At 44.5% G+C, this 68,922-nt stretch overlaps 1 protein-coding gene across 2 annotated transcripts; it reads left to right on the top strand.

Annotated features, from left to right (window-relative positions):
* Positions 1-8,266: 8,266 nt before the first annotated feature.
* Positions 8,267-66,681, top strand: JMJD7 (Jumonji domain containing 7). 2 transcript variants are annotated; one of them, XM_068356811.1, is made up of 6 exons: positions 8,267-8,420; positions 27,066-27,146; positions 44,575-44,728; positions 62,495-62,648; positions 64,644-64,800; positions 65,376-66,681. In XM_068356811.1, exons 2-6 carry the CDS (start codon positions 27,080-27,082, stop codon positions 65,795-65,797), a joined length of 954 nt encoding a protein of 317 aa, XP_068212912.1. In that variant the 5' UTR covers positions 8,267-8,420; positions 27,066-27,079; the 3' UTR covers positions 65,798-66,681. The 2 variants fall into 2 exon arrangements, with proteins under 2 accessions (XP_068212912.1, XP_068212913.1); XM_068356812.1 differs by having other exon boundaries at positions 8,326-8,362.
* The last annotated feature ends 2,241 nt before the right edge of the window (positions 66,682-68,922 follow it).

Below are 68,922 nucleotides of genomic sequence, written 5' to 3'. Positions count from 1 at the left end.
AAGATAAGATACTGAAATCTATAGTTGGCTTTTCTATATCTGTTATATTAGGATCTTAAGGTCTTCCCGGTTCACATTTTCAAGATTCTGCAGAAGGCTAGGCACATGAATGTCTTGGCTGTTATCATGAATTTTCCTCGTCAAAATTGTATTCGCTTGCTAACTTGTGTGAGTTGGAAGGGGGAAAACTGAATCAGCATTTTTAAAGTATTCTAAATAAATCCATTCTATCACCCTCTTTCCCATAGGCAGGAATAATGCCATCAATGCACCTAAAGCAGGAGCACTGCGGGCATTACTTGAATGTCTTTGCATTGTCAGGGTAATTCCTATCTGGACCTAGATTTTACCCTCAGACTATACTTCAGTTACCATTTCATTTCGTCTTTCATCCAACCATTTGACTTCCTTTCATACAGCAACCACAGGAGTTTCCTCCTGTTTTACAGAGCTATTGAATGGCCTCCTAGGTCCGAGTGCCTGACTTCAATGTCTCCCAGAAAAGTCAACAAATTTCCACAGATTTTGTCATGAGGTTTAGGTCAGTAGAATAGGTTTCAGATGTTCAAATATTAGCCTTTTGGTAATTGTATTATGCACAGATTGGTCAGAAACTCTCCAAGGATACTGCAGTCTTCATAAGCAATTCTTAAGGTTTAAAAGCCGCTCATGAATGGCAGAGGCCAGGGACAGTGACATTGCCCTATCAAGCAGGACAATGCCTTAGAGACTGACCATATATAGGCCTACATATGATCAGTGCTCAAGCCCACTCTCCACCCAAGCTAGGACTAAAGAGGGACAGGCAATGGCTGCTGATAACTCAGCAGATAGACCTATAGGCTCCCCCAAACTCTCCTTCATTAGCTCACGAGGATGGTGAGGTTGCAGCGACCAAAGGGACTGTGAGTTCAAGTGGGACTCGAACCCCAGTCTAGCGATCACATGGCAAGGACGCTACCAGCAGGCCACTATTTGTAGATTGGGTTATAATTGTCATTAATATAGCATAGTTTATTGTACGTACCATTAAGTCAGTTCGTCTTGACTTTTTAATTTTATCAACTATTTACTTCTGGGTTATTTTTGTTTATACATTATTGTACTGTATATATGTTAAATACAGATTTTCACAAGTTTTTAGTCATTTATTTCCTAAATGCCACATCTGGCCACCATATGAACATAGGATATATTGTATATACATAATAAAATCATTAGAATAATCTTGTCTTTTCCTTTTTAACAGGAAAAGCGAGCTGTTACAGCTTCAGATGCATGCCATTGGGTGGTGAGTACAGGGCAAGTACTATTTTGTTGTGTTTTGTAATAACGCTTATCTGTAGACCCTTTAAATGAATATTGTATTTTCTTTTTATTCTTCTCAATGTAGAGAGAGAGAGAGAGAGAGAGAGAGAGAGAGAGAGAGAGAGAGAGAGAGAGAGAGAGAGAGAGAGAGAGAGAGAGAGAGAGAGAGTGCCATTTGCAAGAGGCAGATAAGGTTTAAAGTAAAGACAAGATGGTTTAATTTGCTAAAAAGGCGTATGCCACTCCAAACGTGCTTGAGAAAGCAACCTTATTGCTCCTTATTATAAGGGCCATTATAGCTTAGAGATTAAAACATACTGCACGCGTCGTCTTATGGTTAGTGCATTTTAACTAACTCATTAAGCAATCTACTAAAGTATGATTCTCTCTCTCTCTCTCTCTCTCTCTCTCTCTCTCTCTCTCTCTCTCTCTCTCTCTCTCTCTCTCTCTCTCTCTCTTCTTTTCTTACGGGAGGATGAACTTTAGAGGCGCTGTTGCAAAGGCTATATCTCATGAAAAAAATATGGTAATATATTATATTGAGAATTTGAGCTGCGCAAGAACATAAGGAGAGAGATTAAGGAAAGAAAGGAACTTAATAGAAAAAAAGAGAAATGAAAAAGATGTTAGGTTAAAAAGAGAATTAGAAGAAAAATACAATCATAAGAAGAAAGAAGTACAAATACTGGTGAAAGAGAGCATAACGTTATATGAGAAAAAGAAGACCAGGGAGATAAGAGATGATAAAAACAATAAACTATGGGAAAACATAAACAAATTAAGAAATAGCAAAGAAATAAAAAGCGAGGCAATACAATTATATGGAGATAGAGGAAATAAACTATCAGATGAAGAGGCTAAAGAAGAATTAGTAAAATTTTGGAAAACAGTCTACAACACGCATAAAAATAGAATAACAGAGATCTGGAATGAGGAGAAGGAGAGTGAATACCTGGATAATTTGAGAAGAGAAAACGACATTATAGTAGTAAATGAATATAGTATACCAGAACATCTAAGGGAGCATTACGATGCTGTACTGAATGTTAAAGGAAAAATTAAACCCATGCCCGCCGCTGAAATGAATAAAGGTAAATTAGAAAAATGCCTAAAAAGCCCAAAGAAAGGTAAAGCAGCTGGGCCAGATGGACTAAAGCCAGAATATTACAAAGCAATGATGATAAGTGATATATGTAAGAATACGTTAGTGAACTGCTACAAAGAGGAACTAGCCAATAAAGAGAAACTCAAAAGCTGGAAAGAATCCAGAACAAAAATATTGAAAAAGAAAAACAAACCAACAGCAAAGGAATTAAGACCTATAGCTCTCACAAATGTATCATATAAAATATACATGGCTTTTATCAAAGATGAAATAGAAGGACATCTAAAAAGTAATAATGCCATAGAGGATAGTCAAGCAGGATTTACAGAGGGAGGAAGGATTGAGGATAATATACTCATCTTACAGTACATGGTCGAAGAAACTTTCAAAAATAAGAAAAAACTCATAGTTGCCTCTTTAGATTTCAAAAAAGCTTTCGATTCCATAAAAAGGGAAGCGCTGATAGAAACAAAGCAATATAAAGTACATACTAATATAATTAACTCTATAGCAGAAGTATATGTGGGAGACTCGACTACGATAGACATAGGGGAAAGAGTAGAACAAAAATTGAACGTAAGTAGTGGAATAAAGCAAGGCTGTACTGGCTCTATAACATTATTCAGATTGATTACTTATTAGATTATAAAACAGGTAGAAAAGGAAGGTAATGGTTTTAAAAATATTATAAAGCTATTAGTATTATTTTTTGCTGATGATGTCCTAGTGCTTGCTGAGAATATAGAGGATGCTGAATTGAATATAAGGAAAGTGATAGATATAGGAAAGCAGTGTGGTTTAGTCATAAATAGAGACAAAAGTAGAGTAATTATATATAATATGAAGGAGAAACCAGATAATATAGAGGGAAGAAGAGTAGTAAGCAATATCAAATACCTAGGCATCAAGGTAGATGATAGTAGGAATATGTTCAAAACACAGAAAAGTGAAATGATAGTTAAGGCGCAAAAGCTAGCTAATCTTACATATTCGATCATAGACAAAAGTTGTAATAAGATACTGATAGGGAAACATACTACAAAAGTGTAGCACTACCTTCTATATTATATTGAACAAACGTAATTAACTTAACGGAAACGGAAATAGAAAAGTTGCAGAGAATAGAGAATGGAGTGTATAGAAGGATGGTAGGGGGTGTAAAGAATACAGCAATTGTAGCCTTGAGAGGGGATGTAGGAGCATCTGCTATGAAAACAAGGGTAATGGATGGAAAGCTGAAGTACCTTAATAGCATTTATAAGGGAGAAAAGGACTTACTGACAGCAATAGTCAATGGTATGGAAGAAAAAGAGAGGAAGTGGTGGATGCATGTGAATAAGTATGCTGAGGAATGTGGGATGGCGATGAGAGAAGTCAAGAGATGTACGAAAGAGGACATAAGGAAGAGAACAAGAGAATGGGACACAAGCAAATGGAAGAGTAAAATGGAGTGCAAGGAGAGTCCAATTTTGTATAAAAACTGGAAAAGTGAAAACAAGGAGGAAGTGTATGACAACACATTTTCGTAAATTTTATTATTCAGAGCAAGGACAAACTCATTGGGCTTGAATATAAAAAAAACAGACACCAAGATGGAAATATAAACTGTGTATTCTGTGATGTAGAAGAAAATGCTAACCACTTTATATTATATTGTCCACAGTTTAGTGATATAAGAATAAAAGCAATTGAGCTCCAATAACCATACGAAGAAGATAGTGCACAAACAGTCGGAAAATTCCTTTTTTGTGAAGAAAATATTGAAAACAAGAAAAGAGTACTACAACAAATGTGGATGAAAAGAGAAAAACTAGTGAAAATAAGGAACACACAAAACTAAAAGAAACAGAGGCGCCGTTGCAAAGGCAAAGCCTCAACCTGAATCTGATATGATCTGATCATATCTGCAACTGCAAGCATGATAGAAATAAGGGAAAAGGAGAAAAAGAAAAACAATATAGTAATTTTCAATATAAAAGAAAGTACAAAAGTTGATAATAATGAAAAGCTGAGAGATGATTTTGATAAATGTGGGAGTTTGATTAATGTCGAGTTAGGAATGAATGATGTGGAAATTGAAGAAGTGGGTAGGTTAGGCAAACCAAGGGAAGAGAGAGAGGAACAAGGACAAAGACAAAAACCAAGGCCCCTGCTAGTTAAGCTTAAAAGCACCAAGGAAAAATGGGGAGTAATTGCAAGGGGGAAACACCTCAAGAAATCAACAAAAGAGGAGTTGAGACAAGTTTTCATTGCACCTGACCTCACTTTCAGGGAAAGGGAAAAAGAAAGGAAGCTGCTAGAGGAATTAAGAGAGAAAAAAGAAAATGGAGAACAGGGGTGGTACATAAAGAGAGGAGAACTAGTAAGAAACGACAATTTTCGTCAAGAAGCAAACGCAAGCAGAGCGAATTAGGAAAGGTATAAATTTAGACAAAAAAGTTAACCAATGTATAAGAATATGCCTGTTAAATATCCAAGCACTAACCAAGCAGAAATTAATAGAAATAGAAAACGAGATGAACACAAATAAAGTTCATATATTTTGTTTGACAGAAACGCACCAAAAAATTGATAAAATACAGCTGAGTAAAGGTCTGTTAAAGTTAGAAAAAAGAAGGGATTTTAAAGACAAAAAGGGTGGAGGGTTAATGTTAATTTTTAAAAACAATAACATCACTGAAGTAGAGGAAATAGAAACCAAACATAGCGATATAATAATGGTACAGTGCAAAATCCACAGCTTAGTATTCCTGATGATACTGGTATATTTCGCAGCAGGAAATACAGAAGAAGATAGAAAAAGAGATCAAGAATTGAAAGTGGAATGTGAAAATTTAATACAAAAAGCAGGAGAAACAACACCTTTGCTAGTTATGGGGGATTTTAACGGCCACGTGGGTTTTCTTGGGCACCAACAAGTAGACAGAAATGGGGAAATGGTGCTAGATTGGATGGGTAACCACAACCTAACACTATTAAATGGAGATGAAAGGTGCTCAGGACTATACACGTGGAATAGACAAGATCAGCATAGTGCTATTGATTTTGTACTTGCAAATAATATGCTATATAAAAAATTTAAATGTATGGAAATAGATGAAGATAAAACAGTATTAGATATATCAGATCACAACTTAATAACAGTAGAATTGGAAGCAAAAACAAATAGTGAAAATAATTACAATAAAGGGAAGTGGGAAGAAATTACATATTATAGCAGTGACGCAAGAGATATAGACGAATATGTGAAATCTATAGAGAGAAAACTTGTCAGCAAGGATGTAAAAAATATTGATGAGCTTAACATAATAATGGCAGAAATGAAACAAGAGCATTTGGCTAAAACATATAGGAGAAGGGTAACAAATGAAGGGAAGACCAAAGAACAACCTTGGGTAACCGAGGAAATAAGAAGAAAGATTAAGGAAAGAAAGGAACTTAATAGAAAAAAGAGAAATGAAAAAGATATTAGGATAAAAAGAGAATTAGAAGAAAAATACAATCATAAGAAGAAAGAAGTACAAATACTGGTGAAAGAGAGCATAACGTTATATGAGAAAAAGAAGACCAGGGAGATAAGAGATGATAAAAACAATAAACTATGGGAAAACATAAACAAATTAAGAAACAGCAAAGAAATAAAAAGCGAGGCAATACAATTATATGGAGAGAGAGGAAATAAATTATCAAATGAAGAGGCTAAAGAAGAATTAGTAAAATTTTGGAAAACAGTCTACAACACACATGAAAATAGAATAACTGAGATCTGGAATGAGGAGGAGGAGAGTGAATACCTGGATAATTTGAGAAGAGAAAACGACATTATAACTGTAAATGAATATAGTATACCTGAACATCTAAGGGAGCATTACGATGCTGTACTTAATGTCGAAGGAATAATTAAACCCATGCCCGCCGCTGAAATGAGTAAAGGTAAATTAGAAAAATGCTTAAAACGTCTGAAGAAAGGTAAAGCAGCAGGGCCAGATGGACTAAAGCCAGACTACTACAAAGCAATGATGATGAGTGATATATGCAAGAATACACTAGTGAACTGCTACAAAGAGGAACTAGCCAGCAAAGAAAAACCCAAAAGCTGGAAAGAATCCAGAACAAAAATGTTAAAAAAGAAAAACAAGCCAACAGCAAAGGAATTAAGACCTATAGCTCTCACAAATGTATCATATAAAATATACATGGCTTTTATCAAGGATGAAATAGAAAGGCATTTAAAAAGTAATAATGCCATAGAGGATAGTCAAGCGGGATTTACAGAAGGAGGAAGGATTGAGGATAATATATTCATCTTACAATACATGGTCGAAGAAACTTTCAAAAATAAGAAAAAACTCATAGTGGCCTCTTTAGATTTCAAAAAAGCTTTCGATTCCATAAAAAGGGAAGCACTGATAGAAACATTAAAGCAATACAAAGTACATACTAGTATAATTAACTCTATAGCTGTAGTGTATGTGGGAGACTCGACTACGTTAGACATAGGGGAAAGAGTAGAACAAAAATTGAGCGTAAGTAGTGGAATAAAGCAAGGCTGTACTGCCTCTACAACATTATTCAAATTAATTACTTATCAGATTATAAAACAAGTAGAAAGGGAAGGTAATGGTTTTAAAAATGATATTATAAAGCTAGTAGTATTATTTTTTGCTGATGATGTCCTAGTGCTTGCTGAGAATATAGAGGATGCTGAATTAAACATAAGGAAAGTGATAGATATAGGAAAGCAGTGTGGTTTAGACATAAATAGAGACAAAAGTAGCGTACTTATATATAATATGAAGGAGAAACCAGATAATATAGAGGGAATAAGAGTAGTAAGCAATATTAAATACCTAGGTATCAAGGTAGATGATGGTAGGAATATGTTCAAAACACAGAAAAGTGAAATGATAGTTAAGGCGCAAAAGCTAGCCAATCTTACATATTCGATCATAGAAAAAAGCTGTAATAAGATACTGATAGGAAAAACATACTGGAAAAGTGTAGCACTACCCTCTATATTATATGGAACAAATGTGATTAACTTAACAGAAACGGAAATAGAAAAGTTGCAGAGAATAGAGAATGGAGTGTATAGAAGGATGTTAGGGGCTGTAAAGAATACAGCAATTGTAGCCTTGAGAGGGGATGTAGGAGCATCAGCTATGAAAACAAGGGTAATGGATGGTAAGCTGAGGTACCTTAATAGCATTTTTAAGGGAGAAAAGGACCTACTTACAGCAATAGTCAATGATATGGAAGAAAAAGAGAGGAAGTGGTGGATGCATGTGAATAAGTATGCTGAAGAATGTGGGATGGCGATGAGAGAAGTCAAGAGATGTACGAAAGAGGACATAAAGAAGAGAACAAGAGAATGGGACACAAGCAAATGGAAGAGTAAAATGGAGTGCAAGGAGAGTCCAATTTTGTATAAAAACTGGAAAAGTGAAAACAGGGAGGAGGAAGTGTATGACAATACATTTTCGTAAATTTTATTATTCAGAGCAAGGACAAACTAACCGGGCTTGAATATATAAAAAAAAAAAAAAAAACAGACACCAAGATGGAAATATAAACTATGTATTCTGTGATGTAGAAGAAAATGCTAACCACTTTATGTTATATTGTCCACAGTTTAGTGATATAAGAATAAAAGCAATTGAGCTCCAACAACCATACGAAGAAGATAGTGCACAAACAGTTAGAAAATTCCTTTTTTGTGAAGAAAATATTGAAAACAAGAAAAGAGTACTACAACAAATGTGGATGAAAAGAGAAAAACTAGTGAAAATAAGGAACACACAAAACTAAAAGACACAGAGGCGCCGTTGCAAAGACAAAGCCTCAACCTGAACCTGATCTGATCTGATCATATCTGCAAGCACAGCTGCACAGGTGACACTCAGGCTTGAGAAGTTGAGAGTTGAGACTTCGTTGAAGGATAAGCTAATGGTAAAGTGGTCCAAGAGTGGGAAGAGGAGGTAGCAGGGATTTTACCCCCTCCTGACAAGTAAGTAGCTGAGGATGTGGATCTTAGGTTAGGTGGGGAACTTTAGGGTATTAAAAACTACTTCTTTTTATGGAAAAAGGTACTGAAGGTTATACCTTTCCCATAGTAAAAAGTAGCATGTCAGATCATTCGTAAATCTTTATTAATACTTATCCAGTTGTTTTTTATAGTGATCAACAATATATGATGCAGATTTTTCTCGTACCCTTAACTTAAGATTCCTGTCTTAACTTAACCCAATCATGTAGTCCTACCCATACCTACCGTGTTATTAACCTAACGCTAGATTCTGGCCCTTTCCTACTGTGTTATTACCCTAACCCTAGAGTCTGACTCTTTCCTACTGTGTAATTAACCTCACCCAAAAATCCTGTCCTTACATACTGTGTTTTTAACATAACCCTACATTCCGACCCTTTCCTAATGTGATATTAATCTAACGCAAGAATCCTTCCCTTACCTACCATGTTATTAACCTAACCCTAGTTCTACCATTAACTACTGCATTACCAGTATTTACCTAACAGTAGAGTATTACCCTAACCTGTGTCACTAACCTAACCCTAGTTCTACCTTTACCTACTGCATTATTAACCTAACCCTAGAGTCCTGACTTTACCTATCAGGTTATTAATCTAATACCAGTCCTGCCCTTACCTACTTTGTTTTTAACCTAACCCAAGAGTCATGCTCTTTGAGGCCACATATTACCTCCCCAAAAATCAGATTTTCCTTTATCAAAAATCCTTTATTTTAGATAAAAACTCCCATAAACACATATTGAAGTTAGGTCTTGTCGTAATTGTTTCACATTTATGTTTAAGGTAACCTTATATCATAGTAAGCTTATTGATTAAACTCATTAAACACTCAATTGTGCATTTGGGGGAGAAAGGTTTTCCCGACAAAAATTTTGTCAATTATGATAGCAAAGGAAAAAAATTGTCACCATGACTCTCCCCTAACCATTAGATTTTTATATAATAAAATCATGTCTGATACTAGAGACTGATTTAATCTCTTAATCACTTATCTAAGTGTCAAAGTTCCTGTGTAGTTGGAACAGCCGTAGGGTAGAGGCTTAGCCTTTTTATCAAATGCCACTAACCAATTACTTTGTTGTTCCCATTGAGGGTTCGCCCAGTGCTGTGACCTATTGGGCCTACTTGGCATCACAGGGAAGGGGAAGATGGGCAGAAAAGTATTTTTTGTTAAATCTTGATACTGTAAATCGGTACAGTAGCTTTGATGTTTAAAGCATAATGAATACCATGTAAGGTTGATTAAGTACCGTACTGTAATTTTATAATTATATTAATGGGCTGTCTCATTTTTAGCCTAGATGTAACATATAAAAGGTCATTATCAAGAAAACAGCAGATTTTGTCCTTGATGTATATATAGGTTTTTTCAATATTAAACTTACCCATTAATCATGTAGCTGTCAACTCCGTTGCCCGACAGAATTCTATGGAGGGATACGCCAGCTATCACAATACTAGAAGGGGGTGTACTTACCAGCGCCACCTGTGGCCAGGTACTCAAGTACTTCTTGTTGACTCCTCCTCAATTATTCCTCTGTCGTGCTTCCGGCAAGACGTTCTGGGATACGCTTATGGTCTTCGAGTTTATTCACGGCTAATTGGTGAAGTATTCTCTCAGATTAATGGCTGTCGCTTTACTGGAAACCTTCTTATATTAGCTAGATAGCTTTTATATAGTCCTGATTAACGGTTAACGATTTTTTGCTTGATTTTGGAACCCCCTTTGGCTAACTCTTTGGATTCAAGATGTCTGACATTTCGCAAGCCCCCTCCCATAGACGATGTAGGTCTTGCAATAGGCGTATTCCGAAGGCCTCGGTAGATCCTCACACCGCTTGTTCTGACTGTAGGGACAGGCCCTGTCAGTTAGAAAATCGATGTGAGGAATGCGCCGGACTTTCGGAATTGGAATTTGTCCGTCTTTTGAAATATTCAACTAAGTTAGAGAGAGGTAGAGTTAGGAGGAGTTCTTCTCACTCTTCACTGTTTTCCTCACCTCATGATTCCCTACCTTTTCCTACCCCTGTAGTGGCTACCCCCGAACCTACTGTTTGCCCTCCGCCTGATATGTCTGTTGTTTTGCGTGCTATTCAGGCCTTAGGCGATAAAGTAGAGTCAGTGGTAAGTGACCATAAGTCTCTGATGGCCGAAGTTAAAGAACTTAAGGTCAAGAGTGCAGTGGGTGGAGTTAGTGCCAGTGCTGTGACGAGTGCTAGTGTCAGTGCAGTGCCAAGTGCTAGTGTTAGTGCCAGTGTGGTGCGTGAGGATTTTTCTGTGAGAGCCAGTCGTCCTCCCAGTCCGGGACCTCTTGCAAGCTCCCAAGCCCAGGGGAGAAGCAATGTCGAAGGGCATAAGGGTTCGGCAGGCCTTGTTAGGCCCACAGGATTATCCTCGGTGGTTGCGGGCGTGTCTTCCAAAGACCGTCACTCCCACCTGCAGACGATTGAGCCCGTCTTTATCTCGTCCGCTGATCAACTGTCAGGGAAGAAACGTTGGTCTCAGGTCTCGAGACCACTTAAACGTAGAGTCCAGTCCGCGAGTGCTCAGCCAGGTTGCAGTCATTGGCTCAGGTCTGACTCGCCTCAGTCATCTGTCGACTGTACTCCGCCCAAGAGGAGTAAGGTTCTGCCACAACAGAGCTCGACTGTTAAGGCTTTACCTCAGTCTACTGTCGTTTCTGCCGATCCCAAGTGGACTCTTCTTCAGTCCATGCAAGCACAGCTTTCGGACTTGATGCGTGAGTGTCGGGCTGAGAGTGTTGCACCTCCACCTCCGCCTACACTCCCTCCGCCTGCTCTCGCTCCGCCTGCGCTCGCCCCGCCTGCGCTCGCTCCGCCTGATCGCAGCACCATCTGCCAGGCGTACGATGTTGAGCCACATTCTGAGTTCGCTGTTCCCAGTGGTGTTCAGCCTCAGCCTTCTTTAAGGCAACCTTTACTTTGGGATCAGGAGGATTATACCACCCTTCCTCCGCCTCCCCTTGCTGCTCCACCAGTGGTGCAACTCTCGGTTGAGGTACAACAACCTCTCCCGTCCATGAGTCAGTCTCCTCAGCTCTCGCTGCAGCGAGCTCAACCCTCCTCAAGGCAAGCTCCTCTACACCCTGGACTTACGCCTCAGGAGCCTCAGCTTGCGAGAACTTTACCTTGTTCTGCGCAGCCTCAACCTCATCATGCTCCGCTCATACCACAGGAACAGGAACTTGCTACTCCGCTTCCGTCTACCACTCAGCAAGCGCAATCCTTGGGTTCAACCTCTCATGCTAGGAGTCAGCCTCCTCCACCCATGCGCCTTCCTTCTGCTTCGTCTGTTATTCAGCCTTTGCAGTCTGAGCCTCAGGTTTTCCCTCAACAGTTACTTGAAGAGGAAACCACTATTATTGTTCCTACTCGTTCTGACTCTGCGGTTCAGCATTCTTGTCCGATCTCTTCGCTACACTCTGGTGATGAGGCGTCGGATGATGAGGAGGCACACCTGGATCCCTCATCAGACGTGGATGAATCCAAGCTTTCTCCACAGTCTATTGATTTTCGTAAGGTCTTGGCTCTCCTTAGGGAGGTTTACCCAGACCACTTTGTCTCTGCTATTCCCCGCTCTCCGCCATCTGAGTTTTCGCTGGGCGTACAACAAGCTAAGTCCACCTATACTAAGCTAGTCCTAGCTAGATCCTCTAAGAGGGCATTAAGGATCTTAGGGGAGTGGCTGCAGTCTAAACAACACCTTGGCAAGACTTCTTTCATGTTCCCTCCAACGAAGCTCACTTCGAAAGCGAGCGTTTGGTATGCCACAGGAGAAGCACCAGGCTTGGGAGTACCTGCCTCTGCCCAGGCTGACTTCTCAAGTCTGGTAGACTCGCCTCGGAGGACTGCAATGAGGCGCTCTAAGGTTTGTTGGACCTTCTCAGACCTGGATCACTTACTGAAGGGAATGTTTAGAGCATTTGAAATGTTCAACTTTTTAGACTGGTGCCTGGGGGCCCTCAGCAAGAAGACCTCTCCTGCGGACAAAGATTCTGCCATGCTATTAATGTCCTGCATGGATAAGGCCATTAGGGATGGATCAGGTGAGCTTGCGTCGATGTTTGTATCAGGGGTTTTGAAGAAAAGGGAACAACTGTGTACCTTCTTTTCCGCCAGCATTACACCTTGCCAACGGTCACAACTCCTTTTTGCTCCGCTCTCGAAGTTTCTCTTCCCCGAAGAGCTGGTTAAGGACTTGTCTGCTGCCCTGATTCAAAAGGATACACACGATCTTGTAGCCTCATCGGCTCGTAAGTCTAAGGTTGCTACCTCAATCCCCAAGACTTATCGCTCCCCAGTGGCTGATACCCCTGCTACGAGGTTCATACCGCCCTTTCGTGGTAGAGCCCCCAGCCGAGGAAGCTCCCGTCCAGACTCTCACAGGAGCAAGTCTAGGAAAGGATCCAGGACATCTAAAGGAAAAAACTGACTCTCCGCATCTCCAGACAGCAGTAGGAGCCAGACTCAAGATCTTCTGGCGAGCCTGGGAGAAGAGAGGTGCAGACGCCCAGTCTGTCAGTTGGCTGAGGAACGGTTACAGGATTCCATTCTGCCTCAAACCACCTCTGACCACATCGCCCATCAACCTCTCTCCCAACTACAAAGAAGAGGACAAGAGGCTAGCATTGCACCAGGAGGTGTCGCTACTTGTGCAGAAGAAGGCAGTGGTTATAGTCCGGGACCATCAATCCCCGGGCTTCTACAACCGTCTCTTTCTTGTGGCCAAGAAGACAGGAGGCTGGAGACCGGTGCTGGACGTCAGCGCTCTCAACGAGTATGTCACCAAGCAGACGTTCACGATGGAGACGACGAAGTCGGTCTTAGCAGCGGTCAGACAGGAGGACTGGATGGTCTCGTTGGACTTGAAAGATGCATACTTTCACGTTCCTATTCATCCAGACTCCCAACCTTTCCTGAGATTTGTTTTTGGAAAGGTTGTCTACCAGTTCCAAGCCCTGTGTTTTGGCCTAAGCACAGCTCCTATGGTCTTTACTCATCTGATGAGGAATATAGCAAAATTCCTACACTTGTCGAACATCAGAGCCTCCCTCTACTTAGACGACTGGCTGTTGAGAGCCTCCACGAGTCGTCGTTGTCTGGAGAATCTCAATTGGACTTTAGACTTAATCAGAGACCTAGGTCTATTAGTCAACATAGAGAAGTCTCAACTCATTCCCTCCCAATCCATTGTGTACCTGGGAATGGAGATTCGGAGTCAGGATTTTCGGGCTTTTCCATCGGCCCCCAGGATAAGCCAGGCCCTAGAGTGCATCATGAGCATGCTGAAGAGGAGCAGTTGCTCAGTGAGACAGTGGATGAGTCTCACAGGGACCCTCTCATCACTGGCCCTGTTTGTCGAGCTAGGGAGACTCCACCTCCGCCCTCTTCAATTCCATCTTGCAGCTCACTGGGACAAGGGTTCGACTCTCGAAGCAGTCTCTATCCCTATCAACCAAGAGATGAAGACCACTCTCCTGTGGTGGAAGCACAACCTCCTTCTCAGGGAGGGTCTATCGTTGGCCATTCAGACCCCCAATCTTCATCTCTTCTCAGATGCATCGGACTCGGGCTGGGGTGCAACCTTGGACGGACGGGAATGCTCGGGAACGTGGAACGAGGAACAAGCATTACTCCACATCAACTGCAAGGAGCTGCTAGCAGTTCATCTAGCCCTGTTGAACTTCAAGTCCCTCCTGCTAGGCAAAGTGGTGGAGGTGAACTCAGACAATACCACAGCCTTGGCTTACATCTCCAAGCAAGGAGGGACCCATTCGAGGAGCCTATACGAGCTCGCAAGGGACCTCCTCATTTGGTCAAGAGGTCTAAACCTCACTCTGGTCACGAGGTTCATTCAGGGCGATATGAACGTCTCAGCAGATCGCCTAAGCAGAAGGAATCAGGTCATTCCCACGGAATGGACCCTCCACAAGAGTGTGTGCAACAGACTTTGGACCTTGTGGGGTCAACCTACCATAGATCTGTTTGCCACCTCCATAACCAAGAGACTTCCGCTGTACTGTGCCCCTGTTCCAGACCCTGCAGCAGTTCATGTGGATGCTTTTCTACTGAACTGGTCCCATCTCGACCTGTACGCATTCCCACCGTTCAAGATAATAAACAAAGTTCTGCAGAAATTCGTCTCGCACGAAGGGACACGGCTGACGCTGGTTGCTCCCCTTTGGCCTGCAAGAGAATGGTTCACAGAGGTACTTCAATGGCTAGTCGACTTCCCCAGGACTCTACCTCTAAGAGTGGACCTTCTACGTCAACCTCACGTAGACAGGTTGCACCCAAACCTCCACGCTCTTCGGCTGACTGCCTTCAGACTGTCGAAAGATTCGCTAGAGCTCGAGGCTTTTCGAAGGAGGCAGCCAGTGCGATTGCCAGAGCAAGAAGGGTTTCCACTCGTAGAGTCTACCAGTCTAAGTGGGAGGTCTTCCGAAGCTGGTGTAGAGCCAATTCAATATCCTCTACCAATACCTCTGTGACCCAAATAGCTGACTTCCTTCTACATCTTAGGAATGAGAGATCCCTTTCAGCACCTACGATTAAAGGATATAGGAGTATGTTGGCTTCAGTTCTCCGCCACAGAGGTTTGGACCTGTCTTCCAACAAGGACCTTCAAGACATTCTTAAGTCTTTTGAGACGTCTAAAGAACGTCGTCTTTCCACTCCAGGCTGGAATCTAGACGTAGTCTTAAGGTTCCTTATGTCTTCTAGGTTCGAACCTCTCCAGTCAGCTTCCTTCAAGGACCTTACCCTCAAGACTCTTTTTCTCGTCTGCCTTGCAACAGCTAAGAGAGTCAGTGAGGTTCATGCCTTCAGCAAGAACATTGGTTTCACAACCGAATCTGCAACATGTTCTTTTCAGCTTGGATTCCTAGCAAAGAACGAGCTTCCTTCACGTCCTTGGCCTAGATCGTTTGAAATACCTAGCCTCTCCAACATGGTAGGTAACGAACTAGAGAGAGTTCTTTGCCCTGTCAGAGCTCTCAAATATTATCTTAAGAGGTCTAAACCTATTCGAGGACAGTCAGAAGCCTTATGGTGTGCCATCAAGAAACCTTCGAGACCCATGTCCAAGAATGGGCTTTCGTATTATATAAGGCTTCTGATCAGAGAAGCACATTCTCACTTAAAGGAGGAAGACCTTGCATTGCTGAAGGTAAGGACCCACGAAGTAAGAGCCGTAGCTACTTCGATGGCCTTTAATAAAAACCGTTCTCTGCAGAGCATAATGGATGCAACCTATTGGAGGAGCAAGTCAGTGTTTGCATCATTTTATCTGAAAGATGTCCAGTCTCTTTACGAGAACTGCTACACCCTGGGACCATTCGTAGCAGCGAGTGCAGTAGTAGGTGAGGGCTCAGCCACTACATTCCCTTAATCCCATAACCTTTTTTAACCTTTCTCTTGAATACTTTTATTGTTGTTTTTATGGTTGTTACGGTAGGCTAAGAAGCCTTCCGCATCCTTTTGATTTGGCGGGTGGTCTATTCATTCTTGAGAAGCGCCTGGGTTAAAGGTTTGGTAGAGGTCCTTTAGTAGGGGTTGCAACCCCGTGTACTTTGGCACCTTTGGGTTGATTCAGCCTCCAAGAGGAACGCTGCGCTCAGTAAGGAAGACGAACTTTAAAAAAGAGGCAGAGTAACGGTTCTATTCGACTTCCTTACCAGGTACTTATTATTTCATTGTTATTTGAGATAACTGTTATATGAAATATGGGATACTTAGCTATCCTTTAATCTTGTACACTGGTTTTCACCCACCTCCCTGGGTGTGAATCAGCTACATGATTATCGGGTAAGTTTAATATTGAAAAATGTTATTTTTATTAGTAAAATAAATTTTTGAATATACTTACCCGATAATCATGATTTAATCGACCCTCCCTTCCTCCCCAGAGAGAACCAGTGGACCGAGGAATAATTGAGGAGGTGTCAACAAGAAGTACTTGAGTACCTGGCCACAGGTGGCGCTGGTAAGTACACCCCCTTCTAGTATTGTGATAGCTGGCGTATCCCTCCATAGAATTCTGTCGGGCAACGGAGTTGACAGCTACATGATTATCGGGTAAGTATATTCAAAAATTTATTTTACTAATAAAAATAACATTTTTCTTCTTTTTTTTTTTCTGTGTAAGTTGTTTTTAAGACTAAATTTTATTGTACAAAATTGTTAGTGATTCTGAATCTTTGTTAACTTCCTATGAATACTGCATCAAATTAAAGCGTACAGTATATACAGTATACTGTTTGATCAATTTGGTTATACTGCACATGCACAGTACTGTATCACCTAGCATGGCGTACTGTAGACTTGGCTTGCTATGTAATTCCATTAAGGGTCTTATAAACAAATTTAACTAATCATTTTGGCTATAGCTCTACAGTACTGTATATCATTCAGAAGTGAAGATCAATAAAATTTAAAAATTAAAGATAGTTATGGTGAAAATTAATAAGAGGGTACTGTATACTGTCCATCCATATACAGTGGAACCTCTACATACGAATTTTCCAACATCCAAAGTAAAATTCGACCAAATTTCTGTCTCGACACCCGAAGTGTTGCTCCAACATACGAAATAAACAATACGCGTACGTGTGGAATTTTCTCGAAAGCGTCAACCGTGGTTTGTTGTTGATGCTGCTAGATGGCAGCACATCGGAGGGACGCCAATCGAGCGTCACTTTGATCAGTCCTCTCATCTCGTGCGCATCGTGTGGTTGTTCTCTATTCACTCAGTTATTAACAGTGTTTTTTATTTTCCTTTTTCACGTGTTGTTTTCTGTGTTTCATAATCATGGGTCCTAAAAAGCTTAGTTTTGGTTCAGGAAGAAGTAGTAGTGGTGAGAAAAGGAAGAAGTCAGTGCTTTCATTAGAATGAAAGCAAGAAATAATAGAAAAGCATGAGCGAGGTGTACGTGTTAGTGATCTGGCTAAACAATATGGCCGGAATATGTCTACGATCTCGATGATCATAAAACAGAAGGCAGCCATTAAAGCAGTGAAACCTTCGAAGGGGATCACGATTTTTTCCAAACGTCATAGCCCTACCCTTGATGAGATGGAACGCCTTTTGTTAATATGGATCAAGGACAAGGAGATTGTTGGCAATACGATCACGGAAACGATCATTTGTGAGAAGGCCAGCGCTATCTGCAGTGACTTGAAGGCGGCGGGCTATGGGGTCTGACGCGGGGTAGAGTTCAGTCAATCCTACGACAGAGTAATTCAAGGCGTCTCGAGGTTGGTTCGAGAAATTTAGGAAACGGACCGGGATTCATTCAGTTGTTCGGCATGGAGAAGCTTCGCGTTTGGACACCATGGCTGCTAAAGACTTTGCTAAAAAGTTCGAAAGCATCGTGGCGGAGGAAGGCTACGTAGAGCAGCAGGTGTTCAACTGTGATGAAACCGGTCTGTATTGGAAAAAGATGCCTAGTCGAACATACATTACCGCCGAAGAGAAGAAAATGCCTGGACAGAAGTCAATGAAGGATCGGTTGACTCTTGCGCTTTATGCCAGCGCCACCAGGGACTGCAAAATCAAGCCTTTATTAGTTTACCATTCCGAAAACCCTAGGGTATTTAAAGCACATAGAATTAATAAAGACCTGCTACATGTTCTATGGCGTTCTAATTCTAAGGCTTGGGTTACAAGGCATATCTTTGTGGAATGGGTAAACATAGTTTTCGGCCCTGCTGTCACGAAGTACCTTCAGGAGAGGAATTTGCCTTTGAAGTGCTTGCTTTGTTTGGACAATGCACCCGCTCACCCCCCCGGACTCGAAGATGATATCGACGAATACAAATTCATCAAAGTGTTGTATCCTCCACCGAATACCACCCCTATCCTCCAGCCCATGGACCAGCAAGTCATCTCTAATTTTAAGAAGTTGTACACCAAGCACTTATTTAAGCAGTGCTTTAATGTCATGCAAGGCACCAACTTAACTTTGCGTGAATTTTGAAGGAACCACTTTAATATTGTGCACTGCTTAAAGATCATAGATCAGGCTTGGGAGGGAGTAACTCGTCGGACCCTGAATTCCGCTTGGAAGAAGCTTTGGCCTGATGCTGTTGCTCCCAGAGATTTTGAAGGTTTTGGCCTTGAGAATGAACCTGTGGTTGCCGCCGAGGAAAACGTCGAAGAAATTGTATCCCTTGTCAAGTCCATGGGTCTGGAGGTGGATGAAGATGACATCACCGAACTCGTCGATGAGCATCATGAAGAGCTCACCACCGAGAAACTCAAGGAGCTGCAAGCCATGCCGCATGATGAGTTCCAAGCGCAGTTGAGTGAGTCGGAGGAGACCGAGGAGGTAGGCTAAATCTTAGGTACGGCGGAAATAAGACAGATGTTGGCATATTATCAACACGTGGTTGATTTCATCGACAAGCATCACCCACAGAAACTTCAGTTGTTCCGTAACCAAAATACAAACCACGCTATTTACATAGGGTTTACTTTCGGCGTAGCTGAAAATGACGAGCCATTAGATTTTAACGAGGGTTAACTACCCCCGCGATAGATAGCAAGGGGGTAGGGGAAGGGGTAGCTTGCTACCCCTCCCCCCCACACACCGGTGAATTGTCTCACTTCACTTTTGGCTCGGATGATGAGCAGACGTGTCTGTCTTTCATCCTCACTTTTGACAGCCTTAATCTGTTTTTTCTTTTTCTTCAGCTTTGTGTGTTTGGAAGTTGGCCTCTACCTTCATCGCAATTATGCGCAAGTGCCCTGGACTCTCCGGCCGCCCCTGTGGAACTTTCATGTTGGCGGTCGAGACGGATCCTCACACCCTTTGCTTGCAGTGTTGAGGTCAACGGTGTTCTAGAGACTTAACTTGTAGTGAGTGCAGGGAGTGGTCTACCTCTCAGTGGGAGAGGTTTGCCCGGCGGCGTAAGAAGGCATTGCCTCCCATAGCGGGGCAGCTCCTTCTCCTTCTCCGGGGGAGGATTTTGATTCTCATTACGATGATGACCATGCTGTGTCTAATGATGATCTCTTTCAGCTTTGGGCTTCCTTGAGGCTTAAGGGCTTGCCCTCCAAGGAAGCTCTGTTTGACCTGATCCAGTTGGGGGATGCTGTCAAGAAATCGCTGGTAATAGCAGAGGTAGACCCTCTGTCTATTGTCGACGTGGTAGTGGCAGAGGTTCCGTCGGGTCTGGTCAAACCTCTGCTGCTGTTGCGGACGTTGCTGAAGGCTCAGCCTCCCCTTCCGAACATCCTTCAAGGGGGAAGTTGAGTCCCACGGTCTCTCCTGCGGGTGCGTTTCCTCCTCGGGGGAGCGCACTGACAGAGACTCCTCTTCGGAGGACCGACGATGTGGATGCCCTTCCTCGCGGCCGCCTTCGCCGTAAGGCTCGTCCTCCTCTTCGCCGTAGGGGCCCTCCTCTTCCCTACAAGGGAGTCAAGAGCCGCCTCTTCAGGTCATATTCACTGCCGCCTTCCCCTGCAGAGGATTCTTCTCGTCGGGAGCAGACCGTAGGAGCCACATCCTTGGACCTCTCCGCAGATCGCTCGCAATCTCCTACGCCTGCCAGATCTTCCAGTCCTTTCGGCCTACCTTCGCCCCGGGATGCAGATGCGCAGCAGGCGCCTTCTCACCCTGTCACCCGACGGGCACCAGTCCCTTTGGGGCAAAGGGATGTCTGCCACAGTGTGGGTAAATCCCTTGCGCGTTCGCGCGCAGTAGCGCACATGCGCTCCCCTGAGCTGCACCCTTCAGACTCGCCTTGCCAGCGCTCTTCTGCTCGTCAACGCTCTCCTGCTTGCCAGCGCTCGCCTGCTCACCAGCTCGCCACCGCTCGCCTGCTCACCAGCTCTCTTGTGCTCGCCAGCGCTCCCCTGCTAGCCGTCAGCACCCTTCTGTTACTGCTGCGCGCCATCGGTCTCCTGAACGGCCACGATTTCCTGCTCGTCAGCGCGCACCTGCGCACCTTGTTCCTGATGGGCGCCCTGCGCGGTAACGCTCTCCCACGCGCCCTAGATCTTCGGATCAGGACACAGGCAAGGACCTTACTCCTTCGCCTCACCCTCGTGCTCCTGTGCGCCCATCTTTGCCTGCGCAACAGCGCGCACGCTCCCCGGTGTGCAATTCAAGAGTTCCTGCGTGCTTGCGTGCCCACTAGTCTTCTTCTGAGCCCGACGGCGAGCATTCACCCTTGCGCGTTTCCTCGCCATCTGATCCTGCGCCCCAGCTGACTGCGCGTCGACACCTTCCTGCACGCCAACGATCTCCTGAGCGTCCGCGCGATCCTTCGCCTGTGCGCAAGCGCTCGCCAACACGCCCATGACTTGGATCGTCACAGGTCTCCGACGCGCATATGCGCTAAATCTCCTGTGCGTGGTCGATCACCTGCACGTACTACGCACCATCGTTCGCCATCACGCGCCATCGCTCTCCGGCGCGCAAGCATTCGCCAAAGTGCCATAGCTCACCCACGCGCCATGGATCTCCAGTGCGCCGTTGATCTCCTGTGCTTCATCGTTCTCCTGACCAACAGTGATCTCCTCTACCCTCGCGCGCTCAGTTACCCGCGCGCCAACTCGCCCGCGCGAACGCGGCTGCGCGCGTTTATCTCCGCGCCCGCGCTCCAGCAGCCGCCCGCGCGCGACCTTCTGAATGCTCCATCGCGCCAGCGCGACCCCCGTTCTCGCTGGGTCCCGCAGCTTCGTGCCTACGACAGGGACGCGCACTTCCAGATCGCCATCAGGATCGCCACTGCGCAAGCGCAGGGTTCTCACCCAGGATTAGGAAGAGTCACCAGAGAGGTCCAGGCAACATTCTTCCCTTTCTTCTTTTCAGGTAGGCCGCATTGCGTCCACTCCGAAGGATCAGTAGATCCCCTTCCCTCCAGCGGGGATTACTGACACTGCGTCCGTCACCCGTCAGTCTTTGTTTGGTCACCTGATGAAAGTGGTGGTGCAGGCTGTGAAGCCAGCCCTCGCTGATCTGGGACTCAGACCAAAGACAGACTCGCCCCCGCTGAAGAGAAGGAGAGGAGTGGACTTCGTGGTGACTTCTCCCAGGGAGAAGTTGGCTCCTAAGAGGTCCGTCAGGAAGGCTCCATCCCCTTCGCGGTCGTTTTCTCCTTCTGTGGACGAAGCCTTTCCATCCTCAGGAGAGTCCAGTGAGGTGAGGGCCTCTCCCATGGCACCAATGGGGGGAACCCCACCTCCAGGAAGATAAACATCTCGTGTGGAAGGTACCTTCCAGACCTCTTTGCTGGAGTCCTGTATCCCAACCAGGAGGGAACCCAAGGACTCAAAGACGATTCCTAAGTCGTCTTCACGGATCCGTCCAGAGCCAACCAGACCCCGGGAGAACGTCCACGTGTCTCCGGACCAAGAAGAGCCTCTGGGGACGGGAGACTTAGCTGCCAGTCCACAGGGAGGAGAGCAGCATGAGTCTGAGCATGCCTTCTTGCAGGTCTTGAATCTGATGACGCAACTCAACAGGTTCAAGGACCTGGAGATCGCCCCTCGCAAAGGCAAGGATAAGGTCCTAGACCAAGTCTATGGTACCCAGAAACCCCCAAGGGCCAGTGCAGCTTTGCCTTGGTCCCAGGAGGTGAAGAGTGCCAGAGACAAAGTCGAAGCTCAGCTCTTGGAACTCGCCTCCTCCAGCCGTTCCTCTGCCGGGAACAAGCTCCTCCCACCTCCTTGTTTACAGGATAGGAGGTATTTTAAGATCATGGGGGAGTCCAGTGTAGCTCTTCCCCTCCACCACTCGGTGGAAGAGCTCACAAGGGGAACTCCTCTTGAGAAGATCTCCTCCCGGCAGGTGACATTCTCGACTTCTGAGATCCTTAGCCAGGAGAAAGTCGCAAAGTGTGCCATGCAGGCCACTTCATGGCTGGATGTCTGGCTGGGTTCTCTGGGCATCCTCTTGCGCTCCGAGGACTTGTCTAAGGAGAGCAATAGGAAGGCCCTAGAGACCTTCCTCCTCTCGGGCACTCGCTCCATCGAGTTCCTGGCCCACCAGGTTACCAACCTGTGGGCCAACTCGATCTTAAAGCGACGCGATGCGGTGACCGAGAAGTTCCATCCGAAGGTCCCCGCCGTGGATGTCTGCAGGCTCAGACACTCCTCCATCCTTGGAGGAAGCTTGTTTGAGCCCAAGGATGTAGAACGCACAGCTGAGAGGTGGAGGAAGTCGAATCATGATTCACTCCTCCAAAGGGCCCTCACATCTTGGCCCTACAAGCCTCCGGCTCCACAACAGCATCAACAGCAGCCTCGCAGGACACCGAAGCAGGCTCCGGCAGCTAAGACGAAGGTGTCTAAGCCCCAGCCCTTTCCTGTCAAGGACAAGAGGGGTGGAAAGTCCTCCAGGGGAGGCAGGAATCCTAGAGGGAGCGGCCGTGGCCGTAAACGCTAGGATTGGCAGTCCCCCTGCGTGTCCACCTGTGGGGGGATGCCTACAAAGTTGCGTGCACAGCTGGCAGCAACATGGGGCCGATTCCTGGACGGTATCTGTGATCGGCCAAGAATATCGTGTCCCATTCACAACATCTCAACCTCCCCTGGTAGCGAATCCAGTGTCGTTGAGCTCCTATGCCATGGGATCGGCAAAGGGGCTAGCCCTTCGGGCAGAAGTCGAGACCATGCTCAAGAAGGATGCTCTCCAAGAGGTCGTCGACGGCTCCCCAGGCTTCTTCAGTCGACTCTTTCTTGTAAAGAAGGCGTCTGGAGGCTGGAGACCCGTCATCGATCTCTCAGCTCTGAACAAGCTTGTCAAACAAACTTCGTTCAGCATGGAGACAGCGGACAAGGTCAGACTTGCAGTGAGACCACAAGACTTCATGTGCACACAGGATCTAAAGGATGCGTACTTCCAGATCCCAATCCATCCGTCTTCCAGGAAGTACTTGAGATTCAGCCTAGACAGCAAGACCTACCAGTTCAAGGTACTGTGCTTCAGTCTCTCCACAGCACCTCAGATGTTCACCAGAGTGTTCACCCTGATATCCTCATGGCCATATAGGAGCGGCATCCCTCTCCTTTGCTTTCTGGATGACTGGCTAACCTAGGCAATCTCGGAATCGACCCTTCTTCGACACTGAGACAAGCTTCTGGGACTTTGCCAAGATCTAGGGATCATTGTAATTCTCGAGAAGCCTTCTCTGCTTCCATCTCAACAACTGGGATATCTAGGCATGATATTAGACTCCAATCTCCAAGCCTTTCCATCAGATGACAGGATAGCAAGGCTGAGGAGAATCACAGAACCTTTCCTCAGACGAGGAGAGCTTCCAGCCCAATCTTGGTTACGCCTTCTAGGTCACCTTTCCTCCTTGACCCATCTAGTTCCAAACGGCCGCCTCGGGATGAGATCCCTGCATTGGCGACCCAAGTCCCGGTGGAATCAAGACAACGATTCCCCGGACATTCTGGTCCCTTTGGGACCTGCGGAACGAATGGATCTGCATTGGTAGTTGATCTATGGAAACCTTGCAAGGGAATAGATCTTCTCGACCCTTCCCCGCATTTGATGCTGTTCTTGGACTCGTCAAAAGAAGGGGGTGGGGGGGAGGCACGTTCTGAATCAGGCCTATGGTCAGAACCAGAAGGGTACCTCCACATCAATCTGCTAGATATGAAGGCCGTATTCTGGCCCTTCACCAGCTCCAACAGACCCTGGCGAGTCACTCCGTGAGCGACAACTCCACGGTAGTGGCTTATTTCAACGAGCAGGGAGGTACCTTTTCATAACAGCTCTCTCATCTTGCAGTAGAGATACTGAGATGAACCGAAGTCCACTCAAGACCCTATCGGCTCGCTTCATTCCGGGCAAGAGGAATGTGCTCTCTGACAGTCTGAGCAGAGCCTCACAGATAGAGAGTACCGAGTGGTCTTCGCGCCCCCCCCCCTCGTAGCCAACAAGTCCTGACCTTGTTGACCTGTTTGCGACAGCCTCGAATTTCAAGCTGCCACTGTACTACTCCCCAGTCCCAGACCCCAAGGCACTCTGGCAAGATGCCTTCCTACAACGGTGGGACAACATCAACGTCTACGTCTTCCCACCATTCTGTCTGTTGAGAAGGGGGCTCAACAAGACCAGACTATCGGTCAACCTGTCGATGACTCTGATAGCTCCGCTGCGGCATCATGCAGAGTGGTTCCCGGACCTTCTGCATCTCCTGACGGAGCTTCCCCCATGACACGAGCTACTCAAACAACCACACTGCAACATCTACCACAAGCCGTAGCATCACTTCGGCTTCACGCCTGGAGACCATCCAGCATCTCCTCACAGAGAGAGGCGTTCCGCAACAAGTTGCGGAGCGTATGTCTCGACACCTGCGAAAGTCTTCCGCAGGGGTCTACCAGGCGAAGTGAAGAGTCTTCTGTGGTTGGTGTCGTGGGAGAGGTACCTCTCTCCTTGATGCCACTATTCCAGCAATAGCGGAGTTATTGTATATCGGCGGGAGGAAATGCTCCTTTCGCTCTCGTCGGTGGAAGCCTATCGCTCAGCCTTAAGCCTGGCCTTCAGACTGAAAGGAACAGACATTTCCTCCTTGGTGGATCTTTCTGCGCTTATACGAAACTATGAACTTACCTGCCCCCAGTCGGAAGTATCTCCTTGTGAACCATTATGCCAGGCTTCTGATCGTCACCTGTCTTGGAAGACGGTGCTCCTGCTCGCTCTGGCCTCGGCCAAGCGTGTCAGCGAACTCAATGGTCTCTCGTACGACGTCCCCCATTCAAGAGGATAGGTGGAGGTAACGTTCAGGTTCGTCCCTGAGATGGTTACTAGACTCAAATCTTGGAGTCCAGGACCTTCGGTTCGATTCCTTCAGGATTTCGAGTCTCCGTTCTGTAACAGATGACCCAGACCTTCTCCTACTATGCCCAGTAAGGAGTCGGAGGGGTTATCTGGAAGAACCGCTGCAGTTCGTCCTCACGTGCAAGCCCTCTTTGGGAGCACAGGGAGGACGGAGAGGAGGGTCATCAAGAATGCCTTTTCAGCCTGGATTCAAAGGGTCATCCATCACGCCCTGAATCCAGACCCTCCTCTGTCACGTCGCCTTAGAGCACACGATGTCAGAGGCATCGCAACGTCCCTGGCCTTCAAGAGGAACTACTCTGTGATGCAGGTGCTACAAGCTGGAGTCTGGAAGCGTCAAACGACCTTCACAGCTCACTACCTGCAGGACGTGACCCACAGGAGCCTCTATACGTTTTCTATCGGCCCCGTGGTGGCTACACAACAGTTGGTCTAACCTCAGGCTCCTTAATGGACAGGTAGCAGAAGGTTGAGGGCATTGTTACCCAGTTTTAGACTTCATGAATGAAAGAAGTATGTCTGGCCCTTACTTCTTTCTTTATCCTCCCCTCTCTTGGGGAAAGCAGCATCCTGGGTTCTCTGCATAGCTGACCTCAAACCTCTGCAGGTAAACCATGCTTCCTTGTGTTCCTAGTATTGAGTTAATACTGTCGCGTTCCCCATACCCTGACGAGGTGGTATTGGGAACGTCCTAGCCTAGAATTCCAGCTAAAGGACTTCAGGTCGACTTCCTAGGACAAGTCACATTTCTTCCCTCCACACACGAGCTTATGTAGGCCGCACGTTCCTTGCGGAGCAAGAAACTTGCGAGGTGCAGGGACTCTTTTTCTCGAAGTGCTGCTCACTCGGATTCTGAGTCCCCGGGTAAAGCCAAAGCCAGTAGGCTGGGGACTTTCCACCCTTCCTAAGGGGTAAGTCACCCTATGTAAATAGCGTGGTTTGTATTTCGGTTACGGAACAAATGACAAATTCGGAGATAATTTGTATTTTTCCTAACCATACAAACCTTAGCTATTTACACATATTTGCCCGCCAGCCCTATCCCCCAAGGCAAGTCCTACCTCTAAGCGAAGTGAAGAAGTTCACCGGTGTGTGCGGGGGGAGGGGTAGCTAGCTACCCCTCCCCTACCCCCTCGCTAGCTAGCAAGAGGGGAGTTAACCCTCGTTAAAAATCTAATGACTCGTCATTTCAGCTACGCCAAAAGTAATACCCTATGTAAATAGCTAAGGTTTGTATGGTTAGGAAAAATACAAATTATCTCCGAATTTGTCATTTTTTATTTATTATTTCTTTATTATTATTCTTATTTTAGATATTTATGTATTATTATATTGTATTAATGTTATGTGCAATTATGTGTAGCCAATTATTAAGGAGTTATTATAGGTTTTTAGGCTGAGGAACGAATTAAACAAATTACCGTGTATTCTTATGGGAATATTTGCTCCAACATACGATCGTTTTAATATACGAAGCAGTTTCTGGAACGAATTAAGATCGTATGTAGAGGTATCACCAAGACACTTCCCTGAATTTTGGCGGTTAGCTGACATGAAAAAGTATGAACAGAGGGGGCCATTTTTTTCTCTTGGCACTCCCCAGCTTGACGAGGGATTCAGCCAAGTTTGGTTGGTACTGCTAGGTTGTCACAGAACACTGTATATTGTACAGTACATGTATTGTATTTTAGGCTCTCCAAAAGGGGTACTAGTTTAGGCTTATTTGATTGAATTTTCAGTATTCCCAATTTCTGAGATATTCAGAAGTTCTTTTTCTTTTAGGCTAAACGTCAGTCATGTTGAATCCTGAACCAGATGGAAAACTTAGAGACTGCTTATTAAGTCTGTCTTCAGAAGCCAAAGGTAAGAAATTTATTTATGAATTGCATGATTAGTCTCGTTTACTAATGTTATCAATCCTGTTCTTTAGCAGTTGACCCAGTTTTGATGTGCTTATTAATAACAAATTATAGCTACAGGATAGCTGAAAAATATTTTTTCAATATTTAACTTAGCCGGTGATTATAAAAGCTGCAACTCTGTTGCTCGACAGAAAAACTCTAAGGAAAAATTCGCCAGCGATCGCTACACAGGTAGGGGGTGTACTTCAACAGCGCCATCTGTCGTCCAGATACCCAGTACTCATTGTAAACAAAGAACTCAATTTTCTCTCTGTCGTGCTACCGGCAAGACCTACTTATTCGCTGTTCCTAACTGGATTTGTTTTCACAACTATTTGGTGAAGTACACTATTCTAGTTTTGAGCTTTCGCTGTGCAGGCTTTCTCTTAAAAAATCCTTGCATTCTTTTTTTGATTACGGATTATTTGTTGATGACTTTTGATAGTTTTTGAATTCCCCTTTGACCAATTCAAAATGGCTGACCCTTCACAAGTCCCAAAATTTAGGAAGTGTAATGCTAGGGACTGTTCAAGGCGTCTTCCGAAGGCCTCTATTGACCCTCACACTGTTTGTTCCAATTGTCGGGATAAAACCTGTCAATTGGAAGATCGATGTGAGGAGTGCGTTGGGCTTTCGGAATTCGATTTTATCGAATTCCAAAAGTATACACGTAGGCTAGAGAGAGATAGAGTTAGGAGAAGTTCCTCTCGTTCTATTGACATTTCCTCTCCTCATGCCCCACAACCTATTCCTTCCCCTGTAGTGGTTGCTCCTAATCCCCCTTCTGGCACTCAGGAACCTTCGATGGCTGATATGATGCGTGCCATCCAAGCTCTGGGTGAGAGAGTTGAGTCCCTGGCTAGTGACCGTAACCAGCTCATGGCGGATGTCAAGGAGCTGAAGTGTAAAAGTGCAGTGGGAAGTGTTAAAGTGAGTGATAGTGTTGTGGATAGTGTTGCGCTTGAGGGTTCGTCTGTTCGTGCCTGTCGTCCTCCTAGTCCGGGACCTCTTGCAAGCTCCCAAGTCCAGGGGAGAAGCAATGTCGTACGACCAATGGGTTCGAGAGGCTTTAATCAGCGAACAGACGTTCCCTCCGTGGTATCGGGCGCATCTTCCCAAGATCGCCCCTGCCGCACAAAGACGAGAGAGCCCATTTATTCCTCGTCTTCGGAAGGTGTTTCTCGCAAGAAACAATGGACCAAGGTCTCACGACCATTGAAGCGCAAGTTGGTCCCTTCCGCACAAGTCCAACGGCCCAGCTGTAGCCACTGGGTCAGTTCGGACTCGCTGCAGTCTTCCGATGACTGCTCACCTCCTAAGAGAGGCAAAGCGGTACCGCCTCAGACAGTTACACCGTCTGTCGCCGCACCTGCTCCTGCAGACCCTAAGTGGTCTTTACTGCAAGACATGCAGTCCCAATTAACGTCTCTTATGCAGGACTTGCGTGCGGAGAAGGTTGCTGCCGCACCAGCTAGTGCAGCCTTTTGCCTACAACCACCCACACGTTCGGTTGTGCGTCCTGTGGACGCTGAGGCGACCTTCTTGCGCACTCCAGTTGAGAGAGTCCCGCCACCCATGCGTTCCAGTGTGCCCTGCCAGCCGCATGTTGACGTTCAGCGACGCACGGAGCCTTCCGTTGACGTTCGTGAGGTACAACAACCGTCAGAGTTGTTTTGTTTTGACGCAGTGTGTCAACCTCCGCAACCCAGTGTGGTTGCCACTGCTCACCCACATCAGGCTAGACAGTCTGGAGTAGACGCTGTGCGTCCCCGCGCTGCTATGGTTGTTGCCAGCTCACAGACTGGGCAACAGTTCCATGACGTTGCGTCCGGCTCAGTCACGCATGCACCCGTGCGACCGGACTCAGCTAACCAGCCGTTACCTACTCCTTTGCCGCTTCCTCCTCAATACTCGGATGAGGGACTTTCTGATGATGATGGTGCTGCACACGTAGATGAACCACATTCAGAACTGGACGAGCCTAAGTCTACGCAACCCTCTTTGGACTTTAGGAAAGTTTTGGCACTGTTCAAAGAGATGTTTCCGGACCAGTTTGTGTCTGTGGCTCCGCGCTCTCCTCCGTCAGAGTTTGTTTTAGGTATGCCGTCATCCACGCCTGCCTTTACTAGACTCGTCCTCGCACGCTCGTCCAAGAGAGCTTTACGAGTGATAGGAGAATGGATGCAGTCCAAAAAGAGTCTAGGGAAGACAGCCTTTACGTTTCCCCCTGCTAGACTCTCTTCTAGATCGAGCGTCTGGTATGCCACGGGAGAAGTTCTCGGCTTGGGAGTTCCTGCCTCTGCCCTGGGCGACTTCTCAAGTCTTGTAGACTCTCCCCGCCGGCTAGCCATGAGACGCTCAAAGATATGTTGGTCATCTTCGGACCTGGACCACCTTTTGAAAGGTATATTTAGAGCCTTCGAGGTCTTCAACTTTTTAGACTGGTGTCTGGGAGCTCTAAGCAGAAAGATCTCTCCGACAGAGAAGGAGACTTCCTTGCTCATCATGTCCTGCATGGACAAGGCCGTACGTGACGGATCTAATGAGCTTGCTGCATCTTTCGTGTCCGGAGTCCTCAAGAAGCGTGAGAACCTTTGCTCTTTCCTGTCAGCTGGAGTTACACCTTGCCAAAGATCCGAACTTCTGTTTGCTCCTCTTTCCAAGTGCCTCTTTCCAAGTGCCTCTTTCCAGAGGACCTGATTAAGGAGATTGCTGCTTCTTTGATACAGAAGGATACTCACGATCTGGTTGCGTCCTCTGCTCGCAAAGCCACCCCTTTGCCTACCTTGTCAGCTAGACCAAGGATGGACACTCCAGCGTCCCGATTTATTCCGCCCTTTCGTGGCAGAGCCTCCAGCAGAGGAGGTGCTTGTGCCGAAGGTAGACGTGGAAAGAAGAAAGGAACCAAGTCCTTTAAGGGCAGAGTCTGACTGCCAGCTTCTTCAGACAGCAGTGGGAGCCAGACTCAAGAACTTTTGGCAGACCTGGGAGAAGAGAGGCGCAGATGCACAATCTGTGAAGTTGCTCAGAGAGGGGTACAAGATCCCGTTTGTACGAAAACCCCCTCTAGCAACGTCTCCCATCGATCTCTCTCCCAGGTACAGAGAGGAAGACAAGAGACGAGCATTGAAACAGGAAGTGTCTCTCTTACTAGAAAAGGGAGCGGTAGTCAAAGTCCTGGACCATCAAACCCCGGGCTTCTACAACCGTCTCTTCTTGGTGTCAAAGAAGACAGGAGGGTGGAGGCCGGTGCTAGACGTCAGTGCGCTGAATGTCTTTGTCACAAAGCAGACGTTCTCCATGGAGACCACAAAGTCCGTTCTAGCAGCGGTCAGAAGGGAAGACTGGATGGTCTCTTTAGACCTAAGGGACGCATACTTCCACGTCCCCATCCACCCAGACTCCCAACCTTTTCTAAGATTTGTTTACGAAAAGGTTGTCTACCAGTTTCAAGCCCTGTGCTTTGGCCTAAGCACAGCTCCTCTTGTGTTTACGAGGCTGATGAGGAATGTAGCCAAATTCCTTCATTTAGCGGACATCCGAGCCTCCCTCTATTTGGACGACTGGCTTCTAAGAGCTTCTTCCAGTCGTCGCTGTCTGAAGGATCTAAAGTGGACTCTAGATCTGACCAAGGAATTGGGTCTCCTTGTCAATTTGGAAAAGTCACAAGTGGTCCCATCCCAAACTATTGTGTATTTAGGGATGAAGATTCACAGTCTAGCTTTTTGGGCTTTTCCGTCGGCCACCAGAACAAGCCAAGCCCAGTTATGCATCCAGAACATGCTGAAGAAGGAACAATGTTCAGTCAGGCAGTGGATGAGTCTGATAGGGACCCTATCATCCCTGGAACAGTTCGTGTCGTTAGGAAGACTACACCTCCGTCCTCTTCAATATCACCTAGCTTTTTACTGGAAAAAGGACAAGACGCTAGAAGTGGTCTCGATCCCCATTTCCGAGAAGATGAAGTCTTGCCTGACATGGTGGAACGACAGTATCAGCCTCAGAGAGGGTCTGCCCCTGGCTGTTGAGACTCCCAACCACGTTCTCTTCTCGGACGCATCGGACATAGGCTGGGGCGCGACATTAGACGGTCGGGAATGCTCGGGAATTTGGAACTCGAGTCAAAGGACAATGCATATCAACTGCAAGGAGCTACTGGCAGTTCATCTGGCCTTGAAAAGCTTCAAGTCTCTCCTTCAAGGCAAAGTGGTGGAGGTGAACTCGGACAACACCACGGCTTTGGCGTACATCTCCAAGCAAGGAGGGACCCACTCTATGACGTTGTATGAGATCGCAAGGGACCTCCTCACCTGGTCAAAAGGTCAAAACATTTCGCTAGTAACGAGGTTCATCCAAGGCAACTTGAATGTCATGGCAGATTGTCTCAGTCGGAAGGGACAAATCATTCCAACAGAATGGACCCTCCACAAGGATGTATGCAAGAGACTTTGGGCCACATGGGGCCAGCCAACCATAGATCTCTTCGCAACCTCGATGACCAAGAGGCTCCCAATATATTGCTCACCAATCCTGGACCCAGCAGCAGTTCATATAGATGCCTTTCTCCTAGATTGGTCACATCTAGACCTATATGCATTCCCTCCGTTCAAGATTGTCAACAAGGTACTGCAGAAGTTCGCCTCTCACGAAGGGACAAGGTTGACGTTAGTTGCTCCCCTCTGGCCCGCGAGAGAATGGTTCACCGAGGTACTTCGATGGCTAGTGGACGTTCCCAGAACTCTTCCTCTAAGGGTGGACCTTCTACGTCAGCCACACGTAAAGAAGGTACACCAAGGCCTCCACGCTCTTCGTCTGACTGCCTTCAGACTATCGAAAGACTCTCGAGAGCTAGAGGCTTTTCGAAGGAGGCAGCCAGGGCGATTGCTAGAGCAAGGAGGACATCCACCCTTAGAGTCTACCAATCGAAGTGGGAAGTCTTCCGAAACTGGTGCAAGTCAGTATCTGTATCCTCGACCAGTACCTCTGTAACTCAAATAGCTGACTTCCTTTTATACCTGAGGAAAGAACGATCTCTTTCAGCTCCCACTATCAAGGGTTACAGAAGCATGTTGGCATCAGTCTTCCATCACAGAGGCTTAGATCTTTCCAACAATAAAGATCTACAGGACCTCCTTAAGTCTTTTGAGACCACGAAGGAGCGTCGTTTGGTTACACCTGGTTGGAATTTAGACGTGGTACTAAGATTCCTCATGTCAGACAGGTTCGAGCCGCTACAATCAGCCTCCCTTAAAGATCTCACCTTAAAGACTCTTTTCCTGGTATGCTTAGCCACAGCTAAAAGAGTCAGTGAGATTCATGCCTTCAGCAAGAACATCGGATTTTCATCTGAAACGGCTACATGTTCTCTACAACTTGGTTTTCTAGCCAAAAACGAGCTACCTTCTCGTCCTTGGCCGAAATCGTTCGATATTCCAAGCTTATCGAATATGGTTGGAAATGAACTAGAAAGAGTCTTATGCCCTGTGAGAGCTCTTAAGTTCTATTTAAGACGAACTAAACCTTTACGAGGCCAGTCAGAAGCTTTATGGTGTTCAGTTAAGAAACCATCTTTGCCTATGTCAAAGAATGCTTTATCCTAGTTTATCAGACTGTTAATACGAGAAGCTCATTCACATCTGAGTGAGGAAGACCAAGCTTTGCTGAAGGTAAGGACACATGAAGTTAGAGCTGTCGCAACTTCCGTGGCCTTTAAACAAAATAGATCTCTGCGAAGTATAATGGACGCAACCTATTGGAGAAGCAAGTCAGTGTTCGCGTCTTTTTATCTTAAGGATGTCCAGTCTCTTTACGAGGACTGCTACACTCTGGGACCATTCGTAGCAGCGAGTGCAGTAGTGGGTGAGGGCTCAACCACTACAATTCCCTAATTCCATAACCTTTTTAATCTTTCTCTTGATATGTTTTTATTGTTGTTTTTGGGTTGTCCGGAAGGCTAAGAAGCCTTTTGCATCCTGGTTGATTTGGCGGGTGGTCAAAGTCTTTTCTTGAGAAGCGCCTAGATTAGAGGTTTTGATGAGGTCCTGTTGTATGGGTTGCAACCCTTCATACTTCAGATCCTAGGGGTCGCTCAGCATCCTAAGAGGATCGCGAGGCTCCGTAAGGAAGACGTACTTAAAAAGGCAGAGTAATTGTTCAAGTCGACTTCCTTACCAGGTACCTATTTATTTTGTTTTTGTTATTTTGATAACTTCTAAAATGAAATAAAAATTCTTAGCTCATATGATGTAAACATATTTTGCTGGTCTCTACCCACCCCCCTGGGTGTGAATCAGCTATTATAATCACCGGCTAAGTTAAATATTGAAAAATGTTATTTTGATAATAAAATAAATTTTTGAATATACTTACCCGGTGATTATAAATTAAAGGACCCTCCCTTCCTCCCCAATAGAGACGCAGTGGACTGAGGAGAAAATTGAGTTCTTTGTTTACAATGAGTACTGGGTATCTGGACGACAGATGGCGCTGTTGAAGTACACCCCCTACCTGTGTAGCGATCGCTGGCGAATTTTTCCTTAGAGTTTTTCTGTCGAGCAACAGAGTTGCAGCTATTATAATCACCGGGTAAGTATATTCAAAAATTTATTTTATTATCAAAATAACATTTTGTCTTGTTAACTGTGAATGCAGTTCTTATACTGTAGGTTTTCTTCAATTGACCCTGTATTATCGTAATTTGGATTTTCTTTTGATAATTATATCACTTTTCACTGTTGGCATATAATTGGGAATATTGGTTTTAGATACAGTATTGTAAAATGATCTGCACTAAAAAGCATTGGTGTATGTGTTTATCTTTGTTGTCAAAAGTTATCATTTCTATGAAACTCACCTGATGTTTGTCAAAGCTGCTTAGATGTCAATGTCTACCGTGAAACTGAATACAGGTACAGTACTGTTATCTTTCCTTGTAATAGCCCTGCCACTCTAATGGAGCATTGACATTATATAGTGGTGTATGATGGAGAGTGTTTTCAACTGGACTCCGCAAGGCTCTAGAAGAGTTGGAAGACCCAGGACTACTATACATGGTTGAGGACTATGAAGTGTGAAGTGGGAGATGGTGAATAGAGAAGTATTGATTTAAAAGCTCAAGATAGAGACGACTAGTGAAATCTAACTGAGGCCTTTTGCGTCAATAGGCGTAGGAGGAAACGATAATGATGTATGATAATGCTTGTGTTACTACACCGTATCTTCTTTGTTTCCATGGCCACATTGAGATATGGTTATTGTATTCTACCTGTGCTACAAATTGTGATTTTTTGATTTAGAGGAGTTGTTTAAAAACTCATTATTGATTATTGTAGAAGGATAGGAGATGTTTTATTTTGGCTTTGCTATCCATTTCTATGAGCGTAGTTTAAGGGATTTATTGTTGGATGATAGTGGTCCTAATTATCGTTGTGCCATGTACTGGGAATAAAGGTGTTTTGTTCCTACACATATACTAAACTTTCACTCTTTAGAATAGGGATTCTCTTTAGCAGAGCTGGAAAGGTCTTTGAATCCGTTAACGAGGTATTTAATGACAAGTGGTGACCGCAGGCTAATAGCCCAGTTAAAGATCCTTCACTTTTGCCTTTGGCTGCAATGAGGTTGGAAGTATTGTTGCATCCTATCTAGGACTGTTTAATCTTCTACTTTTGATTTGGTTAGCGATATTGACTTTGGGTAAAATAGTGGGATGAATCAGGATTACAAGTGTATATTGGACATCTTCAGTTTATGATAAATCATCTATTATCCAATCACTATCAAGGTGCATAATTGTTACAATTATCTTCTTTGTTACTGAGTGTTGATCATGTCCTCCCATAGATGGTTTGTGTACCTATGAAAAATATATACTACTGTATAGTATTTATAAATTTTTTTTATATTTTCCTAGCTATACAAAAATGAGTTCTATAGAATTAAACTCCCTTCCTCAACCACCTCGCTGTCCCGAGTCGATGGTCAAAAGTAAAGAATCTTTGTCAGCAGAGTGGGCGGAGCTACTTGCCCACTCTCACCACCTGTCGTTAACTACTGTGAATTTTTAATGATTTCAACGTCTGTTCCAACTCCGCTAAAGACATTCCCTTATTTTGAAGGACTCAGGATTGTATAGTTCTGAAAAAAAAAAAAATAATTTGAAATTTGGTATATATTGAACATTTTGATTATGTTGGCTTTAATAGAAAGAGGAAAATCTCTGAAAATGTATGTGCAATGTCAGATGGTTCAGTTACCACAGGTTTTAAGTTTGGCAGATCATGAGTGAACCTTGTTCTCTGATCCAGTTGAATCAAAATCATTCAAACTGGAAACTTTGTAGGAAATTTTAACGATGCATTTCCATCTTTAATGTGGACCAAGGCAGAGGAGGTATTAAAAAACGGATTTTGAGCGAAGCGAAAAATCTATTTTTGGGTGAGGTAGCCATGTCGTCCTGATGGAAGTTCCTTCGTTAGTAGCTTCCTAGGTTATATTTGACTACAGTGATATATCCCAGAGAATTTACCAAAGGTATCCAGAATTCTAACTCCTGGAGCGAATATCCCTTGAAAATTTTTAATAAGGGATATCGCATAAAATCAGAGGACGTATTCTTGACACGTCTCATAGCTATCTACACCTATAATAGCATTTTCGCTTTCAGGGGAAAAAGTGGCAAGAATATAGGAGAGCCGTTATTAAGGCAACGCTCCTACTGTAGAAAGGGGTAACTCGTGACTGTGAACAGAAAACGGGAACCCCAATCTCTCGCTCCCTTGGTCACAAAATCAGGACTTAATAAGCACACAACACTATTATAAACGTATAAAAATAAAATTGTAACATCAAGATAAGACTACGAACGAAGAATAGCGTCTGCTAAAACCTACATTAAAGGGAAAAGTCGACTGACGAACGCCCCGGTGGGGCGGGTACTAAACTATAATAAAGCTAGAACGCTAATCTTGTTCGCAGACTGGACTTGCTAGCAAAAAGTACCATGGGAAATAACGATAATAATAATGATGGTTCAAAAGGCATAAGGCCAGGGACGTAACCAAGAACCTAAGTGACAGAGTACCAAACGGGCAAGACTAAGATGAACTCCCCAAGACAAGGGAACAAACAATGGCCGCCGCGACGGGCCTAGACGGAAATGATAAAACAGACTATACTGGATATAAGACAAAAGCCCGGTACTACAAAAAGCTGTCAAAACAAACTATGGTACTTAACATTGGAATGGGTGAAGATGGAGCTTCGGTCATGACGAAATAAATCCACAAGTGTGAAAAACACGCCGAGAGCACAACAAATTACACACAATTCTAGCAGTCCAAAAAGAAGGGTGTGGGTGGCATGCCTCTGGTAGATTGGCTGGTGCCTCTGTATCGGCCCATCCCTTTGACGAAGGAATTAACTAAATGGAAGACAGCCTGTGAAAAGTGGCTTTCACGCGCCTTTGCTTTATACACAACACCCACAAGGTGCTCGCTCGAGGGTAGTAACCTCTGCATTCCATGCTTTTATCTTTCTCTGGTATACTGTAATTGGAAGATTTTATCAGAAAAGTGTATTAGAAGGACCCCTTTTCACCGGCCGCCACAGGTCGACCCAGAAATAGCATTTTCGCTTCGAGGGGAAAAAGTGGCAAGAATATAGGAGAGCCGTTATTAAGGTAACGCTCCTACTGTACTGTAAATAGGCGCCACCCCGCCGCCTCGTGGCGCCATCTAGCCATTCTTTGTAGCTTTGTCGGTGTAACATATACAGTATATTAGGGAGGGAATCGTTATCCTTTGTCAAAAGGAGGGCGAGTCCATCAGGACGACATGGCTACCTCACCCAAAAATAGATTTTTCGCTTCGCTCAAAATCCATTTTTTGGGCTCAGGCCATGCCGTGCTGATGGAAGTTTACCAGAGCATTAATGTATCTGTGGATTTTCAATAGTGCCATTCATCTCGAGATAAGTTTTCCTTTTGGCCCTCAGGACCTAAAGACACTTGACGTTACCGTTAAAATGTCATTCAACTAATCATATCAGATGTCAGTGCTTCCTGCCCCCTACAGGGAAGAGTCTGGGTAGACTTTAGGAAAAACCCCAAGGATTGTGAGTTCAAGGAACAGACTAGCAAACACTTTGTATATTTGTGTCATCATATACGTAAAGCATAGATTGTACTTAGATGGAATTGATCTGTGTAGGTTACTGAAGAACTTCCCGAGTCTGGATATTGATAGAGACAGATAGGTTTATACGCATGTAGGAAACCTTAGTTCAGTAAGATAGACAGTTAAGTACAATCAGTCCTTACCTGGTTGCTCGGAACAGTAATAATCTCAGTTCCTGGTGTTTTCCTAGATAATGATAGGATCAAAAGATGCTCTGACATATATATAAAGTTAGGATATTTGGGGCGAAATGAGACGCAAAGATTCCTACTATTGTTTATTACAAAAGTAAAAATAGAAATCAAGGTTGAAACAATCAATTACGCTTTCAGTTTATGCTGAATGAATCTGCATAGGAGCATAATTGGTAATAACAGAAATAAATAAAGTTTCACCTGAAAAAGGGAACACAAGCCACTCTGGGAAATATGTAAAGATTTCACTATGTATTCTGTTGTTACAAGGAACACTATGCATATAAATATGCATGGCACATGTGTTGGTCTATTATGCTGAATGTCACCTGTGTAGCTAGAACAGTCTTATAGTGTCAACACTAAACACATTACTCACATGATGTACCTTAAGAGTCTATCATGTACTCCCTTCACTAGAAAGTCCCAAATAGTGCACTGTTCTTTGCAGAGGTCAGGGGGCAGGTTTCAGAACACTACCTGCTGCCACCACAAAATGTTTAATTTCTTGTAGTTGCTTCACGTAGTGTTTGAAGAAGACTCTGGATGACTTCCATCCAGTATGAGCTCGAAGGCTTTCAAACGACATAGTCTGAAAGAAATTGAGGGACGAGGAGACTTTCCTCGGATCATGACCTGCGGGTGTGCTGTCTGGATCCACTCTGGGAATAAAATAGGTGATTTTCGCCCTTATCTGTTTCAAGGATAACGTTGAACCTGATGTTTCTCTCCTGAAAAGCTGACCTCCCTTAAAGTCTGAAGTTCGACGAAGATAGACCTTTAGGCATTCCACTGGGCAGAGGGATGCTTCTTCCTTCTGAGGGCAGATTCTCCAGGGACCTCATCTCTAGTGGGCAGCTCGTTCTTGGCGAGAAACGTTGGGTCCGGAAAGAGGTTTAGTTCTCCGCAGTCTGTGAACTGAATGTGGCCATCATCCCTCGAGAGGGCCACTATTTCGTTGATTCTGGCTCCCGAGGCTAGTGCAAATAAGAATATCATCTTTTGAGTCAAGTCCTATAGCGAACAATCTTCATTGTTCAGAGTTGATGGTAAGTGAAGAACCTTGTCCAGGGACCATGAAATGGGCTTAGGAGGGGCTGCGGGCCGAAGTTTAGCGCAGGCTTTGGGAATCTTGTTGAAGATTTCGTTAGAGAAGTCTACCTGGAAGGCATAAAGCACTGGTCTGGATAGGGCGGATTTGCACGTAGTGATCGTATTGGGTGCTAGACCTTGTTCATGGAGATGGATGAACAAGGACAGGCAAAAATCCGTAGAACTCTCCTTAGGTTTCTTTGCCTTGACTAAGGCGACTCATTTCTTCCAAGAAGACTCTTATTGTCTTCTTGTTGACTTTGACTTGTACTCTTCTAAGAAGTTGATACAGTACAGTCTTTTGAAATCCCGAACCTTTTCTTGACTGCCAAGGTGAGAAAATCATGAGATGAAGGTACTGGGACTTCAGTGATGAAACGGAGACAGTCAATTTCTGCACTTGCTGAGTCAGAACTGGGTCCGGCAACGGGATCAGCTTCAGGCGTAGTTCCGTTCCAGGGGGAACCAGACACTGTTGGGCCATTTGTGGGCCACTATTGCTGCTGTCCCGCGGAAGGATCTCAGCTTGTCGAGGACTTTCAGCAGAAGGTTGGTTGGAGGAAACAGGTATATCTTGGACCATCTGTTCCAGTCTATAGACATCGCGTCCGTTGCTTCCGCTAGGGGATCCTCGTACGGAGCTACGTACCGGGGTAGCTTTTTGTTGTTGCTCGTTGCGAAGAGGTCTATCCGCAGTCCTGGGACTTTGCGTAAGATGAAGGAGAATGATCTTGCGTCTAGGGACCATTCCGATGTGCGTCCACCGTCACATTGCGGAATCCTTGAAGGTGGACTGCTGACAAGTGCCATCTCTTCTTCTCCGCTAAACGGAGGATGGCCAGTATTACTTGATTCAGATGAGGTGATCTCGACCCCTGTCGATTGAGGCATCTCATTACAACCTCGCTGTCTAGGACCAGGCGAATGTGGATCGAGCAGCGAAGTTTCAGTTTTTTCAGCGAGAGAAAAACTGCCATGGCTTCCAGAAAGTTGATGTGGAAGGTTCGGAAGAGAGGAGACCAGGTTCCTTGGACTTTCCGATGATGAAAGTGGCCTCCCCACCCTTCCCTTGAGGCATCTGTGTGAACGGTGGCTGACGGTGGAGGTGGTTGCAAAGGTACCTTCTTCTTTAGGTTCTTGACCTCCGACCATGGCTTGAGTAGGGATCGCAGACGATTTGGTACGGGCTTCTTTAGATGTCTTCGAGCGTTTGATGCGTATTTTCTCCAAACTCCTGATGCATCTTTTAGTTGTGCTCTCAACACTGGATCTGCCACTGAGGCAAACTGGAGGGACCCCAACACGCACTCCTGTTGCCTTCTTGATATCCGGGCGGATTGAAGGAGTCTCTTGACAGATCCCGCTATCTCTTTCCTCTTCTTTGATGGAATGGAAAGGCAGTGTGACTGTAAGTCCCAATGTACACCCAGCCACTGGAACTTCTGAGCTGGAGAAAGACAAGACTTTTCCAAGTCGATCTTGAATCCCAGGTGTTCTAGGAACTGGATCACTTCCTTGGAGGCTTGCGTGCACTCCTCTTTGGATGCTGCCCACACCAGCCAGTCGTCCAGGTAGGCGCTACCTGGATTCCCTTTAGGCGTAGTTGATGAATGACTGCATTCGCAAACTTGGTGAATACCCTTGGGGCTATGTTTAAGCCGAAGGGCATGGCTCTGAAGACGTATTTTCTTCTCTGTAACTTGAACCCTAGGTAGGGGGAAACCTGACGGTTGATTGGTACGTGCCAGTACGCATCCGTCATGTCTATGGAGACTGTGAATGCCTGTTTGGGCAAAAGGGTCCTTATGTGTTGAAGCGTCAGCATTCTGAACTTGTAGTTCACTATGAACTTGTTGAGTGGTGATAGGTCCAGAATGACTCTGAGCTTTTCCGAGTCCTTTTTCGGAACACAAAATAGCCTTCCTTGGAATTTGATGGACTTCGCCCTTCTTATAACCCTCTTGTTTAAGAGTTCCTGAACATATTCTTCCAATATGGGGGTCGAGTGTTGGAAGAATTGAGGGAAGTTGGTTGGAGTTGTGTTCCAACTCTACCCCAGTCCATTCTTGACTAGGCTGTGGGCCCAGGGATCGAAGGTCCAACGATCCCGGAAGAGAAGAAGTCTCCCTCCTACCGGTAGCATCTCACTTGGAGTGCTGGTTGGAGGATTTACCTCCTTGGCCACGTCCACGTCCACCTCTGTTGCCCCTGCCTCTGGAGGGGTGCTTAGAGGATCCTTGAAAGGAACCTCGAGTTTTCGGCCTGAAAGTTGTCGACTGCCTTTCAAAAGCTGGGGTGAAGGCGGGCGACTGTGTCGCCACCGTCTGGGGAACCAGCTGGAAGGTGGTGGTTGGCTGTGCTACAGTCTGTTGCACCATGGCCATGGGAAGCTGTTGTTGTCTAGGACGAGAGGGCACTCTTGGTCGTTTCGTCTTCCTTTTCGGCTGGGGACCCTCGTCAGCGGAAGACTTACTATTGGAGGACAAGCCCCACTTGGAGAGGAGATTCCTATTCTCCGAAGCAGCTTTGTCCACGACCTCTTTGACCACTTCGCTTGGGAAGAGGTCTTTTCCCCAGATGTTGGAAGCTATCAGCTTCCTCGGTTCGTGCCTCACTGCAGCCGAGGTGAACACGAACTCTCTGCGAGCCCTACGGGCTTTGATAAAGTTGAACAGGTCTTTGGTGACCGTCGCCAAATGAGCCTTGGCGAAGACCATGTACATATCTGGGATTTCTGATATGCTTGCCATCGTTTCTAGTCCCGTCTGCAGAGACATAGAGGCGGCAAGACGTTCTTTTGTCTCCTGCTGCCTGCGTAGGAGAAAGTCCGACAGCTTGGGGAGGTCTTCGCCGAACTGAGGTCTGGCAATGTTTGCCTCCAGCTTCCCAACTGTGAAAGTGTTATGCACATCTTTCCAGTCCTTGTCATCCAATGGAAAAGCGAGGGAGAAGGGCCTACACTCTTCGAGTGTAGGACAGGATTTCCCTGCCTCCACTGCCTTTAAGGCAGCCTTAAACCCTTTGTCCATAAAGGGAAAGGCACGAGAGGGATCAGCAGCAAAAGAAGGGTGCTATTTGCTGAGAGCCGGCACCTTGGAATTAGTAAAGGCCCTCTCTTTCAAGGTGTTTGAGAACAAGGGGGGTAAAAAACGATGACCTCTTTTGGCTCTGTCTCCTCTTTGGATGAAGGCTCCGTCCTCAGACGGACATAACAATCTGGGTAGGCCCCTTTGCTGGGCCAGAACTCTACATCGTCCACTGGGACAGTGCCCAGTTTTTCAGAGAGGAAGATCTACCCCCTGACATCGGCATATGCTCATCATACCTCTAAGGATTGACGTCAGAGAAGCAGGAAGGTCCTTGATGTTTAGCTTCTTCGGAGCTAAACGCGTCGCCACAAGCTGGTGCATCTCCATCCGAAGAGAAGCCTCCTTCTCCGACGATTTCTTTTGCATGTCCTGGAACATGGAAAGAAGAGAGTGCAGCATGTTCGTGATTGAATCCAATTGGTGGGGGGGGGGGGGGGGGCAGAAGAAGAGGTCGAGGGCACCGGTTCGGACACCGTCGCAGAAGAAACCAAAACCGTTTCGGCTTTCTCGGTCTCGCCTTCAGGGGGTACGTCATCCTCCTGTTCCAATTCTTCAACAAGGAGATTATGCTCGGTCTCCTCTGAGACAACCGACATGTTGTCCTCAAGCTGGATGCCCTGCAAGGCATCCGAAACGACAGATTCTATCGGAATCTGGACGAGGGGAATCTCGGGTTGAGCCTGGGGAATAATTGTATTCGAAAATGCCCTAGGGAACAGACAAGCCCTCATCTTCTCATTAGGAAGATATGGGCCAGAGGTGTTCTTCTGAAAACCTTTGACCCATTTGCGCAGCGTCTCTCTTGCTGCATCCCTAGACTCTGTAGACTTTTGATCATCAAAAGCCTCTTTAACAAGTTTGTCACAAACAGTACAGTATATACTGTACACCTGTGGGTCCCAATATTAAAGAGATCCCTTTGTGACTGCGCAGCGAGCATGGGCCCTGCACATGTCATGGTCGCTGAAGTTCCTACTGCAGACCCTGCAGAAGTTGTTCCCGCACTCGGGATGCTCCTCCTTTAAAGCAAGAAAAGCATATAAGTATTCTGTGAAATTCTCAGATTTCATCATACATATTTATTCAAAAATATTTAGCTTAGGATAGGGTAAGCTAGATGAAGAAAAAGACACCTACTGTGTTTCCTGTCCAGCCCATTTCTGTGACCTCCCTCAATATTGAATACTAAATTCTTTATGAATTTGGGAAGAATATCCTTGGATATAAGGTGTCTTCTTAACACTGTCTTCTTTATTCAATATTGGGGAATCGGTAATGGTTGTTAACCATTAGGAAGGCAGAGAGAATCGCTCTCTTAATTGTGATGGTCTCACAATGGGCTGCCCATGAGCACTGTGTAGGTTGGAAAAAATTTTGTATGGGCTATGGCAATGACTGCCGGCGGCATACCTCCAGTACTGCCGTGCCGGCGTGTTCTGGGCTATAGAAGGCAAGCACTGCCTTCAGGGTGATGAGCGACAGGTCGCCGGCAGAGCAACTGCCGGCGGCATGCCACCAGGACTGCCGTGTCTGCCGACAGGTCGCCGGCAGCCAGAGGGACCTTCTATCAAGTAGGAGCCGGTGGCAGCCGCCGATAAACTGTCTAGACTTTGGGTTGCCGGCTGCCGGCGGCCGGTCAGAGTATGCCTATTGCATTTGGTCGTCGATCAACGGCGCCCAAGGCAAGTGGCGTCAGAGCTAACTGCCGGCAGGCGTCCAACATGGAGCCGGCAGGCGTCCAACATGGCTGCCGGAAGCTGGCCCAGAATGGGGAAAGGAAAGGAAAAGAAGGATAGAGGAAGGCAAAGGCTCAGCCTTGCTGGCCTACATCCGGAATGAGGGTTCAAATGGAAGGGGGTCCATCCGACCATATCCCATCCATATTGGTAGCATGGATATGGAAGGCAGTCCAAGGAAGGGCTGAAGAACAATCAAAGACAGATGGGGCTCCTGCCGGCAGCCGGCTCAGCCGGCGGCAGGCAGGCTTCAGATATTGGAAAAGAAAATGAACTTAGGGAGTCGGTTGCATTGAAGTTAAAAGGTGAAACTTTTGGGTAAAATAAATATAGAAAGTAGAAATATCATAGAGTATAAGTACAATATAGCTATAGCAGAATTGGCCTAACCAACAAGAATTTGTTGGCAGTGAATTTTAAAGTTTTTCTGGAAGGACAAGCTAGACCCTATAATTAATGCAGCCAAGGAAGAAGGGATTATGTTATAATGTAAGTCAAGTCTTGATAGATCCAAATATTGTTTGTATTGGATGATATTTGCCCAAATTTAAACTAAAAACTACCGAAGACTTAATATTTAGTGGGCATGTTGGAGCATAATCTTACATATGGAGTTTCTTTTATTTCTATTATGGAGAGACATTTTCAAAATAGTCACTTGGGAATTTTTGAAATAGGTGTTGAGTTTGTCTTTTTTATGAGATGATATGGGTAATGAGTTTATAAAACTACAATTGAAATGACTAATAAATAAAACCACAAAACAATCAATGTTTGGAAGAACTACCAGACTGAGAAGTGTGTTAGGAATTACTGCAATACTAATTCCTCAATAAGACTACAGTACTTTCTAGTGCTAGAAAGCCATTACTGATACCTCTTATGTTAATTCTACCTGATCTATCATTGCTATTAAATCTCTTATAAGAAGAAAACATGTGCTATACAGTACATTTGTTTATACATTTGGTTAGCTTAGTGGGGCAGTTTTTCTATTATACCATTTTATATATGAAAGTATGTTCCCTGTACAGTCTTATTTTGAATATGAAGTTCTGATTCTTATTAGCCTTGGATATTGAAAAAGTCAACTCTTTTTTCCAGAACTATACTTGAATGATTCTGTTCCAATCTTAGATGCAATACCCTCACCTCTACAGTTTCATCGAGACTGGGTTGCTCCCAACAAACCTGTTATATTTAAAGGAGCAGTGAAGAAATGGCCGGCTATCAAGAAGTGGTCTTTAAATTACTTAAGGTAATGTACAAATAGTTACCAGTGATATAATTTATATCTCCATTCTGTTTGATTACCTTTGTATGCCACCTATGGAAATTATGTATGACTTTGTCGTAATCTTAAACTTTCAAGACCAAATAGGATTAGTGTACAGTACATCCATGAACTTTGGAAATGGTTTTACATGATTTTGAAGTTTAAGTTTTAGGGCTGATATTTGTATCTACTAATACTTTAAAATTTTTATGATTTGCAAACAATTGTTTTATAAATGTAATTTTTTTTGCTAGCTTTAAACCTTAGAGTAGTTCCTGAATTCAAACTCCAGCTTGATGAATGGAAAGAGAAGGAAGATAAGCTTTTGAAAATATTTCTTCATTTTAATCAAGGAAAGACAGGAGTTAGAGTCTTTGTAGAATTTTAGTGGTACTTTTAGCTACACACATTTTATTATTAATGTTATTTTTTCAATATTAAACTTACCCGGTGATCATATAGCTGTCAGCTCTGCAGCCCGACAGAAAAACCTAAGGACGAAATACGCCAGCGATCGCTATACAGGTGGGGGTGTACATCAACAGCGCCATCTGTCGAGTAGGTACTCAAGTACTCCATGTCAACACAGAACCAATTTTCTCTCTGTCGTGCCACCGGCAAGACCTACTAAATACGCTGTTGTTTTCTGGATTGATTTTCACGTTATTTGGTGAAGTATTCATTTCTGGTTATTAGCTATCGCTGTGCAGAAGTTATCTTCAATACTTCCTTGCATTCTTTTATTGGATTTTGGATTATTTGTTGACGACTTGGATAGATTTTGAATTCCCCCCTTTGACTAATTCAAGATGTCTGACCCTTCTCAAGTCCCCAAGTACAGGAAGTGTAGCGCTAGGGACTGTTCAAGGCGTCTTCCGAAGGCCTCTATCGATCCGCACACCATTTGTTCCAATTGTAGGGGTAAAGCCTGTCAATTGGAAGATCGATGTGAGGAATGCGTTGGGCTTTCGGAATTCGATTTTCAAGAATTCCTGAAATATGCACGTAGGCTAGAGAAGGATAGGATCAGGAGGAGTTCGTCTCGCTCAATTGATTTTCCTCTCCCCATGCCCCACAACCTATTCCTTCCCCTGTAGTGGTTGCACCCGACCCCCCTGCTAGCTCTCATCAACCTTCGATGGCAGATATGATGCGTGCCATCCAGGCTCTAGGTGAGAGAGTCGAGTCATTGGCGAATGACCGCAATCAACTCATGGCTGACGTCAGGGAGTTGAAAGGTAAAAGTGCAGTGGGAAGTGAAGTGAGTGTTAGTGCAGTGAAAAGTGTCAGTGTTACGCATGAGGGTGCGTCTGTTCGTGCCTGTCGTCCTCCCAGTCCGGGACCTCTTGCAAGCTCCCAAGCCCAGGGGAGAAGCAATGTCGTACGACCAAAGGGTTCGACAGGCTTTAATCAGCGGACAGACGTTCCCTCCGTGGTTTCGGACGTATCTTGCCTAGATCGTCCCACCCACAAGAAGACGAGTGAGCCCGTTCATTCCTCGTCTGCGGAAGAAGTTTCACGCCAGAAACGATGGACCAAGGTCTCACGGCCTCTTAAACGCAAGGTCCCTTCCGAGCAAGTCCAACGGCCCAGGTGTAGCCACTGGGTCAGTTCGGACTCGCTGCAGTCCTCCGACGACTGCACACCTCCTAAGAGAGGCAAAGTGGTACCGCATCAGGCAGTAACTCCGTCTGTTGCCGCACCAGCTGTTGTAGACCCTAAGTGGTCTTTGCTGCAGTCTATGCAGACTCAGTTAGCTGCTGTTATGCAGGAGTATCGTGCGGAGAAGGTTGACGCTGCACCCGTTAGCCTACAACCAACCACGGTTGTGCGCCCAGCAGACGCTGAGGCTGCCTACTCCCACACTCCACCTCCACCCATGCGCAGTCGACCCTGCCAGACGCATGTTGACGTTCACCGACGCACGGAACCCTCCGCTGACGTTCGTGTGCTACCACAACAACAGGAGGGTGGAGTTAAGCTGCCGTGTTTTGACGCGGTGCGTCAGCCTCCGCAACCCACGGTGGTCTCCGCTATCCGACCACAGTCGGGAGTAGACGCTTTGCGCCCCCACTCAGCTATGGTTGTTGCCAGTTCTCAGACTGACCAACAGTGGCATGACGTTGGGTCCAGTGCAGCCACGCATGCACCCGTGCTGCCGGACTCAGCCGTCCAGCTTTTACCTACTCCTTTGCCTCTTCCTCCTCAGCATTCAGACGATGGACTCTCTGATGATGACGAAGCTGCACATCTTGACGACCAACACTCGGACATTGACGAACCCAAGACCACGCCTCCCTCCTTAGACTTTAGGAAAGTGCTTGCGCTGTTCAAGGATTTATATCCGGATCAGTTTGTGTCTGCAGCACCACGCTCGCCTCCCTCTGAGTTCGCTTTAGGCATGCAGTCAGCAGCTCCTGCCTTTACGAAGCTCGTACTCGCTCGCTTGTCCAAGAGAGCTTTAAGGGTACTGGGAGAGTGGTTGCAGTCCAAAAAGCAACTTGGGAAGACAACCTTCATGTTTCCCCCGGCCAAGCTTGCTTCCAGATCTAGCGTCTGGTATGCCACGGGAGAAGTTCTCGGCTTGGGAGTTCCTGCCTCTGCCCAGGGCGACTTCTCAAGTCTGGTAGACTCTCCCCGCAGGCTGGCTATGAGACGCTCCAAGATTTGCTGGACTCCTTCGGATATGGACCATCTTATGAAAGGAGTTTTCCGTGCATTCGAAGTCTTTAACTTCTTGGACTGGTGTTTGGGAGCGTTGAGCAGGAAGACGTCCCCTTCTGATAAGGAAACTTCCATGCTCATTATGTCCTGCATGGACAAAGCCATACGGGATGGTTCTAGTGAGCTTGCGGCTTCTTTCGTGTCCGGGGTCCTCAAGAAGCGGGATCACCTTTGCTCCTTCTTGTCAGCTGGAGTCACCCCATGTCAAAAGTCGGAACTTATGTTTGCTCCGCTCTCGAAGTGTCTCTTCCCTGAAGAGTTAATCAAGGAGATTGCCGCCTCCTTGATCCAGAAAGACACTCATGACCTGGTGGCGTCATCCGCACGCAAAGCCAACCCTTTGCCCTCCGTGCCTAGACCCAGGATGGACACTCCAGCGTCAAGGTTCATTCCGCCCTTTCGTGGCAGAGCCTCCAGCAGAGGAGGTGCTCATGCCGGAAGTCAACGTGGGAGCAAGAAGAAGGGTTTCAAGAACTACTGGCAGGCCTGGGAGAACAGGGGCGCAGACGCACAGTCTGTGAAGTTACTCAGAGAGGGGTACAGGATTCCATTCTTGCGCAAACCCCCTCTAGCAACAACTCCCATCGACCTCTCTCCCAGGTACAGAGAGGAGGACAAGAGGCTAGCTTTACAGCAAGAGGTGTCTCTCTTACTACAAAAGGGAGCGGTAGTCATAGTCCGGGACCATCAATCCCCGGGCTTCTACAACCGTCTCTTCTTAGTGGCGAAGAAGACAGGAGGGTGGAGACCGGTGCTAGACGTCAGTGCTCTGAATGTCTTTGTCACAAAGCAGACGTTCACCATGGAGACGACAAAGTCGGTTCTAGCATCGGTCAGGAAGGAAGACTGGATGGTCTCGTTAGACCTAAAGGACGCTTACTTTCACGTCCCCATCCACCCAGATTCCCAACCTTTTCTAAGGTTCGTTTTCGGGAAGGTTGTATACCAGTTCCAAGCCCTGTGCTTTGGCCTAAGCACGGCACCTCTAGTTTTTACCAAACTGATGAGGAATATTGCCAAATTCCTGCATTTAGCAAACATCAGAGCCTCCCTCTATTTGGACGACTGGCTTTTAAGAGCTGCGTCAAGTCGTCGCTGTCTGGAGAATCTAAAGTGGACTCTGGATCTGACCAAGGAATTGGGTCTCCTGGTCAATATGGAAAAGTCCCATCCCAATCTATAGTATACCTAGGAATGGAGATTCAGAGTCAAGCTTTTCGGGCTTTTCTGTCGGCCCCCAGAATCAGTCAAGCCCAAGAATGCATCCAGTCCATACTGAAGAAGGACCGATGTTCAGTCAGACAGTGGATGAGTCTGATAGGGACGCTTTCATCACTGGACCAGTTCATCGCGTTAGGGAGACTCCACCTCCGACCCCTTCAATTTCACCTAGCTGCTCACTGGAGAAAGGACAAGACGCTAGAAGCGGTCTCGGTTCCTATTTCCGAGAAGATGAAGTCTTCACTGACTTGGTGGAAGAACAACATTCTCCTCAGGGAGGGTCTGCCACTGGCTGTTCAGACCCCCGACCACCTTCTCTTCTCGGACGCATCGGACACGGGCTGGGGTGCGACATTGGACGGTCGGGAATGCTCGGGCACGTGGAATGCGGATCAAAGAACGTTGCACATCAACTGCAAGGAGCTACTGGCAGTTCATCTGGCCTTGAGAAGCTTCAAGTCCCTCCTTCTAGGCAAGGTGGTGGAGGTGAACTCCGACAACACCACAGCCTTGGCGTACATCTCCAAGCAAGGAGGGACTCATTCGATGACGTTGTACGAGATCGCAAGGGACCTCCTCACCTGGTCAAGAGATCGAAACATATCCCTAGTAACGTGGTTCATTCAAGGCGACATGAATGTCATGGCAGACCGCCTCAGCCGGAAGGGTCAAATCATCCCAACAGAGTGGACCCTTCACAAGAATGTTTGCAACAGACTATGGGCCTTATGGGGTCAGCCTACCATAGATCTGTTCGCAACCTCGATGACCAAGAGGCTCCCAATTTATTGCTCACCGATTCCGGACCCAGCAGCAGTTCACATAGATGCCTTTCTTCTGGATTGGTCCCATCTAGACCTTTATGCATTCCCCCCGTTCAAGATTGTCAACAGAGTACTGCAGAAGTTCGCCTCTCACGAAGGGACAAGGTTGACGTTGGTTGCTCCCCTCTGGCCCGCGAGAGAATGGTTCACCGAGGTACTGCAATGGCTAGTAGACGTTCCCAGAACACTTCCTCTAAGAGTGGACCTTCTGCGTCAGCCGCATGTAAAGAAGGTACACCCAAGCCTCCACGCTCTTCGTCTGACTGCCTTCAGACTATCGAAAGACTCTCGAGAGCTAGAGGCTTTTCGAAGGAGGCAGCCAGAGCGATTGCTAGAGCAAGGAGGACATCCACTCTCAAAGTCTACCAGTCGAAGTGGGAAGTCTTCCGAAGCTGGTGCAAGTCGAAATCAGTATCCTCAACCAGTACCTCTGTAACTCAGATAGCTGACTTCCTTTTATACCTAAGGAAGGAAAGATCCCTTTCAGCTCCCACGATCAAAGGTTACAGAAGCATGTTGGCAGCAGTCTTCCGTCACAGAGGCTTAGATCTTTCCAACAACAAAGATCTACAGGACCTCCTTAAGTCTTTTGAGACCTCGAAGGAGCGTCGGTTGGCCACACCAGGTTGGAACTTAGACGTGGTACTGAGGTTCCTTATGTCAGCAAGGTTCGAACCACTTCAATCAGCCTCTTTTAAAGATCTCACTTTGAAGACTCTTTTCCTCGTCTGCTTAGCTACAGCTAAAAGAGTCGGTGAGATACACGCCTTCAGCAGGAACATTGGATTTACATCTGAAACGGCTACATGTTCCTTACAGCTTGGTTTTTTAGCCAAAAACGAACTTCCTTCTCGTCCTTGGCCCAAATCGTTCGATATTCCAAGCCTTGCTAATTTGGTTGGAAATGAACAAGAAAGAGTACTATGCCCTGTAAGAGCTCTTAAGTACTATTTGAGACGTACTAAACCATTACGTGGACAGTCAGAAGCTTTATGGTGCGCCATTAAGAAACCTTTACCTATGTCGAAGAATGCAGTTTCTTATTATATCAGACTTTTGATTCGAGAAGCTCATTCCCATCTGAATGAGGAGGACCATGCTTTGCTGAAGGTAAGGACACATGAAGTTAGAGCTGTCGCGACTTCAGTGGCCTTCAAACAAAACAGATCTCTGCAGAGTGTAATGGATGCAACCTATTGGAGAAGCAAGTCAGTGTTCGCATCATTTTACCTTAAAGATGTCCAGTCTCTTTACGAGAACTGCTACACCCTGGGACCATTCGTAGCAGCGAGTGCAGTAGTGGGTGAGGGCTCAACCACTACATTCCCATAATCCCATAACCTTTTTAATCTTTCTCTTGAAATGTTTTTTATTGTTTTTTGGGTTGTCCGGAAGGCTAAGAAGCCTTTCGCATCCTGGTTGATTTGGTGGGTGGTCAAATTCTTTCTTGAGAAGCGCCTAGATTAGAGGTTTTGATGAGGTCCTTTAGTATGGGTTGCAACCCTTCATACTTCAGCTCCTAGGAGTCGCTCAGCATCCTATGAGGATCGCGAGGCTCAGTAAGGAAGACGTACTTAAAAAGGCAGAGTAATTGTTCAAGTCGACTTCCTTACCAGGTACTTATTAATTTTATGTTTGTTATTTTGAATAACTGCTAAAATGAAATACGAAATACTTAGCTCTTAATGTTAACATATATGCTGGTCTCTACCCACCCCCCTGGGTGTGAATCAGCTATATGATCACCGGCTAAGTTTAATATTGAAAAATGTTATTTTCATTAGTAAAATAAATTTTTGAATATACTTACCCGGTGATCATAAATTAAAGGACCCACCCTTCCTCCCCAATAGAGACCCAGTGGACCGAGGAGAAAATTGGTTCTGTGTTGACATGGAGTACTTGAGTACCTACTCGACAGATGGCGCTGTTGATGTACACCCCCACCTGTATAGCGATCGCTGGCGTATTTCGTCCTTAGGTTTTTCTGTCGGGCAGCAGAGCTGACAGCTATATGATCACCGGGTAAGTATATTCAAAAATTTATTTTACTAATGAAAATAACATATTATTGCTTGCTAAGCTACAACCCTAGATGGAAAAGCAAGATACTATAAGCCGAAGTGCTCCAACAGGGAAAATAGCCTAATGAGGAAAGGAAATAAGGAAATGGGTAGAATAGTGTGCTGATGAAGATGAAAACCTGGGGTGAATGCTTAACATCCCTAAGAAAGTTGGGAAAATTTTGCAGAAAACAGCATGACTTGTTAACGTTTTACCAAGTCCAAGAGTGGATAAGTAAGAGGAAGCTCTTGATTTTCATATAAATACATTTCCCTACTACTGTAGGCTATTTACAGTGATGAAAATTGCGGGAAATTAAAGAGGTTACCATATTTTCTCTTCATCATCATCCTCATCTCCTCTTATGCCTATTGACACAAAGGGCCTTGGTTAGATTTTGCCAGTCCTTTCTATCTTGAACTTTTAAATCCATACTTTTCCATTCATCATCTCCTACTTCACGCTTCATAGTCTTCAGACATGTAGGCCGGTGTCTGTCTTCCAACTCTTCTAGTGCCCTTTGGAGCCCAGTTGAAAGTTTTCTCAACTCAATCTAAAACCTTATCCAGACATTTCATTTCAGTAGATATTGCTTAGTTGAGTAATCTCAAGTATCTTGTGGTAGATATACCTTAATCCTCACCTAGAATAGGAAAGAGATACTGTACTGTTTTTCTTAAATAGTCAAGCCTGCTCAAGCTGGATTGAGGTAATTAGTACATCTTGGCAATCCATGTTTGCCAACGGTTATACTCGTATAGGTGGATCAGGAACTTGGTCGAGTAATGAGATCTTTGGGTGTGGAAGAAATGCCTCCCTAAATCTCAATGAAGTCACTGGCACCAGGGTAACGGATTGGGTTTAAGGTGATGGACAAACTGTCTTTTCGGCTTTTACTCTTGATGCCTGGCGGTTGATCTTATTAGAATTATATGGACTGGCAGGGGTCACTCACCTTAGTTAGATAGGCACTGCATATCACAAGGAACTGGCTATCCTTTGATGTATATAGCCAATGAATCCTCTTGAGGCCCTTTGTGTCAATAGGCATAGGAGGAGATGATGATGATGAGTCCTGATTTCTAAGGCAAAAGGATTGGCTTGTATGTGTATGCATATAAAGATGATTTTAAAGGAATTTTTTAGTCTAAAACAAGTGATTCACAACATTTTGGCAGTCCTGATCCTTTTCCCAAAGTTTTGACCCCTTGATATCAGCAGCTTCATTTGCTTTTACTTCTTCCTTTATTTTAAGGAAACAAACATGTAACAAAACTTGATTCATGACTTCTGTAATTATTAATTAACAAACTAAATTAGAGTATTAGTTGAACCTTGATTAAATAAATAACACAATAATTTCTTCTATAATGTGAACCTCTGTAGTTTTTAACAGCATTTGATAACCTAAATTACAGCACTGGACTACCTGGACTTCTTTCGAGAGGTTCTTTTGACTGCTCTTTGTTTGGTTCAGGTTGGTGGTAGTTCTTGTGGTGGGATAATGCTTTAAGGTTAATAGAGTCCTTAACTTTGCAAGTCTTCTCATAGTTTTAGGAATTATGGAAGTTGTGATGCCTTTTAAATCTAGATTACCTAAGGACAAGTCGTCTGATAGTTGTAGTTCCCGATGTGGTAACGTCCATGACTGGTGAACGTCTGACTGGGGTTTGAGTCCCGCTCAAACGTTACTTTCTTTGGTCGCTGCAACCTCACCATCTTTGTAAGGCAAGGATGGGGTGTTTGGGGGAGCCTATCTGCTGAGTCATCAGCAGCCATTTTTGCCCTCCTTGGTCCTTGCTTGGGTGGAGAGGGGGCTGGGGCACTGATCATATGTATATATGGTCAGTCTCTAGGGGATTATCCTGCTTAGTAGGGCAATGTCACTGTCCTTTGCCTCTGCCATCCATGAGCGGCCTTTAAACCTTTTTTTTAAATATTTAACTTAGCCGGTGAATATATATAGCAGCAACTCTGTTGCTCGACAGACAAAAAACTGTAAAAAAAACTCGCCAGCGATCGCTATACAGGTTGCGGGTGTGCCCATCAGCGCCAACTGTCGGCCAGATACCATACTCAATGTAAACAAAGACTCAATTTCTTCTCTGTCGACGTGTCGACAAGACGTACTTTTACTCGCTGTAGAACCTGGAGTTTTCTCAACATATTTGGTGAAGTACTTCATTTTGGTTTGAGCTTTCGCAGTGCAGGTGTTTTATCTTCATCTTAAATCTTGAACTCGTTTTGGATAGATTTAATTTTTGGTGACAAAGAGAGTATGGACTTTCTTTGACTTTTAAATGGCCGACCCTTCCCTTAGACGGAAGTGTGTTTAGGTTTTTAGTAATTATCTTATCACGTTATAAATTAATTATAGATTTTCCTCTATATATTTTATATCTCACCGCCTTTATTAGGCCTCTTCGATGAACTTTCCATTTATAATAAACATAAAAAATAAATTTTAATGTTTTGTTTATATGCGACCTTTCCTGAGAGTAGGCGGTCCTAACTTGGAAACCGAAGTTAAACAACGTTGAGCCCTTTCAATCGTAAATAGCTTTTAAAGAGCTAATGATTTAAAACTTTTTAAATGAATATTTTTAATAAATATTTTATGAAAGATTTTCTTTGAATAGTCTTCGTACTGTTTTCAAAGATGAACTAACGTTTAGTTTATTTATGCTACGCAGTTTGCGCTCTATCGTTACGATAGAGAGAGAGAGTATCACGGTTTCACTTTGCAGAAAGAGTAAATCGATTCTGACGTTTTGTTCATTCTTCTTTCAAAGCTTAAATGTTTTAAATTCTATTTTAAAGGAACTTTTTAATTGAAAAACCTTTCAGTTTTTTCCTTTGGTCAAATAACATGTTTTTTTGACGAAATGTAATTGGGCTCTTCTCTTAGGTGCGAAATCAAGAGAGAAAGAGAGAGTGAGATAGAGACGGAGGGAGAGAGAGGAGAGAAAACGTTCCGTTCAAGCGGGTAACGTTGTTCTCGAGTTACTCTCGTCCCTAGTCTCTGTACGGGGAGAAAGGATAAAACGTTTTTAGTTTTATTCTCGTCCCCAGGCTATGTACGGTGAGAGATTGAAATCGTAGTTTTGAATGAACTAGTGTTTATTCTCTTCCCCAACCACTGATTTTTTTTTTATCTTAAAAGATGTTTACTGTTTTTTTTGCTGGTATTAATGTACTTGCATTATACGACTGATTTCGCATTTACTACCTTTTGATGAGGGTAGAATTGCGGGTAAATTTTTACTATGACTTACCAGGGCCTAGGGGCCAGAAAATATGTTTTACCAGTAGATTTTGATGTGTTTTGCACGAATTTCACCTTCATTTTTGGCGGAAATCACCCGTTTTTATCCCACACCCCAAATGGTGTGTGACAAAAACTGTGTATTTTCGACAAATATGAAGGTGAAATTCCTGCAAAACACATCAAAATCTACTGGTAAAACATATTTTCTGGTGTTGGGGCATTGAATGATATTTGCAATAAATGAATAATTAATGTTCCAGCACCCCTCCCCCATACCCCTAACTAGGCCTACCGGGGGAGGGGGGGTAGGGGCCCCCAGCGACCCCCCCTTAAAGCCACAGTAATTTTCAGGGCACCACAGAACCTAACAAACCCACCTAACCTAACCTAGGGGCCCTGTACCCCTACCGGGGGGGGGGCTTCGCCCCCCCTGCGACCCCCCCTTAAGGCCACAGTAATTTTCAGGGCACCACAGAACCTAACAAACCCACCTAACCTAACCTAGGGGCCCTGTACCCCTACCGGGGGGGGCTTCGCCCCCCCTGCGACCCCCCCTTTAACCAGGGGTAAATTTGAATATATATATTTTATTAAATCACTTCTTACCTTAAACGGAAGATGACGATGAAGATGTGGAAGGTTGTGGTTGACCCTCTTCTGAATCATCAAGTACTGGAATACGTTCAGATTTGGTACAATACCACACATGTCAATCCTCACGAAAATGTAAAGGCGAATCACATTTACCACACTGGACACTTAAAGGTAATACGGAATGCTCCCTTAGAAAACGATTCACTACTTCAGGAGTTCCATTATAATTCCCATGAAATCGGCCGATCACATCAAAATAGGAATAACGACATATTTCACACAACCGTACCGGAGGATCCATGACAGTAAAGTGACGTGATGAAAATATAGAAACCGGAACTTTTGAAAACCGAAAACAAACGACAATCACGGGTTTCTCCCATAATGAAATAGGGAAAAAAACAAAATGCTATCGTTTACAATGTTATATTGCACGAAAAACAGATCCTTGAAACAAGACTGAGAGACCAATGAATCGTCCAATAATAACCCTTGAAAAGAACCCAGTAGTATTTAGATTGGAGGAGCGACATTAGTGGGAGGAGCAAATGCGCATTCAAGCAAATATTGTCACATTGCGCAATGGGGAGGAGCCAAGTAAGATGAAAACAGATATACAAACTAACAAGAGCTACCTGTGGAGTCAACATGTCGAATGACTTGTCCATTTTTTAACAAATATTAAAAATAAGATATTGAATAACTCGTTAATTATGCATTTCCGCCGAAAAGTGCATAGAAGAAAAAGTGACTGAAATGTGTAGCTGATGTTGTTTGCAATGGCAAATATCGCCTATGGCCTGGTAAGTGCTTGTAAAATAATACCAAATTGCGTGCTTCAGGTAGAAATCGGTAAAAGTTTCGATTTCAGTGAAATAAGTGCAAAACAGAAAATCGTAGTGATAAAGTGATATTGCGCAAAGTGTTACAGTGTTGCGTCCGAGGGTTCGTCTGTTCGTGCCTGTCGTTCACCTAGTCCGGGACCTCTTGCAAGCTCCCAAGCCCAGGGGAGAAGTAATGTCGTACGACTTATGGGTTCGAGAGGCCTTGATCAGCGAACAGACGTTTCCCTCTATGGTATCGGGTGTATCTTACCAAGATCTCCCCTACCATAAGGCGAGAGAGACAATTTTCTCCTCGTCATCCGAAGGCTTTTCGCATAAGAAACGTGAAACAAGGTTTCGAGGCCCTTAAGCGAAAGTCAGTCCTTTCAGGACAGGTCCAGCGTCCTGGTTGCAGCCATTAGGACAGCTCTGACCCTATGCAGTCATCGGAAAACTGCTCGCCGCCTAACAAAAGCGTAACACAGACTCCGAGAGTCTTTTTTGTTGGCAAAGTGTTGCGGTCATAGACGTTACCCTCGTCTCTTTCCGCAACCATTTCCGTTGATCCTAAATGGGTTGTACGGCAAGACATGCAGAATATCAGCCAACCTAACGTTCCTTTGTGCATCCTGTTGACGTTGGCGTAGCTAAGTCACGTCAGTCAGGTTGTTTAGAACCACACTCGATGCGGTCTCGTGTGGATTTTCAGCCACATTTGGACGTTAGGCCACTTGCTGATGCTCCTGTTGACGTTCAGGACATTCGCTAACAATCGGAGTTGACTTGTTTTGACGCTGTGCGTCAACCTCCGCATTCTAGAGTTGTTTTGACTGCTCAGTCTAGGCAGTCAAAGCAGTCTCGAGTGGACGCTGTGCGTCCTCACGCACCTGTTGTTGTTGTTGACAGTTCACAGACTGTCAAGCAGTTACATGACGTTGCGTCCTGGTCTCTCGCACCTGTTGTTGTTGACAGTTCACAGACTGTCAAGCAGTTACATGACGTTGCGTCCTGGTCCGCTACTAATGCTCCAGTGCGTGTGGACTCTGCTTGTAAAGCATTGCCACCACGGTAGGTCTCTCCCTTGCTTGAGACTCAGCTATTATCGGACAAGGTTCCTTTAGATGAGGAAGTTGCTGTTCCCCCTCCTACTGATATTCCCTTGAGGACTCTGTCAGACGGAGAGGAGCCTACAGCTGCTTAGCCCTCTATGGACTTTAATCAAATCATGCTGATTTTTAAGGATCTTTGTCCGGATCTTTTTGTAACTGCTGCTCCTCGTTCGCCTAAACGTCAGAGCTTACACTAGGCCTAGCTACTTCGAAGCCGTTGCTTATAAGCTAGTGCTCTCTTGCTCTCCTAGAGAGCTTTACGTTTGCTAGGCGACTGGTTTATCACCAGGAGGAGTTTGGGGGATACAGCCTTTGCTTTCCCTTCTTTTAAACTGGCTTATAGAGCCAGAGTCTGATATGACACGAGAGAAGTTCTCGGCTTGGGAGTTCCTGCCTCTGCCCAGATAGACTTCTCAAATCTCGTAGACTCTCCCTGGCGCCTGGCCAGGAGACGCTCCAAGATTTTACAGGTCAACTTTACAGCTGTTTTCGAGCCTTTGTAGTTTTGCGGTACAATTATGTCATGCATAAACAAGGCTTTCATGGATGGAAAGCGGTACCGCCTCAGTCGCTAACCCCGTCTGTTGCCGCACCTGCTCCCGTAGACCCTAAATGGGCTTTGCTGCAAGACATGCAGTCCAAGCTTGCGTCCTTGATGGAGGACTTTAATGCGGAGAAGGTTGCTGCTGAACCTTCTGGCCAACAACCTTCCAAGCGGTCGGTTGTGCGTCCTGTTGACGCTGAGGTAACCTTCTCGCGTCTACCAGTTGAGGTGGTTCCTCCACCGATGCGACCCAGTGTGGGTTGCCAGCCGCACGTTGACGTTAAGCGACGCTCGGAGGTGGTTGTTGACGTTCAGGACGTTCAACAACCATCAGAGGAGACTTATTTTGACGCGGTGCGTCAACCTCCGCAACCCGGTATGGTGTTGACTGCACAACCCAGACGGTCTAGACAGTCTCGGGTGGACGCTGTGCGTCCTCGCGTACCCATGGTTGTTGACAGTTCATAGACTGTGCAGCAGTTCCATGACGTTGCGTCCGGCTCCGTCACGCATGCACCAGTGCGACCGGACTCAGCGAGGCAGACGTTGCCCACTCCGTTGCCGTTTCCTCATCAGTTTTCGGATGAGGAACTATCTGATGAGGACGTTGCTGAACAACAAGATGATCAGCCCCCAGAATAGATCAAGCCCTGCTATCCATCCAGAAGATGCTGAAGAAGGACCACTGCTCAGTCAGGCTGTGGATGAGTCTGGTAGGGACGCTGTCATCCCTGGAACAGTTTGTATCACTAGGAAGACTACACCTCCGTCCTCTTCAATACCATCTGGCTTTTCACTGGAAAAAGGACAAGACGCTAGAAGCGGTCTCGATTCCGATTTCCGGAAAGATAAAATCTTGTCTGACTTGGTGGAAGGACAATATCAACCTAAGAGAGGGTCTTCCCCTGGCTGTTCAGACTCCCCACCACGTTTTCTTCTCGGACGCATCGGACTTGGGCTGGGGCGCGACACTGGACGGTCGGGAATGCTCAGGTCTGTGGAACACGAGTCAGAGGAGCATGCATATCAACTGCAAGGAGCTGTTGGCAGTTCATCTGGCCTTGAAAAGCTTCGAGTATCTCCTTCGAGGCAAAGTGGTGGAAGTAAACTCGGACAACACCACGGCCTTGGCGTACATCTCCAAACAAGGAGGTACCCACTCACTGACGTTGTACGAGATCACAAGGGACCTGCTCATCTGGTCAAAAGGTCAAGACATCTCCCTAGTAACGAGGTTCATCCAAGGCGACTTGAGCGTCATAGCAGATTGTCTCAGTCGGAAAGGGCAAGTAATTCCAACCGAATGGACCCTCCACAAGGATGTGTGCAAGAGACTTTGGGCCACTTGGGGTCAACCAACCATAGATCTCTTTGCAACCTCGCTGACCAAGAGGCTTCCAATCTATTGCTCCCCAGTCCTGGACCCAGCAGCAATACATATAGATGCCTTCCTCCTAGATTGGTCACATCTGGATCTCTACGCATTCCCACCGTTCAAGATTGTCAACAAGGTACTGCAGAAGTTCGCCTCTCACGAAGGGACAAGGTTGACGTTAGTTGCTCCCCTCTGGCCCGCGAGAGAATGGTTCACCGAGGTACTTCGATGGTTAGTAGACGTTCCCAGAAGTCTTCCTCTAAGGGTAGACCTTCTACGTCAGCCACACGTAAAGAAGGTACACCAAAGCCTCCACGCTCTTCGTCTGACTGCCTTCAGACTATCGAAAGACTCTCGAGAGCTAGAGGCTTTTCGAAGGAGGCAGCCAGTGCGATTGCTAGAGCAAGGAGAGCGTCTACCATTAGAGTCTACCAATCGAAGTGGGAAGTCTTCCGAGACTGGTGTAAGTCAGTTTCTGTATCCTCGACCAGTACCTCTGTAGCTCAAATAGCTGATTTTCTCTTATACCTGAGAAAAGGACGATCCCTTTCAGCTCCCACTATCAAGGGCTACAGAAGCATGTTGGCATCGGTCTTCCGGCATAGAGGCTTAGATCTTTCCAACAATAAAGATCTGCAAGACCTCCTTAAGTCTTTTGAGACCACCAAGGAGCGTCGTTTGGCTACCCCTGGATGGAATTTAGACGTGGTACTAAGATTCCTCATGTCAGACAGGTTGGAGCCGTTACAATCAGCCTCCCTGAAAGATCTCACTCTTAAGACTCTTTTCCTGGTATGCTTAGCCTCGGCTAAAAGAGTCAGTGAGATTCATGCCTTCAGCAAGAACACCGGATTTTCGTCGGAAAAAGCCACTTGTTCGCTGCAACTTGGTTTTCTAGCCAAAAATGAGCTGCCTTCTCGGCCTTGGCCTAAATCTTTCGATATTCCCAGCTTATCGGAGATCGTAGGCAATGAACTAGAAAGAGTCTTATGCCCTGTTAGAGCTCTTAAGTTCTATTGAAAGCGTACTTAACTTTTACGAGGCCAATCTGAAGCTTTATGGTGTTCAGTTAAGAAACCATCTTTGCCTATGTCAAAGAATGCTTTATCCTACTTTATCAGACTGTTAATACGAGAAGCTCATTCACATCTGAGTGAGGAAGACCGAACTTTGCTTAAGGTGAAGATGCACGAAGTTAGAGCTGTAGCAACTTCCGTGGCCTTTAAGCAAAATAGATCTCTGCAAAGTATAATGGACGCAACCTATTGGAGAAGCAAGTCAGTGTTCGCGTCATTTTACTTGAAAGATGTCCAGTCTCTTTACGAGAACTGCTACACACTGGGACCATTCGTAGCAGCGAGTGCAGTAGTGGGTGAGGGCTCAACCACTACAATTCCCTAATTCCATATCCTTTTAATCTGTCTCTTGAAATGTTTTTAATGTTTTATGGGTTGTCCGGAAGGCTAAGAAGCCTTTCGCATCCTGGTTGATTTGGCGGGTGGTCAAAGTCATTTCTTAAGAGCGCCCAGATTAGGGTTTTGATGAGGTCCTGTTGTATGGGTTGCAGCCCTTGATACTTCAGCTCCTAGGGGTCTGTCAGCATCCTAAGAGGATCGCGAGGCTCCGTAAGGAAGACGTACTTATAAGGCAGAGTAATCGTCTAAGTCGACTTCCTTACCAGGTACCTATTTATTTTGTTTTTGTTATTTTGATAACTTCTAAAATGAAATAAAAACCCTTAGCTCATAAGATGTAAACATATTTAACTGGTCTCTACCCACCACCCTGGGTGTGAATTAGCTATATATATTCACCGGCTAAGTTAAATATTTAAAAATGATATTTTAATTATAAAATAAATTTTTGAATATACTTACCCGGTGAATATATAAATTAAACGACCCTCCCTTCCTCCCCAATAGAGACGCAGTGGGATGAGAAGAAATTGAGTCTTTGTTTACATTGAGTATGGTATCTGGCCGACAGTTGGCGCTGATGGGCACACCCGCAACCTGTATAGCGATCGCTGGCGAGTTTTTTTTTACAGTTTTTTGTCTGTCGAGCAACAGAGTTGCAGCTATATATATTCACCGGGTAAGTATATTCAAAAATTTATTTTATAATTAAAATATCATATTATTATTATTAAATGCTAAGCTACAACCCTAGGTGGAAAATCAGAATGCTATAAGCCCAGGGGCTCCCACAGGGAAAATAGCCTAGTGAGGGAAGGAAACAAGGAAAAATAAAATATTCTAAGAACAGCAAATACATTGAAATAAATATTTCCTATATAAACTATAAAAACTTTAATAAAACAAGAGGAAGAGAAACTAGATAGAACAGTGTGCCAGAGTGTACCCTCAAGCAAGAGAACTCTAACCCAAGACAGTGGAAGACCATGGTACAGAGGCTATGGCACTACCCAAGACTAGAGAACAATGGTTTGATTTTGGAGTGTCCTTCTCCTAGAAGAGCTGCTTACCATAGCTAAAGAGTCTCTTCTACCCTTACCAAGAGGAAAGTGGCCACTGAACAATTACAGTTTAGTAGTTAAGAGTCTTACAGATTACTTTTGGAATTTATCCTTTATTGCACAGTGGGATTTCTATGTTTTATCCAGATTGTTTCTAACTGTACCATCCGTACAATGTGGAAATCAGCACAATAAATTTTGGGTAGTACATGTTGAAATAAAAGGATTTTTTTATGATGAAATTTATTACTATAATATTTACACGTCATTCATTGTATCCTACCCTCCTTCCCTCATCTAGTGGGTACGAACCAAGAATGATATTTTAAGATGGTGGTCTCAAGTAGCCTTTTAGTTTTGTAATAACTCTCGAGGTATGAGACAGAAGGGCTTGTCATAAAAATACATTATTAGTTCTCTAAGTCAACTAAACTGTTCTTCCTGAATGTATACAGTACCACAATGAATGTTGGGGAAGTAGTGAAATAATATCAATATTAATTAATGGTGTTTTATCAAGAAAGTTGTACATCTTGTGCTTATACAAAAAACTTGAAATCAGATACAATATAATACAGGAATATAATTAGGAAGATGCAATTTAAAAACGAGTTTCTAGTTCATATGAAAAAGGATATATGGGAAAAGGATATTTCTAAAATAAATTTTACTATCCCTATGTTTTTTTTTTCAATATTATCTGAATATTTTACTTTAATTTTTAGGGAGAAAATTGGAGATAAACATGTAAGTGTTGCTGTAACACCAAATGGGTATGCTGATGCCCCTCAAGGTGAATATTTTGTCATGCCTGAAGAGCGGAACATGTTGTTCAAGGACTTCTTAGATATCATGGAGAACCCGGATTCTCAGTCTGGTGTAAGTGCATTTATCATTTCCAGTAGTTGACTTTGTGAATTGGATGATTTTTTGCCCTATACACTGCTTGGAAACTGCTGAGCTTTTGTATGTAAAAATTAAGACCATTATAATATTTGTGCAAAAAAAAATTTTAGATTGTGTAAATTCAATCATTTCAAATGAATTTATCTGTTAAAAAAGGTAGAAATTATCAAGTACTGTACTGTACTTTCAGAAGGTTTGCATAGTGTTGGAATCTTGTAACTTTGGTATTTGTACAAATGTTAATTGTTTTGAATTTTGCTCATGCATTATAACCACCTCTGTAATTCCCAGGTTGTTAACATTAATTTTCAATAGTCTACTTTCTCTGGATTTTTAGGTAAACTTTCTATTTAGAATATGGGCTTACAAGGCATGGAACATTGAAGCTATTTTGAATGTTTAAGGTATCCCAAGTTTTTTAATGCTTTTGACCCTCTTATATTTGATGCCTTTTTTATGTTTCCTTTCAGTGGTGTTCATCAACCATTTGATAATGTTTCATTTAATGACACTTTATTGATACCCTTTTGATGGCTTCCTTTTTCAATTTCTTTTTTTTTTTTTTATTCTTTTGGTAGAATCCTTCTCCTTCTTCTGTATAGCCCACACTATTGGGTCCTATTGTTTTAAGTATTTGACATGTGGTACAGTAGTGCAGTTATTTCTTTTAATGCCATTTGTATACTCATTATATTAAAAATCATCATTTCTTCCTATGCCTATTGACGCAAAAGTCCTCGGTTAGATTTTGCCAGTCATCTGTGTCATGAGCTTTTAGATCCCTACTTCTCCATTCATGATCTCCTACTTCACGCTTCATAGTCCTTAGCCATATAGACCTGGGTCTTCCAACTCTTCTAGTGCCTTTTGGAGCCCTGTTGAAAGTTTGGTGAACTATTCTCTCTCAGAGAGTGTGAAGAGCATGTCCAAACCATCTCCATCTACCCCTCACCATAAACTCATCCACATATGGCATTTGAGTAATCTCTCTTATAGTTTCATTTCTTATCCTGTCCTGCCATTTAACTCCCAATATTCTTCTGAGGGCTTTTTTCTCAAATCTACAAAATCTTTTGGATATTGTTTCATTATATTAAAATCAATTTAATTAAGCTTTTCCACTCTTATCTGTTATCAGCTTCTCTCTAAGCTTCTTGAACATTGCATTTGGTAACTTTGGTCCTTGGCTATGGAAGAATTCATGCTGTCTCTCTCCATCTTGGGATTTCTCTCTTAAGGTATATCTTAAAACAAACATTTTCCATTGTTATGTGGTCATTTAGGTCTCCTAGCCCCACTGGGAAATTGCTATTGTTGCAGCACTTCAGGCTTTTCATTGATAACTTTTCTTAAAATCTTGCTCGCGTTCTTTTGGTCCTGACTGTGTTGTGTCTACCTAGTAAATGTTTAACATTCTCTCAAAGATAATTTTATTCTTTATTATTAATTAATTTGTTGGGTCCCACCTCTATTACCTCACATACTGTACCATTAATTTGTATAAAAAATACTAGTTTGATTAACTGTTCACTTTTGATTTGGTGAACGTTAAATGTAGATACTGCTACTTGAAGCTGCAATAGTGAGGAGGAAATTTATTAAAGATTTTTGATTCACAGTTATTCTTTTCCCCTAATAATCTTTTGAAGACTGATTGTTTTAGGTAGGTGAAGTGTATAATCAAGGGTCTAATCTGATTGACTCCTGGAAACTTTTTGTGTGTATGTAAATAATAGATGTATAGTAGTACTAATATGGTTTCTTTGGTCACTTGGTGATTAGCTGTTATTATTAATCATTGGATTTTATGGTTGTATTGAAACAATTGTGATAAGAAATGTTTCAAAGAAATATTAAAAATGTTGTACATGTGTTTTTTTGCCTTGTAGGTTTTTTTTACATGCAGAATCAGAATTCATGTGTAAGAGAAAAATTAAAAATATTGTATGTTTCTTTTTCATCTTATAGGTATTTTACATACAGAAGCAAAATTCAAATTTTACTGAAGAATTTCAAGAAATTCTAAGTGATGCTGCCACTGATATTCCATGGTTTTCTGAAGCTTTAGGAAAAGAACCAGATGCAGTTAATTTTTGGATGGGTGATCACAGAGCAGTAACGTCAAGTAAGTGTAATTAACCGTTACAATATCTAAATTTCAACAACACAGAAGAATTACTGAAAAAAGTAGCTAGTAAAACCAACTTGTGATAATAGATAATTAGTATACAGTCTGTAAAACTTAACCTACCATTATTTGTTACTGTTAGAGAAAGTAGTGAAATTACATGTACAATACCAGTTGAGCACCTGCTAGCCCGAGTCGGGTAACTTTTTTGAGCATTACCCCTAATAATGTTTGTAATAAAGTGAATTTACCCCTGACTTTGTAGTACTCTGAGAGACCAACCAATTTTCTTATCGAATTTGCAATATTTATAGTGCGATAATATTTAATTGATTGATTTATCTATCATTAGGAAGGAAATCCTGTATTTTTTTCATAGAAGTAGTACACATGAAAAAATCGTAGGAAATAATGCATTTATAAACTGAAATCAAAGTCACCCTTTTTAGCATTATTTGCCCCAGAAGCAAAATTATTGCTTTGGGGCACTCAAATGATGATCTGCATGTGAATTTTATCTATTTGTTCTTTGGTGATAACTAATTTAGTAATATTTTGTACTCCTCTTTCAGTGCACAAAGATCACTATGAAAATATTTATTGTGTAGTGTCCGGCTACAAAGATTTTATTTTGCTCCCGCCTTCTGATACTCCTTGGATACCTTACAAGAGTTATGTTGCTAGTGTCTACAAAGAAAAAAATCCAGGGAAATTTATAATCGAAGAAGATACAGAAACTGGGGTTGTGCCGTGGGTATGCATTGATCCATTGAAACCTGATTTAGAGGCATATCCTCAGTATAAACACAGCAGTCCTGTGCATTGCCGAGTACATGCTGGCGATGCACTTTACCTTCCGTCCTTGTGGTACCATCATGTCAGACAGTCTCATGGATGCATAGCTGTCAATTTTTGGTATGATATGGAATATGATGTGAAATATAATTACTATAAATTTATACAAAACCTATGCTGGAAAGAAGTGGAGCTGTGATATTGATTGTTTTAGGTATTGTAAATATTCTAAATAATTGAACTTATATAATTTCAGTAAGAAATATTCATTTTTAACAATGATATCCCTTGCAGTACATTAAGTGATCTAGCTTTATATGCCAAGATACGGAAAAGAAAATGAAGGAACTTGAAAAGATTGGAATTTCAGGTGAGATCACAAAAGGAAGGAAGTGCTTGTAATTTGAAAATCAAAGAACTTTGCTTACTTATGTAACAAGTACATTCTTGATCCTTATACCAGAAATTAACTGGGTGATGGTTTCAGATTGATATGAAGCCAAAGTCTTCCCATCCTTAACTCTATTAGAGTGAATGAAACAAGCAGCAAGCCCGTTTCTGACACGAGACGAACGGCCAGCACATCTTTGACAGAAACCGCCAGGATATCTCACCTCCTTGGAGGCCCTGGTCTATGCAATGATATAAAAAGAAAATACCAAAATCACAAATGACAAAAGGATAACAATTGGGTCTTTTGGCAAGAAGAATGTGTAATATGGAGCTAAGGAAAATTTCATTAAGCTCCTAAACAAATTTGATTTTGGAGAGTCATTAGGAATACAATAAAAGCTGTTATGTACATTTGAAGTTGTGTCCGCTGAGATTTGTACCACTACCTAGTCTTGAAGAGTTTGTAAAACACCTAAGATATAACATTGCTAACTTACAAATCTAACTTTTGAGATATTATTAAAGACTGCTGATGTTTGAAATTTTTTGTGGATTACTGGAATTTTAGAAATTTTTAAAATGTATATTACCAATTTTTTACATTCTATTACATACATTGATAATATAATCATTATATTTGATGAAGCCTTTATGTGGAATTATATGTTTGATGATAGATTTATAAGAAAACTCTTGCTTAACCTTCATTCTTTATTGGTCATTATTAACTTTTTCTTCATTGTAAACCTACCCAGTAAGAGGGCTTGCACCTATAGATACCTGTCATAATGCAGTGGATGGAGAGATACATCATCATGTAAAAAGGGTAGTCTTCATATGCAGAGTAATATTAGTCATCAGAGGATGTTATGTAATGTATTATTATTCCAGTTCTATTTAGAACTTTGTATGTATGTGTGAATAATTAACCAGTAGAAATATGTTAATTAGCTTATTATGGATTCAAAATTTTTTGAAGATATTTACAGGCCAAAGGCACACATTTTATCAGAATTCTAGAATAGTACAGTATTACAGTATATAGCTGAGTGAGTTTCAGAGTATTACTGCAAACTCTATCTACTTTTTTGTATCTCTGCTGATTTCTTTTATTTACAAAATATATGAAAGATAATTGGGCCCTTCGTATGATGACGGCCAAAGCCTCCTGCACGCATAGAAAATGGGAATTATTTTTCCATTTTCTAGTTGTTTGTAGTCATGGCAGTCATATTGCAAAACCCTTTACTTAAGAATATTTATGGTTATTGTAAGAGTTACTAGAACATGCGAGTACTCTCTTGACTGAATATAGAAGCTGACCAAGTTGGTTCTCAGAACTAGTTGAATGCAGTTTCTCAGAGCAATTTTATAGTACCTGAGGCCCAATCCAGAGTGTGAGGTTTGCTCAGTGAACTTTGCCTCTTTTAGGCTAAGCATTGTATAGGCATTTATGCTGGTGGTCAAATGACATTGGTTTGGCTGCCAAAGCCTAGCAGCGATTGAAACACTATCGAGTGCTGTACGACAACCTGAATCATAGGAGATGCAAGAAAATTGGGATGTTCCGTAACCGAAATACAAACCACGCTATTTACAAAGGGTATTACTTTTAGCGCAGCTGAAATGACGAGCCGATAGTTTTTAACGAGGGTTAATTACCCCCGCGCTAGTTAGCGGGGGGTGGGGAAGGGTAGCTTGCTACCCCTCCCCCCTCCACACACCGGTGACTTGCTCCACTTCACTTTTGGCTCGGCAGTGATCAGACGTGTCTGCTCATCGCCTTCGTGACAGCCTTTAATTTTCTGCTTTTTCTTTTCAGTGTGTGTGATTGGTTGGAAGTTGACCTTCAGTTATTTTCTTTGCTATGCGTACATGCCCTGGAGTTGCCGGCCGTCCTTGTGGGACTTTCATGTCGGATGTTATTACGGATCCACACACCCTCTGCTCTCAATGTCGGGGCCGACGGTGCGACCAGGATAACATGTGCCGTGAGTGCAGGGAGTGGTCTGCCTCCCAGTGGGAGAGGTTTGGCCGTCGGCGTAAGAAGGAGTCCAAGAGAGACCGTTCTCCTCCGGGGTTAGCCTTGAAGGAGGAAGGTTCTCGGGACTCTTCTTCCGCCGCCCAAACCTCCTCCGAAGCTCCCCCTCGTCCGCCTCCTAAGGAGAGTTGTCCGAGTGGGAGCGCAGGCCCTTGTTCTGTTTCCCTACCTTCGGTGGGGGGAGAGGGCGTCGCCTCCCATAGCAAGGCGGTTCCCCCTCCTCCTCCGGGGGAGGTTATTGATAATAATGCCTTATCCAGTGATGATCTTTTACAGATTTGGTCGTCCCTGGGGCTTAAGGGCTTGCCCTCCAGGGTCGCTCTTATTGACCTTGTCTCGTTGGGGGCCGCTGTTAAACAGTCGCCGGTGGTAGCGGAGGTAGACCCTCTGTCTATTGTCGACGTCGTGGTGACAGAGGCCTCCGACGTGGCTGGGCCTTCCGCCGCAGGTGCTGTTGCTGGTGATGGTGCTCAAGGCTCTCCTCCTCCTTCCGTGCATCCTTCGAAGGGGGAAGTGAGTCCTTCGGTCTCGACTGCTGCCCAGCTTCCTTCTGAGGGAAGTGTGTTGACGGAGACTCCCCTTCGGAGGACCGATGGTCCCGACGATCTCCCCCGAGGCCGCCTCCGCCGTAAGGCTCACCGCCCTCTACGCCACAAGGGCCTCCCTTCCCCTTACAGGGGGACTAAGAGGCGCCTTTTTGGGTCTTCCTCCTCCGGGGGGGACTCTCCTCGTCAGCCTCAACCGACTGCTCCGCCCTCCTTGAACCTCTCTGCAGACCGCTCACCATCTCCTGCCGGATCTTCGCCTTCTGGAGAACTCGTCACCCAACGGGCAACGGTCCCTTCGGGGCTAAGGGATTCTTCCCTTACGCGAGCAGTGCTAACGCACAA

The sequence above is a fragment of the Palaemon carinicauda genome, chromosome 33, assembly GCF_036898095.1.
Source record: "Palaemon carinicauda isolate YSFRI2023 chromosome 33, ASM3689809v2, whole genome shotgun sequence".
Taxonomy (NCBI): Eukaryota; Metazoa; Arthropoda; class Malacostraca; order Decapoda; family Palaemonidae; genus Palaemon; species Palaemon carinicauda.
Note: the sequence above shows the minus strand (reverse complement) of the source record. Positions and strands in the feature narration are given on the sequence as shown.

Excerpts from the sequence above, each read along its gene's own strand:
- JMJD7 (XM_068356811.1), top strand. The coding sequence starts at position 27,080 with ATGTTGAATCCTGAACCAGATGGAAAACTTAGAGACTGCTTATTAAGT. Across the intron at positions 27,147-44,574 it reads TCTGTCTTCAGAAGCCAAAG|AACTATACTTGAATGATTCT; the intron begins GTAAGAAATTTA and ends TCTTTTTTCCAG. Across the intron at positions 62,649-64,643 it reads ACCCGGATTCTCAGTCTGGT|GTATTTTACATACAGAAGCA; the intron begins GTAAGTGCATTT and ends TTCATCTTATAG.